A 72,089-nucleotide genomic window follows, 5' to 3' on the forward strand; every position below is an offset into this window, starting at 1 on the left:
TAGTCCCTCAGCAGAGATATCTCCTACTTTGTTGCCTGGTTTCTTGGGCCCAGCCTTTCCCTGTGGATTTAGTCCGTGTGAGAGACATTAATAAATAGTGGGGCAGAGGCGGCCTCTTAGATCAAATGCTACTTTGTAGGGTAGCCAAGTAGGACTATCTAATAACAGCCAGATGTGAAAGACTGGGCTCTTGAAATACCCACCCCTTAATTAGGTCACTTAATACCATTTGGATTACAACCAATTTGGGGTTATCTCTTTTCTGAGTGGAAGGATCTATCTCTTCTGTCTTCAAGGAATTGATCAAAATGAACACAGAATGTTAACATTGTAGTATAAACATCCCATGCATAAATAAGTGGGGCTAAACTCAAGAAGTATAATGATCTCTATAGTCTAAATTTACTTAAATATAATTTCTTTAGGCAGGAAAACTTAACCTTCTGGTATAATTTTTACATTCATTATAGTTATCCACAGTATGCAAGATCATTTGCAAATCTGTAGAAGAAAAGACTATGGAAATTGATGGTTCATATTTAAATATTCAATGATCATACTAAAAAGAATTATGTTCATCACTTTTGTTTCTTAACAATTGTATTGAGGTGTAACTGTATTGAGGTGTATTGAGGTGTAACAATAAACCATAATTTAAAATGTACAATTTCGTAAGTTTTGACATAAGTATACACCTGTGGAACTGTCATTACAAACAAGATATTGAATAGATCTGTCACTTCAAGAAGTGTCCTCTTGGCTTTTTCTAATTTCTTTTTTTGTCCCCTTTTGGCAGCCACTGATTTGCTTATAATAGATTAGTTGCAATTTTCTAGAATTTTAAATTATCAAAAAATACGTGCTCTTTTGTGTCTGGGATATTCACTCAGAAAAATATTTTAAGATTCAACCATATTATTGTATGCATCAACAGTTAATTCTTCTTTATTACTAAAAAATATTCCATTGTATGAACATATGTATAATAATTTATTTATACTGTCTTCTATAGGTGGGCATTTAAGTGGTTTTCCGATTGAGAAGCTATTACAAGTAAAGCTGCTATTAACATTGGCGTACCAACTTCCTTTTCCTTTGAATAAATAATGATAGATGGAATGGCTGAGCAACATTGGATGTGCATGTTTAACTTTTTACAGAATTGCCACATTGTTTCCAAAGCAGTACATCATTTTACTTTTACATTAATATTCTCAGTGTATGAGAGTTCTAGTTCCTCCAAATCCTTATCAACACTTGGTATGGTCAATCTTTTTAGTTTTGGCCATTCTCTATTATTTATTGTTGCTTTATTTTTCATTTTTCTGATAATTATGTTGAATGTGTCTTAATGTGCTCATTTGCTATCTGTTTATCTCTTTTGGTGAAATACCTGGTCAAATCTTTTGTCTATTTTTCGATGGGTTGTTTACTTTTTATTACTAACCTTTAAGAGCTATTTATTTATTCTGAACAAAAGTGCTTTTTCAGATATATAATGGCCACATATTTTCTATCAGGCTTCAGACTGCTTTCTCATTATTTTATCATGGTCAATTAAAGACCCAAAGTATTTGTTTTATAATTGCCATTGATTTGTTAAAAATTTTATTTTCAGAAAAAAATTATTTAGGAATGCTATTATTAAAAAAGTACTTGCCTAATAAAATATCTCAAAAATTTTCTCTTAAAAGTTTTATATTTTAAATTTAAGCCTATGACCTGGTTGAATTAATTTTCATAAATGGTCCAATGTAAGTATTAAAGTTGTTTTTTTTGAATGCTAATATCTTTCAGTTCCATTTATTGAACAGAGTGAATTTTCTTCACTAATTTATCTTTGTACCTTTGTCAAAAATAAGTATTCTGTAGGTGTGTGATTTTATTTTTGGCCTCACTATTCTATCACATTGATCTGTTGCATTTGTCTACTTTTTGGCAGGACCATTCTGCCTTCATTGCTGTCACATTATAATAGTCTTGAAATTAGATAGTACTGACCCTCAAATGTGTTCTTCTTTTATAGTGTTGTTTTGTTTTCTATATCCTTTGTATTTCTGTACGAAAGGATTTTGTAATCAATGTGCCAGTTTCTCCAGGAAACCTATTGGAATCTGGCTTGACATTACCTTAAATCTAGAGACAAATTTGACAAAAACTGAAATCTAATAACACTGACTTTTTCAACTGATGAACATAGTATATGATGGCTGTCCACAAAGTATCCAGACACTGATCCAAACATTGTTAGTACTATTGTTCATATTACATGGCTGGATACTACCTAGACAGCTCTTACATTTTTTTATTTATTTTGGTCTCCTATACATTATTTCAACAGTGTCTCATAGTTTCCAGGATATAGGTAGTGAGCATATTTCATCAGGTTTATTTCCAAGATTTTTACATTTTATGCTATTGTAATTAGTATTTTTAAAATTATATTTAAGATGGTTGGGAGTATATGATTATTTTATATCAGAATTATATTCTTCAGTCTTGCTGCACTAACATATTACAATTAGGAACTTCTTTTTGTAGATTCCATAGGATTTTCTACACATATGAACATGTCATCTGAGAGACAGTTTTAATTTCTAATTTGAATGTTTTCTTTCCTCTTCAGTTATTGAGATGCCTAGAACCTCTGGTACATCGTAGAACTGAAGCTTTGAGAGCAAAAATTCTTGACTTGTTTTTGATTTAAGGGAGAAAGATTGCAGTTTTTCATTCTAAGTATGAGGTTAACTATACTTTTCCCCCTAAACTTTTTCAGGCTTTGGAAATTCTCATCTATTCCTAGTTTGCTAAGATTTTTTTATCAGAATGCATGTTGAATTTTGCCACATGAATGTTTGTGGGTACATTAAGATGATCAGATAATTTTCCTGTTATAGTTTGTTTATATGGCGAATTACATGGCTTCATTTTTGAAAGGTAAATAGCTATGCATCACTCAGATCAACTCTAGTTAGTCATAATGTGGTATTATCCTGCTCATATATTGTTGTATTTGACGGACTTAGATTTTACTGAGAATTCCTGCATGCATGCTACGAGAGAGATGAGTCTGTAGTTTTCTTTTGTTATAATGACATTGTTTTGTTTTCATATCAAGCTAATACTGTCCTAACAGAATGAGTGGGAAGCATTCTCTCTACTTCAAACTCTGAATGAATTTGTATAGAATTGACATGATTTTTGCCATTTAGAATGGAACAAATTTTCAAGATAGTTTTTAAATAAAAAATTCAATTTATTTGAATATATGATCTCTTAGATGATAATTCAATTGTTTTTCTGCTATTTCATTAATTTTTGCTATGACTTTTATTATATTCTTTTTCTGATTACCTTGGATTTAATTTATACTCCTTTTACTAAAGTCATTGAGTTGAAAACTTTTTAATTTTTTATTTATTTATTTATTTTTTTTTTGAGACAAGGTCTCACTCAGTTGCCCTTGGTAGAGTGCCAGGACATCACACAGTTAACAGCAACCTTAACCTCTTTGGCTTGTTGTAATTATTTGCCACCTGTAAGAAAGACTCGGACCCCACTTCAGGGATAAATCAGATGGTGATTTATTACACCTGCGCAGGTGGGCTGCCGCCCAAAGGGTAAATGGCTCTGAAGAGAAAAGCAGGTTGCCTTTTACACCTTTTTCGTGCTACTTGCCAAGCTAAGCAAAAATAGAAGCAGAATGTGGCTGGTTAGCTCAGGGGTGGGATTACAGTGACAGTGTGGCGGTTGGCACAAGGGCAGGGTTACAGCGAGTTGGGGGTTTGGCACCAATTACAGCAAGTGAGAGGGTTGCAGCTGGCATGGGGACAGCTTGGGGGATGTAGTACTTTGGGAAGTTCATGTAGGTAATTTATTTCACCATTGTTTAGGTTCTACCATTGTTAGCTGTTGCTAGGAGTTCTTGGGAACTCAGGGAACTTCCTTGTTCTATTCTGAAACCTGTTTGAGGAATTAACTGGTGAGGGGGCATGCAGGGGACTAAGGGTGAAACAGGCTGAGACAGTTAGGGGTCTTTAGGGGTCCTTTGGCTGGGTACTACAGGCTCAAGCAATCCTGTTGCCTCAGCATCCTAAGTAGTTGAAGCTGCAGTCACCCACAACGTCTGGCTAGTTTTTCTATTTTCTATTTTTGTAGGGATGGGTCTCACTCTTGCTCAGGATGGTAGCGAACTCCTCAGGTCAGGCAATTCACTTGCCCTGGCCTTCCAGAGTGCTAGGATTATAGGTGTGAGTTATTGCACCCAGCCTAAATTTTTTATATGGTCATTTAGTGTCATCATTTTCCTGGCTTATAATGTTTCATATGTTTTAGCAGCATTCTACACATTTTGATATATGCTATGCTTTCATTTTCAGTCAGTGTAAATGGCTTTCTAATTTCCCTTTTGACTTTTGTTCTCTGACCAATGGCTTAATTAGGAATATGTTATATATTTTCATAATATTTACAGAGATCTTACTGTGATTTATTCCTAATTTAATTTCATCGTAGTCAGAGACCATGTTTAATTTGACTTGTAAATATATTGAGACTTGCTTTATAGACCCCAAAACAGTATATCTTGGTAAAATTTTCATTCGTACTTCTTAAAAAATGCATATTATACTATGTTGAATGGAATGGTCAATGAATGCTAATTGTGTAAAATTGTATGATAGTATTTTTTTAGTTATTTTAAATATTTATTGATTTTCTACTTCTACCAATTCTTTCAGATATTGAAATCTCTGAACATAATAAGAAATTTATATTTTTCATAGTTGTTCTATCAGATTTTGCTTCAAGTATTTTGAAAGCTTATTATTAATAACACCAAAGTTTAGCATTTTTTGACTTGATATCACTATGAACTGACCAGCTTTTCCTTGGTTATTGTCTTTGCCCTAAAGTCAACTTACTGTCAAATTTATATTGTCACTCTATCTTCCTTTTATTGATATTAGTATGGTAAATGTTTTGTATTTTTAATTTTAATTAATTTAGTTATATTTAACATGCATTTTTGTAGGTAGTTTATAGTTAGATCTTGCTTTTTTATTCAATCTGATAACCTCTATCTTTTAATTGGAATTTTTAGCTTATTGCTGTTTAAATTTATTATTGATAATACTAGGCTTAATCCTATCATCTGCTATTTGTTTAATATTTGTTTTTATGTTTATTTGCCTCCTTTATTTTGTGCCATTTTGGGGGGTTGAATATATTTTATGATTTTATTTTATATCCACTTTTGACTTATTCACTATGACTCTTTTATTACTTTAATGATTACCTTATGGTTTACAATATATATCTTTAGTTATTACAGTCCTGTATAAGATTTACCATAATAATATGTTTTCAGTCTTTTCTTAGAAATGAGCTATTGTTTTAAATTTTACTTACACGTATGCTGTAGCTCCACAAAATATTTTTATTATTTTTGTTTAAACTGTCCATTATATCTTAAAGAGATTTGATACTAAGAAAACAATTTTTTTACTCATGTAAGTACCTTTTCCAGTGCTCTTCCTTTATGTAGATACATATTTTCATATATTATAACCGTGTGAAGGAATTCTTTTAACATTTCTGATATTACAGGCCTGTTGGTAACAAATTCTGACAGCCTTTGCATGTATGGAATAGTTTTAGTTTACCTTTGTTTCTGAAAGATGTTTTACTAGGTATAGAATTCTAATTTGATGGATTTATTCATTCAATACTTTAAAAATAATACTCCATTGTCCTTTTGCTTTCATTGGTTTGCTAAACAACCTGCCATATCCTTATCTTTGCTTCTTTATATGTGATGTTTAATATCACTCCTTTTTTTTTTTCTGGATGCTTTTGAGAGTTTCTCTTTATTCATGGTTTTGAACAATGTGATTATAATGTGACTTGGTGTGGTTTTCTTTACATTTCATTCTGCTTACGTTTTGTTGAATTTCTTGGATCTGTAGGCTTACAGTTTTCTTAAATTTGGAAAAATTTTAGTCTTTATTTTCACAAATTATTTTTCTGTCTATCCCCACTCTCTCAATTTCTTATGAGACCCCCAATTGTACATGTATTAGGCCACCTGAAATGGTTCCAAAGCTCCATAATTCTGTTTGCTGTTTTAAGGAAAATATTTTTTTCTACATATTTTATTTTTACTTTTCTGTCTTCAAGTTCATCAAGTTCACTAATTTCTTTTCTTCTTCAAAGTCTTATCTGCAATTTATTTCACTTAGGCATTGCAGATTACATCTTTACAAGTTTGATTTTGATAATTTTTTTAAAAAAATTAGTCTTTGTCTTTAACTTTTTCAACGTAAATATAAAAACTATTGTAGTGTTGTATCTGTTAATTCTAATATCTGTGGAAGTTCTGGGTTCATTTGCTTGATTTGTCTTCTCCTTGTGGGTTATAATGTCCTGCTTTTTGACATGCATGATAATATTTGATTAGATTTCAGGTATTATAAATTTTTATTACGTATTCAATACTTATGTTTCTGTAAATATTCCAGAGCTTTATTCTGGAACCCTGTTAAATCATATGAACATAGTTTGATATTTTGGGATCTTCCTTTTAAGATTTGTTACTTGAGTCTGGAGTAAGGCTTAGTATAAGACCATTAATTCCCCACCACTCAGGCAAGATCCTATTGATTACTTTACCCAATGCTGCATGAATCATGAGGTGTCTCTGTCTCTCTGGTAGGGTAGACATTGTTCCCAGTTTTGAGTGATTGCTGGAAACTGTAACAATGGTCTAACCTTTTAGGGTCTGTCTTTTCCTGGCTTTGGGTAGTTCCAATGATCAGTACTCAGCTGAATATTAGAGCAGACCCCGCTTTCTGTCTCTGGGTTTCTCCCTTTGCTTGGTTCACTTCTATTTGATACTTTATTCTTCAGATTCTAGTCACCTTGATTTCTCCAGATTCTGGTCCTTGTGTCCTCAACTCAAAGAGTGTACTAATTTGGACTGGACTTCCCCTCCCTAGAAAATGCCCTGAAAACACTTTCAAGGCAGTAATCTAGGGCATTAGTAGGTCTCACATCATTTTTTCCCTCTCTTTCAGGAATCAATGATTTTTATTGCCTGATGTTCAGTGTCTTGAAAGCTATCTGTTGTATTGTGTCAGTTTTTTGTTTGTTTCAGTCACAAGGATAAAGCTGGTCCCTGTTACTTCACATCAGAAGTGGAGTCTTAAAATTCACCACTTGATCATTATTTCTTTTGTGCCATGGTCTCATCATCATATCTCAAACAGGGCACATGAAAGAGCAGGTCGTAGTCCTTTCCCACAATGAGCCATCTGGATTTTCACAACATGAAGAACTGGGAGAACTGTCGATTATCTGCTTGACTGACTAACTGTAGATCCAAGGCATTATTTGTTGTAAAAATGATTTAGGGTTCAGAATAACTTAGTCTGACTAAAGAAATTCTAGTTTGAATCCAGTGAAAGATTTTCATGTGACTCTGCTCTTTGTGTCACTGGGTAGGTTTGTGTGATTCCAATCATCGCACACTAGCTTAATAGAACGAAGTCCAATACCTAGTTCAATCACTTTAGCTTTCATTTTTTTGATTCTATAGTGCACCATCTATGGAATCAATTAATGATTCTGATGATTATGAAGGCCATTGAAGATATGTACTGTAGTTATTTTGGGATTTGTCTTTTTTAAAAAGACATAGTTGTATCTTTACTCTCCTAGATCCTGAAATATACAGTTACTTTACTTTATTATTTTGTATTTAATGATATAACTAAATAAGATGATTGTCCTGCTCATTGAAAATATCCTTTTCCTCTTCCCACACCCCCAAATTACATAAACTTTTCCATTCTTAATCCAATGATTGAAACAACTGCTGTGATTTCATAAATGGAAGCATTTGACTACAGGTGGGGATTAATTTGCAAGGGCAGAAAAGCTGCTGAAAACAAAGAGCCAGTGTCCAAGTAAATATCTCTTGAGAAATGAGGAAGTACAGTCTACATTGCATGAGAAGAATTGTTACTCAGTATAATGGTTTCAAGAATTCCAGGTGGTCTGCGTGGGTCATAATGCTAACATTGCATCTTGGAATAATCTTTATTCTTCCCATTAAAAAAAAGAAAAAAAAACTAGTATTTCTCTTGCAGAGTGTCAGTAAGTTTGTTCATAGAGGCTCATTAAGTTATTAGCTACATAACATAAAACCAAAAGTAATCTGCTGGAATGGTGTTCCTTTTATACAAATTATGAAGATAAATAAGGTGATATTGGGTAAAGGAGGCTTGAATGATTTAGATCGATGCCTAATTCACAAGTTCACATTCCTTATGTGGACGTGGCTCTTGTAGCCACAGGTTGAAACTTCAAGGCCTTTTCTGATATTTCTGGGGGGGAAGGGGAGACAGATTAAAGAGAAGTAAATCTATGTTGCTAAATCATGAAGAATAGAGAAGGTTTGTTATATGGTTAAGAATGATGAACAGCAGAGAATAGGCATTGCTCCCACAACCTACCATCCTTTCTACATCTGCCAAGATGGACCTTATAATTCACTCTACAATAGAATGTATCAAATACCACTAAAAACTTAAACAGCCTGTTCTTTTCAAGACTAATGAGCAAGTATTACTTACCTTTTTATAGCCAATTATGTCACACCCCATATAAATCCTCTGGTCCTCCCATTGCCTTAAGAATACACTCCTTGGCATAGCTTCTTCCACAGTCAAGTCCCCATTTATCTCTCTATTTGCATCACATGTCACATCCCTCTAGTCACACCAAACAGTGATATTTCCTTCAAACATCATGCATTTTTTTTTCTGAGACATAGCTTTACTCTGTTGTCCAGGCTAGAGTGCTCTGTAATCAGCCCAGCTCATAGCAACCTCAAATTCCTAGGTTCAAGCAATCCTCCTGCCTCAGCTTTCTGAGTAGCTGGAACTACAGGTACCTGCCACAAGCCATGGCAAATTTTTCTATTATTGGTAGATATGGGGTCTCACTCTCACTTAGGTCAATCTCAAACTCCTCAGCTCCAGGGATCCTCCTGCTAGTATAATAAACATGAGCCACTGTGCCTGAGTGTCATCATAATGTTGTATGCCTCTTCCATCTTATAACATTTTCTCTAACCAAAAGGTTTTTTTCCTTCTTCCTCCCCAAGAGCATCTTATTTCTCCTTCAAGACTAATCTCAAATGAGTCCTTTTCTTCCTTAACTGCATTCTCAACTTCCTTAGGAAGAGTCAAGAGCTTCCCCATTGACATAACACAAATCATTGGCTATCACCTCCAGAGAAAATACCTTGTATCTCCAGTTTCATATCTAACATGATCAGCACAGGTAGGCTTTAAGTATATGAGCATGAGAAAGGATTAATTTAAATTAATGGATAAATGGTTGGTTTGTTCCCCCATAGAGATAGCATTCAGAGCTGACACTGGTCAGCTTTCTCTTTTCCTTTCACCTGCAATTCTCATCAGCAGGAATTGTTCATTTCCAGAAGGATTTCACGTCTTTGGGTAGTAAGTGCCTTCCCCCCCCCCCCAAAAAAAAAAGGCTAAATGTGCTTGTGTCTTTATGGGTTGGATAGGAAAAGTAAAACAAAAGAACAATCACAGGAGAAGAGACAAAGTTATCTGAATCTATTTATTGATTTGACCCTTAGTCAAAATCTTTATAACATTGTTTTAGTGGTAACCTCCTCATTATTAATAAAGTGACTACAACTAAAACAACTTCACTTAATAGCAGTTAGATATCATAATTACAACCACCTGGAAGTGCAATCCCCTCTGGCCGCCTTTAATTTTTCCATTGCCACTTATAGTTCCTCTTGAAGAAAAAAGCCTTTTGTGTTAGAATTATTAAAATTTTTCTATCAAGCAAATAAGCAACAAGTAAATTAAAAAAACTATTTCTGTTCTCAACTTAATAGTTTGTTTCAAAAACTGCCATCTACTTTCATTGTTATGGGCATTAGTACATCAAAATTGCATTTGTTCAGTAAATAAATGATTTAATTGTGTTTTATATTTTGTTTGCTTCCCAGGTTAAAAGAAATAGAGTATGTCTGAAATATACTATACCCACAGTCTGTGAAGTGGAACAATTAATACCGATCTGCTTTTTTTTTTTTATCTCTGCAATAGAGCTGAAACAAAGGATTTAAGGTAAATCTCATAATTTAGTAAAGCATTTTATAAATGGATCTTAAAAATCAATCCTTCTAACTTTTGGCTTGGCTCTTTCAGAATATTGCTACCTCTCACAAGTCCCCTTCAAATAGGGGAAAGAGGAAAAAAGATGCCTTAGACAACTGGGAAATATTTTGCAAGATTTTAATATCACTAAAGCAAAATTTCATTCCCTTTGTTTAGTGGCCAGCTGTAGCTGACACAAATATTTAGTTGCTAGCTTTGAGCCCACCCTAAGCAAGAAATTTTATATATGGGTTTATTTATGGCTAACATTTTAATCTTTATATTGAATATAATACATGTCAGTGTCTTTCAGCTTGTAATTATTTTGCTACACATCAAAGAGCAACATTAGAAATTAAAGTCCATTCACTGCTGCATATGATTCATGGCCTATGTTAAAAGTCTTATGAAAGATGTTGTTTTCTTTCATTCCCGTCTTCCTTCTGTTCCTTGGACCCTCATACACCTACTTCGCGTGGTTCAGTTCTTCAGTATTAGGAATATATATGAATATGCATCAGCAGCATACAAATGTCAAGGGAAGAACCCTTTTCCTGCCCACTAGGCTGATGCATAATCCGAGGGAACCAAAGAAAGATCGTTTATGTTGACTTTTTCAAATCCTTCCTGAGTAAAGATGACATGTTTGGTACCAGGATGCTTCACTTTCTTTTCCTTAGTGTGGGATCTTATAGTACTGTGGAACTTATAAATAATTGAGTTATTTTTAAACTACTGGATATCTTCCAGTCACTCTGTTTCACACTGGATTAATTATGTAAGAAAACTGAATTGTTCCTCACTAGTGTTACAATTTTTAAAAACAACATGCTGTTTAAATTCAGGTTTGGCAACTCTGTCCAGAGCCCCCTCGAATTTATGGCACCACACCCACAGCATAATAAAACCTTTAGTGGTCCTTTGTCTTTTAGCTTGCTTTTATTTTTTCTCAAGGGTGTTTTACGCTGGAAGATGCAAACAAAAGTTGTCCAGATGTTATTTGTATCAGAGCAGGATTTCAGTCCAGCTATCTGTGGTTGCAAATGTTTATTTTAATGGGTTATTGTGCAATCCTCGCTGTGTAGACCTTCATGGCCTTATATGCATGTTCTCAGCAATGCCAGGACATTGTTTTTAAAAATATATCATTTTAGTCCCATGGAATGATTAGTAGTCACTAGAGGAGCAAAAAATGTAACACCTGTAGCAACACGGAGAATATTTCTGTCAGTGCCCCCATGTTGACACTGTGGTAACTGCCTGATTATGAAACTCTGACCAATGGGCTTTAGGTAAGCAGGAGGAAGGTGTGGTCCTCGCCTTAGCAACAGTCCCAGCCCTCTGAGACAAAGTTACATGGCTGCAGTAAACATACCAAGGGTGTCGAAAAAAAGGCCAGCTGTTGCCTATGCAGTTTGATGGAATGAAAGAAGAGCTTAGCTAAGTCACCACAGTGTGAGCAGCAAAGTTTATTTTAGCTATTACAACAGGCATGGGGCTGGGCTTACTATTCATTTTTAGAATTCTAATAAAATCTTTACTGATGTTTCCTTGATACTAGTAAATTGTTTACCCTGTATCTAAAAACACGTATTATACCCATGCACAAATTAGCAGCAGGGAATTTCTAATCTTTAAAATTATTTTGAAACTAAATTACATCATGTGGAAATGGTCTTGATTTTTACAAAAGTGCAACATTTTGAAGCTATTAGTTTTTTTCTGAAAACCTATCTAAAAATCAAAATATACTTAAGTAACCATGTGAAAAACTCTTTCATTAGCATAAAAACACAAACAAAGCAACAAACAAATGAAAACCCTTAACATTTAAACTAGGTATAAAAAAGGCCTCTAAGAGGAAAATTATTTTAAATATTTAACATCAAGGAAGAATATAGCTTCACATAAAAGGTTTTATTAAGCATTTTTTTGATCAACTTTATAAGTGGAAGCTAAAATATTTAGCTGGCAATAAAGCTAGGGACCGGTCTTTTTATAAGTCAATTTTGAGGTTAGTGAAATGTAAATACAGGTTTCATAAACATAAGCAGTCCTAATAAGATTTGGTGATTCAGAAATTAGAGTTTATTATGAGGAAATCTTTTTTGATATCGTGGAAAGAAACAGATTTTATGTTATTTCATATGATTAAATATTTATTTAATAGGATAGCATTAAATTAAATATATAATATACATTCTTCTCTGAAAGTTCAAGATCAGATGATCTTCTGGTTCTCATTGTGATCATAATTTTAGTTGTAAGTCAACATTGTAATAACACTATCCTATATTTATCTCTAGAAATAACTTTGGAAATTAACTTATGTCTGTATCTTTGGCTATCTTATACTGCCACTCTTACCACTCTCTAAAGTCTGATATATCCTCCCGTTCCAGACGTGTTCTTCTCAGGTGTGGAAGCAGAGCCATTTCTGTGAGATTCTCTTCCGTGTACTCAAATGGTTTCTTGCACCTTTGAATCAAGGGCTAGAACAGAGTCAGCTCATACATTAGTAATATGTTGCATTAATACATGTATCTCATAATACAGAATTTCTGTAGAACATCAAATAATCTCCTTAATTTCTCTACTAAGATCACATATAATAGCAATTAAATATGGCACATCTGGGGAATAAGAGAACAGTAGGGGAGAAATACACGCTGTTGCTTGCTTCTTTCTGTCCAAGAGGATCTATCACTGCACTTGAGGCTCTGATAACAAGAAGTCTTGTTGTCTTAGACTGGGTTTCCCCATAATCTCAACCTGAGTTAAGAATGTGATGGCAGACAGTGTATTAGAGAGGGTACAGGAAATACTAGTTGAGGATGGCAGGGGAAAGACCCAGGGAAGTGAGGTCATGCATTAAAGAGTGCTTTATTAAGCCAGTGATCACAGTGTGTGGCTGAAGCTTAATTCTTCAGCGGGAAGTCTGGAATACAGGGCAAAGCACACACCTCAGAATGACCCCGTCCAAGAGGTGGGGAAGCTGAGATATTTACATACCTCCTCTGGAGAGTCCTTGGGTGGAGAGTTATTGCCTGAGGGTGGGAAAGGAAAGGAATGGGGGCAGTGGTGATGGTGCGTTAAACACACCTGGTATTTCTGGGCTGTACACAGAGTAGCTTTCCTTAGTCCAGAACAAAGCTCTCTGGCACATAGACGTCAGTTAGATCTCTCAGCAAATGGTGGCAGGTAGACATTGGTCAGATCACACAGCGAAGTCTGCAGAAGGAGAGTAGGGTACTGAACAGCACCTGCTACTCTTGAGAGAGAAGATATTCTAGAATTTGGGGGATCTAAAGATATAACAAATATATATGTTTTGATTCACATTGCTAAAATATTACTTTAAAAAATGGTCCCATCTGAATTATCTGGGGAATATTATATATATTCTTCTCTGAAAGTTCAAGATCAGGTGATCCTCTGGTTCTCATTGTGATCATAATTTCTCAAGGACAAATATCACCAATATCGATACCCAATGTATAAGTAACCAAGATGATTAGGCAGTGACCTCAAAGTAATATATCTGTTTGTTATATGTAGACAGAAACTTTAATGGTTAATTGGTTTTTTTCTGGATTTGCCAAAATAACCTATAGTGAGAGCTGAAAAATATTGCAATTCATTGACTAAAGTTTGCACAATTAATTTATCACAGAGAAGGTTTTATTGTGATTACCAAAAAAAAAAAAAGCAGATCATTAATTTAAGCAATTATGCATCTGTCTAACCAACAGATTCTATACACTATTTACCATATGCAGGGACCCACAAATTAAGTGGTATGAAGGTTTACCAGGTCATTGGTCGAGGTCATTGGAGTAGTTGAGGTCTGATGCTCAATTTTATCTCAACCACTTTCTAGCCAGGAGACTTCAAGCAAGTTCCTTAGTTCCTGAGTCTCCATTTCCTCATCTGGAAAATAAGAGTCAGGGAATTAAAGGATGTAAAGAGATTATTCATGACAAGCACTTAAGAGTATGTCTAGCATCTACTTAGCTCTAATTAAATGTCATTTTTATAATGACAGTGATGGGAATAATAGGATTGTTGCCAACATAATTTTTGCAGTCTGCTAAAAGGGGTGGATAGATAACATGTGTAATGCAGAGCAGAATATGCTTGGTGTTCTGTGATTAGAGAGGGTGAGCACAACTGGGAAAGTCTTCTTCAAGGGGATGGAATGGACAGGTGGTTGTTGGAAGAGAGAAAGGTTTCCAATAGGTGACATAAATCACCTAGTGTGCCTGTACCACGTGAGTACCGAGTACCTAAGGCAGAACACGTGGAGCTGATGTAATATTGGAGGCCTGTGGCCCACCCCTTGGACTCTTCCCTTCCTTTAGTGAGCTTATCTACTCTCCATGGTGTAATAGAGCTCTCTGTGAAAACCAGTATTTACTTTGAAGAACCCAAATTTATGTTTCCAGGCAAGCTCTCTTTCATAAACTTCATTCTGAGACTGTGCATATCCCCTTGGACACCATGTGAGTATCCTGCAGTTAAACATGCACAGAACCCAATTCTTTATATTTCTTTCAGAAATTTACTAATGTCCCCAAGTCTCTTCCAGCTCAGTTACTGGTAACTCCATCCTTCCACTCTCTCAATCCCCAAATTGTCATGTCGTCTCTTATTGTTCTCTAGTTCTCAAATCCCACATCCATTTTCTCATTAGATATACTGTTCAGATTTCAACATACATGAAGCATCGGAGCTTTTTTCACCTTTTCCACTATTACCATACTGATATCCTTCCTGGATTATTACAGTAGCCTCAAAATGTTTCTCACAGCTTCCTCTTGAGAACTTAAAGATCTCTTCTGAAACAGCAGCTAGCTCCCTAAATGCCATTCAGAGTAACAGCCTAAATCCTCACAATGTCCTAGAAGGGCCCACCATGACTGCACCTGTTATCTCTGACCTCACTTGTTTAGTTATTTCACTCTTGATTGTGTCATTACAGTGGCACTGGGTTCCTTGTTGTTCCACAGATGTGGCTTCACACTCCCAGCTTGGTGCCTTTGTTCTGCCCCAGGCATTTAATAGTGAATGTATTTACCTATTCAATTCTTTGCTTCGAATTCATCTTCCTCTCTCCCAACAACTCTGCTCTATTTGTTTTTTCTTGTCCCTTACTTATTGTAATAGACAGCGTCATGGTGGGAGGTGTCCCTGTATGTTCTACCCAGGTGTTTACTAAAGAAGTGATCATGTAGGCTTGAGCCTATAGGGGCTTGGAACAGAAAGAAAACGAGAATTGATGGTCTTTCTTCTTTTATTGAAATATGTTTTTACCACATTAACAGAAATAGGCCTTTCAATCCCTAATGCCCAGAATTCCTTATAATTCAAAGGATTTTGAATACAGTGTCCATGTTCTTTATAGTTTCTACCCACTAAAAAATGGAACATAAGATAAAGAATTGTTATTTAGTTTATACTTTTGGAAGATTCCTTTTTTTTTTTTTTTGAGACAGAGCCTCAAGCTGTCACCCTGGTAGAGTGAGGTGGCATCACAGCTCACAGCAACCTCCAGCTCCTGGGCTCAAGTGATTCTCCTGCCTTCACCTCCCAAGTAGCTGGGAGTACAGGCACCTGCCACAACGCCTGGCTTTTTTTCTTTCTTTTGGTTGCAGCCGTCATTGCCCCCCCTGGATTTGAACCCGCCAGCTCAGGTGCATGTGGCTGGCACTTTAGCTGCTTGAGCCACAGGCGCTGAGCCTGGAAGATTCCTTTTTTTCTAGAAAATTATTGCAACTACAACTATATTGAAATGACTAACCTAAAAATTAACATATTGAGTAACTCCAATATTTCAAGCATCATATTCATTATTTCACTCAAGTTCACAGTGACACTACGAGAGGGTGTTACTTCTGTTTTAAAGAGTTGAAAACAGGAGGTCAGAGGAAGTAATTTGCCAAGATTTTTAGTAATGGGGGTGTTCTAGAGTTGGAAAGTAGGTTTATCTGAGTCTGTAGTATTATTGTTGATTGGACACCTTTATTCGGTAAATTAATTTCTATTATGGAAGAAAAATTGAAAATGCACCAAAGTTTCTTAACCTAGCAAGGGAGTAATGAATGCTTTTAAATAAGCATATACCTTTATCCAAGGCAACTTATCATATTTTTAATATTTAGCTTGCTTTAGGCCACTCCATGTAAAACAGCTTCATAGACATAGAGGAGCCTTAATTATAAAGAGGATGATGATAATCACAGTATCCTCACAGAAAAAACCAACTAGTAAGTTAAACTTGCTAATAATCTTGAAGACATATGAACTATAACCACTTTAGCCCAAAGATATGCCCATTCCCCGCCCCCCAAAAAGTGCTATTTAAAATTGCATCTCATGATATTTACTGACTAAAAATTATCTTTGCTATACTGTGGTTCTGGTTTAGAAACTTATTTGAATTTTGCTCAAAACTTTAATTTGGATTTTTGCTATAACAATTTATTTTTGTGCCCTTTCTAAAAAGCACAATACTGGCTTTTTGTGATTCCTTTCTTATTCAGTTGAAACAAACATTCACATTCTTAAAAGTTTCTTTCATTCCTTTCTTTATGCATTGTATTATGAGGCAGAAGAATCTACTTGAACTTCAAGCCCAAATTACTAATTTGTGTCATTTTCTTCATCTTACTTCTTTTGGTGTTTAATTTTTCTTTATCCGATCGAATAAGTAATTCTTGGAGAAAAGGAACATTTCAAGTTCACATAAGAAAAATCTATTTTATATTTTCTCACTTCTCATATAGCCCCACAACTACTTTATACACAAACTTAGGTGCATAAAATCTCCTGGAGAGAGAGCTTTTGCCCCTCGTGGTCTTCTTGTCAGTTCTCTCGTTTTATAGGTGAGAAATACAGGTCCAAGGAGGATAAATGTTCCCTGAAGGGCATGCCACTAGAGAGTAGCTGGACCAGAATGACCAATTCTCCAGTCTCCAATATTCTATTTTATGAATTAGGTTGTTTTATATTTAGAAAGTATGGGATTGATACTATGAAGATCATTTCTCACCACTACTCCTATGGAACTCTAGGAGCATCAAGATTATTGTTAAGATTTATGTTAATTCAAGACGTTCCTACATGAGCAGGTTAGCACATTTCAGTTTGGGGCAGCAAAATTATTTGCTCCTGAAACTTCAGACACGTTTGAGGAAGTTAACATCTGAAGAGAGAAATTCACTTCTCAGTTTCCAAGGGAGAGTCAGTGTCACACTCTCTGTGGATTTTGTTCTTTTTTATTAAGCTGTGTATGTAGGAAACAAAACCAATAATTGACTTCCTGCGCTTTCCCTTTTAAACTCTACTGTGAGTAAAAAAGTCAAATTAGATATGAAAGTTTTCAGTGAGATAACTATGCACATCCTTAGTTTACCTTCTGCAAATAAGCATGTACATGAAACAGTCCAGGGATGCCTCTAGTTGCCACAGTTTAATGCAGTCTCTAGTTGCCTATGTCTCTATGCCTCTAGTTGCCACAGTTTAATGCAATTCCACCAAATGATCCTGTTAACCTAACCTTCAATGTACTGGGCTTTGAACTCTGCATTACAGTGCGTGAACAGAGTTTAACAGCTGGTACAAGGGCTTCTTTTGAATTTTCAATCATATGCATTAAATATTCCTAGAGATGCCTTTTTAGACTTCTCCAAGGAGTGACCTAATGTATAGAAAGGAAGTCAGGTACAGATAAGCCTGAGGGACCTGAAATACGAGGGCTGGAGATGCCGCAGGCTGTATACATTGCTCAGCAAATCGAGACAGCAAAAGCAAAGCATACATTGTATGTTATATGTTCTTTAAACATACACTATATCCTGCAGTTATCTTCATATAGGCATTAGTCAAGTAGAGACACGCAGAGCTTCAAATGATCCCTTGTACTATAAGTTTACATTGGTACAGAGACAAATCAGGAGGCAATCAACTTACTAAAGGACTAGTAGAGCATGACGACAGAACTTCTTAAAAACAGCAAGTGCCCTTAATGCAAAGTTTTTGAATGGTAAGATTTTTGTCAAATTTATCTAGCAAGGGCTAAAATTCATTTAGCGGGGCTTGACTGAAATCTTTTAAAGAATAAAACAGAATGAGATAGAAGATGTCACATAACAGTTAAATTATTGTGTGAAATTTTGTTTTAGCTGTGTGTATATGTGTTATATACTGGGTAAAGCTACAATATTTGTTTTTAAACAATTCTTAAGAATGATTTGAAAAATAATGACTCAGAGTATTTGAATTTGATTTATACTACAAAAATTGTTACTATTCCCTTTTCTTAGGAATATATCTAGTACATATACTCAGATATATACAGAAAAATAACACTGACACATAGCGAAGTTTAGTGTATTAATAATGTCTGGAAAAATGCCCACAATATGGCGACTATCTATAAGGTAAAGTGCTTTGTGGGGAGAAATAAATAGCATAAGCATTTGCTGCCTTTTAAACTACAAACATGTATGTAGGCCTGTGCATTTTACTTTCCTATTTACTCTGGCGTGAACTTTCGTGCACACTAAAAGCTGTAGGGAATGAACTCAGTCCTTATACGAATTGGCTCTATTTTCTCTTTACCATGTCAGCAGATGGCTGTTTGCGGGGTGTAGGACCATTCTTTGTTAGTTATTATATTAGGTTTGCACACTTTGTAAAGGATAAGGACAATGATTAACCAGTTAGAATCATTTGACCAAAATACAGAGAAAAGAGAAATTAAACTAGAAACCACTCCATAAAATCAGGCATTAGCTGCAACCACACATCATTAGCCCTTTTAATTTGTACTTCACTCAATTCTCTAATGGGTTAATCCCCCAGTATACATAAAGCCATGTACCCCTGGTTGTCTGGACTTATAAACAGGAAGATATATCTGTTTCCTTTTCCCCAGTCCACTTCTTCTTTTTACAAATGAATTTCTGAGATAGCCTAGATCGTGTATTAATGATTTCAAATCTTGAGGAAAATAGTGACATATTTAATTCTTCAGGAACAGTACAACTCTTCTCCCATATTGACTGAGAATCTATACATAGCCCACTTCCTCCTCTTTCTCACATTGAGTCTTCAACAAGACTATTGAGAAGACAACTTTTCCTTTCTGTACAGCTAAGTACAGGCTTTTATTTTTACAATTCGATAATAACTAGGTAAAGCCAGATAAGTGCACAGGAATTAATGAAGACAGTTGAGCTCGCTGAAAGGGCTCAGGACTGGCCATAGAGCATGGAAACGCACTGAGAAAAGGAATTCAATAACTGATAGGGCTCTTTGTGGTGAGGCAATAAGGCAAGAAGTAATAGGGGAGAACGGATCTTGGATAGCTTTTGAATACTTTTCCTGCCATGTGATGAAATGGTTGCTTAAAGCAGCTGGCTGCATTTAATTATTTTTATTTCAATTTTATTTTTTTAAATGTGGTTACTTCATAGACACATTTATTTTCCAACATCAGTTCTTTAGTAGTATAATATAGAATGCCTCATTAGCAATGGAAAATGGGCTTAAGTTTGTAACAGGAATGTTCTGAATAATGTTTTTAGATGTGGAAGAAGTTAGCAAGGGAGATTATAGAACATCTCACTTCCCCCTGGAGAACTTTAAAACAAGTAAAAACTTTTCATTTAATCCACAAATTCACATAAGATCTATCCTCATTCACTGGGGCTGCTTTTGCTTTGCAGAGTTCTCCCCGTGTCCTTTCATATGCTGCCTTTGCTTGGAGAAGCCTCGTCAGAGCACAAGAATGTGCTTAACTGGAAGGAGGCTGTGGGTACCACTCTAGCAAATGGAGTGCCCGTGTTACACCCTTTTCTCTCTCGTTTCTACCTAGCTTTCTCATTTATCATTTAAGGAGTTTGGATTAATGCATTGGTCATGAAAACATGGTCTCTAGACCAGCAGAAGTAGCAGTACCTGGAACTGATTAAAAATGCAAACTTTCAAGTCCCAAACCAAATCAACTGAGTGAGCAACTCTGGGAGTTCAAAAAATGTTGAACTTTGGTATGCTCAGATATGGCATGTTCTATTGAAATCAAAAGAACTAAGCAATTCAATCAAATATCAGAAAAACATGATGAAAACAAGCCCGCAATTCTAAGAGCAGATAATATTCCTTACCTGGAAATGTCCACTGCCTGATAAAATACAAATGTTCGCACATTGAGTTATCTGTTTACACTTATTTAAACCAAAAGGACCAGTTCATCCTACATGACTAGATGCTAGCTCATCTATAAATAGTCAACAAATTTGGGTAACAAATACTGGTTGAATAACTGATAAGTGACATGCACTGTGCTAGTCACAGAGAACACACTGTAACAAGGGCAGACACCAGACAGCTACACCAAGTCTTCCGCTAAGATGTTAAAACAAAAATTCAAGAGCTGAATCAGGCACTTTCTTTTGGCTGCTGATGCTACCAAAAAAAAAAAAAAAAAAAAAAAACCTTTTTATATTTCCAATAGTTTATACCCTGCAGGTGGGAAAGCCTTTCCTACAAGAGAAGATGGTTACATCCCCCCTGATGAAATTTCCTCAGCCTGACAGTCTGTTTACTAAGAATGCTATCTTTAGGGCATTCTAAAGAAAGCAGACTACAGTACCAGAAAGCATAGCAGCTGAGATGTTTGCAGGCGCCTCTAACTCAAATCTGAAGGGTGAAGCTGAAGCATCGGCCACAGCTGGAAGAATGGGGAGCAGAACACTGGCAATGGGCAAATGGTTATTCATTTCCTCTCTTGTGATCTTTCATCTTTCATTTTTGTGAATCTCAATACATAGTTGAGACTTTTCCCAGATTCACAATCAACTCTGATTATCTGCCTCCTCTCTCCACTTTTCCCTTTTTAGTTTCTTGGATGCTGTTGGAGGAAAAAGATAAAAACTATCTGGCATGGAACATTCTTGCTTTTCTTTCTTCTTTCTTTATTTTTTTTTAGGTCACTTAGTATTTATCTAAGGTTTGAGAAAAAGGAGAGAATAACATGAAGGGATGAAGAGAGGCAGAAACTTGTTTCTCTTCAAATATGTCGTTCATCTCTGCCCTCATCTACCAACTTTGCAGTGCATTCAGACATAATATTTACTTAATTTTATCCAGCTAGTGATGATTTTGGTGACAAAATTGTTATACAGTGTTCATTCCTACTTAAGCTCCCCTGCTTTGATAGCTTTTTATTTTCCTTGAGATGTAATACGTATGTGTGGACAAATTAGTTTGAGTGAACAGCCTAGGAACAGTTTGATTGCTTTAAGCTACTCATAACTTTTTGCTTACCTGAGCATCAACTCTTAAATTCTCTATAATTATTCTAATCCTCTGTAGGAACACAACAAGATCCCTGTAGTTGTTGAGGTTTGCTAAGTGCAGGATACTGAGAGGCACATCTTGAGATACAGCCCCATAATCCTTGAGGACAGTTTCTTCTTTATCCTGCACAGCCGTTTCTGGTGGTCTGCTGCAAGTCTTACTCGGTGAAGAGATTTATCAATAAATTAAATAGAGACCGAAAGTTATGTGGCTAGATTTGGAAAACAAAACAAAACAAAAGCTTCAAGTTGTATGGGAAGGTGAATATATCAAATGATAGTCACAATCTCCTACCTGCTCCTTAACCTCCCAATCCCAGAGGCTGAATGAGTTGAAAAATTCTGAAAGACTGAATTGAAAGGCTGACTCACATACAGATGCAAGCGATAGGAATTATTTCAAGGCTCTGTACCTGGATTCAGAAACAAAATGCACAATAATAGGACTAGGGGTGATATGACTTAGCAACAGCATGTGTGAAAGAGTCTTAGGCATTTATTTAACAATAAGCTCAGTAGGAATCAACAGTAATGTGGCTGCCAAAAAGGCTGATGGGCCTGAGGCTACATTAATAGAAGAAGTGTTGCATAAGAATAAGGGAGATAATGGTGCCAATCACTTGATGCTGCACCTCAACTCCTGAAGGGGGCAGTCAGCCTTGTGGGCTCACCTGGACCCATTTGCAAGGAGTGACAATTAAAGTCAGAATTATGGCATATAATGAGTAGTTGTGGAGAATAAGAAAGTTTACGTTTAGAAAAGTTTTAAGAAGGACATGGTGCCTTGAATAATAAGCACCATGAATACAGTTACTCTGTGTGATCAAGAAGAAGAAAGAGAATCAGGCAGTACAAGACTTGGAGGGATAACTAAAACAATCACAGAGGACATTGAGGTTGGGCACATTTAGCATGGCAATCCTAGGCTGTGTCTTTTTCTCTTCTTCACTTCTATTTGCATACTTGTAATATGAGGAAGATCACCATCTTATAGATGTGATGTATTAGAAATAATGTGCTCAAAATATATAGACCATTGCTTGTCCAGATAGATACTTAGAATCTATACGAGCCATAATGAGAGTCAGAAATATTTAGAGTATAATGGGCAAGGTTAGGAAGAAATAAATGAAATTATACTCATTAGAAATGTCCATGAAATTAGTATATCAAAGGAAATGAAGAAAGTTGGAAGTGGATTCATCAAATGACCTATAGGGTTCCTCTGTGTCCTGGGAACAAGTTAAACGTCTTCTGACATAGTTGTGTGCATGGAAAAAGAACATATTACAATAAAACTAAAACAAAGAGAAAGTTGACTTGTGAAGTAACCTATCCATTATTTCTTAAACAGTCTGTAAATACTAAGAATGAGAAATTTTCCTTCAAAAAGCGGAAACTTCTTAAAAGGACCATGGTAGACAAACATTAAAATTATCATTGAATAGGAAACAGTATTGAAAGAGATGAGTTAAAATTATCCTGAATTTCACAAAGTTTTATTTTTTTTTGTAAATTCTTTGAATAGGTAATTTATTCTATAGTTCAAAATCAACTTGCCCCCCAGTTGAAATCCTACTTTTTGTAACACTTGGGATAAAATTCTTCAACTTCTACTGAGAAAATTGTATAAATTATTTTCTTCTATATAGCCTTTAATCAGTTCACTTATAATAGTACTTGTCCCATCAGTATCTGCTTTCTTTGGGATAAAGTATTTACAGTATAGGCTATTGAATTATGTCCAAATGCTATTTGTGGTATTAAAAATTTCTCAGTCAACTGCTTACAGTTCTGATGTTACTACAAAAATTAATGTTCCCAGTAAACTGCACAGCTGCTCAGGAACATAATCCAGAGTTCACAAATCATCCTCCATCTTAAAGGAGCTGAAAAACTCAAATGAAACCCTAAGTAAGGGATCTCCTGTTTTCAGTTATTTTAAATATTAAAGAAGTGCAAATTTATGAGGATACATTCTGTATATCTTTTGTTCACGAGTATATCTTAATATATTTATTGCAGGGTATAATAAGTACATGTTTATTTAAAAATGAACAAATGAACAATGATTTCTATATCATTGAATTTCAATCATAGTTATACATAAGAATCACTTGGGAAGCCTTAGAAACTGCTGATGCCTGTGCCCACTCCAGAACAAAGAAAAGCAGAAACTCTAGGGGTAGGCATTAGTATTTTTCAGAAGTTCCTCAGGAAATTATCATATGAAGAGAGGATTAAAATTAGCTATATTAAATGATGGTTGTATTTCCATAAAGAATGCTATGTAGAATTAACCCATTTTTACCTGCATAGCATTCTTTATGAGGGCAAGGTTGTTTTGTTGTTGTTCACAGATGTATCCCATATAACAAGGACAATACTTGGCATATAGTAGTTACTTAATAAATTTTTACTGAATTAATGAATGATACTTTCACCATATATAGAAAGCCATGCTTAACCTGAGTGCACAGAATTACAAATCACACAATGACAGGCATGGGGCAAAGTTTTCCCTCAGACAGCAGTCAACTGGACAGTATAGTATTTTGAAGAACTATTTTGTGAAAACATTTATGTTGGCTCTCTCTAATCCATGAACTTCTAATTCTTTATTGTTTATCCTCAGCCTTATTTATGTAAATGTATTTCTTCTTTAGGTTTTACAGACTTTTTGAGCCAGTAACTACTTTCTCTATTCAAGTGGGCTTCAATTTATGGTCCCTGAACCAGAAATGTCAGCATTAGCTGACAACCTATCAAAATGTAGATTTTCAAGTCATCGATGGTTTAACAGTCCCTCCAGGTGGTTCTTACACAACTCTAAAATTTGAGAACAGCTACTCAAGAAGGCATTATCCTTGTGGCATCTCTCAGTTCTGGCATGTCTTGCAACAAAACAGAGTAAAACAGATTCCTATTTCCAAGAATACCTTAAAACAAACAAACAAAAAAAAACAAATATAAGTGATCAGCATCAAAAAATCTGAGTTTTTTATATGTCCTTCCCTCCCTACCCACTTGGTACAATTATTTTGGAGTTAGGCTAACAGTGGTGCAAGCATTTGTGTTCAGGAACTCTCCCTATACGTGACTTTAGCTCTGCAGAGCTAGACAATCAGGCTTCGTATTGTGTCAGTGAAGGAAGCAGGGGAGACCAGGAGCCACACAGGAGCAATGAAGGCTGCAGTGCTTCCATCACCATGCATATTCTTGATTTTATATAAATGTCAGATTTTCCTTCTACCTTTTGCTAAGTTTCAATCTTGACGACGTGCCTTACTGTGGATAGCTGTGTTTCTAGATCTGTCTTGGTAGAAACCAATTAAAGTACCTCTTACTTGGGATGCCTCAGTTGTATGGCACTACAAAGACTATACCACTCCTTTATTTCTGGTTTCCATTTCCATTTTACACTTGTGTACTGAATCTTGTTAGAATTATAGTTACATTTACTTTTCCACTAAAATATTGTGAATTAATTACTAGTGTAGTAACAAGTACTCAGTTGGGCTATGGATTTTTTCTAAAATCCAATACCATGCTACTCATGGCTCTAAAGGTTACCCAACTGCTTAAATCTTCTGTGGCACATGGAATAACTCAAAGCATGTTGTTTCATCTCCTACTCATTCTATGTAGACAACATCAAACCTCTTCTCTGTTAGAGGGCTCAACACTGTCCAACAGACTGGATTATGCACATTGAAATACAGATGGTCCTGAACTAAATGATGATTTTGTTATGATTTCCACCTTTACAGTGGTGTGTAAGCACTATGAATTCAGTAGAAGCCATGTTTTAAAACAGTATTCAATAAATCATAGAGATACTCAAAACTTTATTATAAAATAGGCTTTGAGTTAGATGAGTTTGCCTCTCTAAGTGGCTAATGTGTTCTTAGAATGTTTAAAACAGGATAGGCTAATCTATGATATTTGGTAGGTTAGGTTTACTAAGTGCATTTTTGACTTATGCTATTCTCAATTTTTAATAGGTTATCAGTGCCTAACACCATCCTCAATTGGGGGAGCATTCCTGCTTCCACTAATGTTAGGTCCAGCAGAGGGTAAGCAGGTTGTAAGAAAGTCGCTAAGGGTAGAGAGCAGGATCCGAACTGTAACTGGGAACCAAACTGAAGTGGGAAACTGTTTCCTGGTGGGAACATACACAGTAAAAAATTTTTAGTTGCCTTAAACAGACCTGGGGCTCACTACCATGCAATTACTGTTGTAGATTTTGATAGTAGGATCTTTGGGAAACAATAAGGAGTTTGTTAAATAACCCCAACCCTAAAGCAGGAAACAACGGCCAATCCTGCCGGGAAAGGCTGGACAAACTAGTGAATGTATAAAAGACAGTCTGTGTTCAGCCTTCAGGGTCTCTTCTCCACTTACAAAGAGGGACCCGTCTCACTCTTTATGTGAGTTTATTAGGCACCAGTGCTCATTCTTCTACACTAGGAGCCAAGAGCCAGGGAACATTCACACTCCTGCCAGACCCAGCCCTGAGGAAGTAGGACTGTAACCAGATCTTTAAAGAGGATGGAAGTTGGATAGGAGGAAGAGGAATCAGAGGAAGATAATAAACATTATTGCCAAGAGACCACCAATACAGTGCAAAATGGAGCCATATGCCATTTTGGAAAAGGAAGAGCCTAGATCTGGATGATATTACCTTTGAAACTGTGTTGGGCAGGAGGCTGAAAGAGAAGATTTACACCAGTGGAATTAGGAGGAGTGAAGGTGGGATGCTGAAAATACAGTCCTGCTTATATTCTGTCTAGTCCTTCAGGCTTGACTAATAGGGATAAATCCTACTCTTTTGTCCCTTATATTTACTACAGGGAGACAAAGTAATGTTTTCCTAACCAAGAGGGACTGCATGTGCATTTGAAAGTGCTTCTTGTTTAGGTATCATCTTACCTTTATAAGATTTCACATCATTATGATAGATTTTGGATAATGAAGTTATGATAAAGAATGTCTTTTTAAAGTAGAGATGTTTATGTATGTCATCAGGGCACATGCTGTATAGCGTGTGTGTAATACAGTTCTTAGTAGCACCAGTGGATACTATTCCTACAAACATTTACCTTATTTCACCAGGTCTTAACTTTCTCTAAATGTTTATATGGGGTGAAGAGGGTAACACAAGAGTAACATGGCTGTAATTATGAGGCTTTCTGTAGCATAATGTACCAAAACAGCAATGTAGAAATGATTTAAAAAAAAAAAAAAAGGCTGTAAGTGAAACTGTCCACCAGAAGAGCAAAACAGGGTCTGGCGATCTGAGCACAGAAAAGTAGGCCGTAGGTATACCCACTAAAACAAAGAACTCAAGAAGACATTTGTTTGGTGGGTACCAATACTGCATTAAAGTCAAACTGTCTGGATGTAGGTCCTGGAAGCATTATTTGTTACCAGCATAACCTTGGGAAAGTTGCCTCTCTTCTCTAGGCCCCAATTTTTCCCATTAAAATCTGACTAATAAAGTTGTACTGAGATATAAAGGAGTTACCAATTGTTTAAATGTCAGAACTGTGCTCAGCAGGAGGCATCACATAAATATAAGCAACTGCAGATGCTCTTTAACTTACCAGGGGTTATTCACTGATAAACTCATTGTAGTGGAAAAATGCACTTGATACACCTAAACTATAGAACATTGTAGCTTAGCCTTGCCTAACTTAAACATGCTGTAATTAGCATGTAATTAGGCAAATAATTTCTTGAATACTATACTGAAAGTGAAAAATAGAATGGTTATATGGTACTCAGGGTATGTGTATTAAAAAAAAAAAGAATGTGTAAAGTCATAAAAAACCATAAAGTTGAAAAATCATTAAGTTGAATCATCATTAAGCCTGGGAGCATCTGTGATGTATCATGTACAACAGTGTAAAAGCGCTGGAAAAGCATTTAAGTTTATATAATATTTTGAAATGTTTATCACAAAAACTGTAAATTAGTTTTAGCTTATTCAAAACATATTTTCATGAATAACCTCTTTCTAAATGATAAAATAACATATTCATATGCATTAAAATAAAATTATTTCTATTTATTAAATATTATGAAGGAACATAAATAGAAGGATTATTCATGGTAAATGTTGATGAAACTTCCTTCCTTTTCTTTGTTTGTCTCCTATTGTGTTACTAGTTTTGGTCTAGAATATATTTCGCTTTTTCAGTGCGCTTTTATGTTTAATTTTTAACAGCTTTATTGAGATATAATCTGCATGCTAATAAAATACACCTATTTTAAGTGTAGATTTTAATGTCTGAAAATAGAGTTCAGAGTTCTGTGAACACCATAACAAAGGTTTTCTTCTTTGAGCTTCTTCATAAAACTACCTGCAAGTTTCTTCCAAGTTGCTTTTCATGATTAATTAATTTGAAATTATTGATAATTTCAATTGACTCTTTTCTATGAACCACAGTATTTTAAAATGGGGTGCTGATGGATACAGTAAGCTCATTGTAACTTCTACAAAAGGGAAGGTATTCTCAAACTTAATTCTCTTTATTATAAAAATGTGCACATAAAAGCAAGACAAGAGTGAGCTGAAAATTGTGTGAGTGAGCATGAAGTAATATTAAAAGTATTATTGATAGAAAAATTAGGTGACATGTATACCACCGATGTTCTACAAGCAACACAAGTCTATAAAAACACAATGTCACTTATGTAATTTTATCTAGTAGCCATGTTAAAAACATGAAAATGATAAAATAAAGATATGTGTATAATTACATCTAAATGTTTTGCTTCATTTGCATTACCTTTCACTAATACTGAACTAGTTTTTAAGATATCACTTTTTAGGTAAGTTAATTATTCATGATTTTTTTAAATGCTTCACCATGTGTAAATCTTATAAAACTGCAGGTTTTCTGTTTTGTTTTTCTATTGAAGTATACCATGTACATTTTTCAGTGAAAATTGGCAACTTCAAACATTTCCACAACAAATCAATGTATTTGCAGGATATTTAATAGAAAAATTAAATATTGTATACTATTTAAACATTATTTAAATGTTTCAATTTTCCCTTTTTAAATGTAAAGAAAATTTAATTTCTTTGTTTACAAGTTTGTTTTCTATTCCCCTATTTTATAAAAAACTTCACAAGCTAATAATTTCTGGTGCCCTCTTTGAGAAATATTTTATAATGGCTTTATAAAAGATTTCTTACAGTGATGTAAACATTTTTTAAAGTTTTAATGCTATTTTATAATACTTAGTTACTTTTATAATACTTATAAAGCAATCTTTCAAAGTCTCAAACATTTCTAAAATTTGTTGACCAATGAAAAGTAAAAGTACATGCTGCCATGTCGGGTTTTTATAAAATTATTAAAATTATCATCCATTATCATAGTCACAAAAATTCTATATTTTATTGATAGAACAATAAGACTTCTTTTTATTTATTTATTAAATTATAACTGTGTACATTGATGCATTTATGGGTTTCAGTGTACTGATTTGATGTGAAATGATTACTTTTAACTAAGTAACACATCCATCACAATTATACTCTTTTCTTAATAGTTTTGAAATGTACCATTGCATCATGAACATTAAGTGAGGTATTTTTCACAGTTTGGAAACAAAAGTAAAAATTAAATGTGTGCCACAACCAAATCCAAGTATATGTCTGTTCCCCAGGCTTGCTTCTTAATTTAGTAAGAGTATTTTCTGAAAGGTTTATTTCCTTTGTCAATGTTTTTATTTATGTTATCATCATAATACAAATAATATTATCTCTAAATATAACTTGTAACTTTTATTTTGAGATTGATTCATTTCAGCAAAGTGAATTTTTTTAACCTTTACATTGATTTTATAAATGGGATGAAATAATCAAAATCTTATTGGAATTAACTTGTCTATTTAATGCACTTGATAACAAGGATATAAAATTAACATAATTCTTACAAAGTTCTTCTGTAAAAAAGGCCAATATATTAGCAGCTATCATTTTCATTTTTGTATGTGCATGAGAAAATTTGGACTGAACATGAGCATAATTAATGAAAAATATTAATTTGATCTAAATGAAAAGCCATGCTTCAAAATAATGTTAACCTACCTTCTTTTGCTCATTTGCTAAATTATTGTCCTTGACACAGTCATCTGTAGACAACCACTAATTTTAGAAGGTAATGCTGATACTTAGTCAGAAAAGTGGTGTCTTGATGTTTCATATGCTTAGTGAGATCTTTACAGGCTCTATAGTGGGTAATAAACGCCAAGTAATATTTTGTTCAAAAGTACATTTCTTTCTTTGCAAGCAAAAATTCAATATTTCATTAAATGATTTTCAAAACATTTTTATTTATTGAAAAAATTCTCTAAAATCCCATAAAATAAATATACTTTATTTTAAATGTTTGTAGATTTCTAAAATGCAATAAACAACAGTGCGTCTAAAGGAAGAGCACTTACACTACTCTGTAGTCTCAGTGGCTGAATTCCTAAAAGGTGGAGTTCTACCAAACCTTCATGATTTATTTGAACCCAACTGTTAATAATAATATATTGCTTTGAAAATGAAAAACTAGGACAACACAAATAGGAAAGAGGGTCAAAAGTGGCCTCTCCAAGCAAATCTGGGAATATGGTCCCACCTTTATAAAAGTCACTGCTCCCACTGTCCGCATAGGTCAACAGAAGCATGCATGGCTCAGTCAAAGTAAAGAATGATCAAAAACTGCACTGCATTTTCATATAAGATACTCCGATGTTAGCATGTCTGGGCATGGGAAAACGCCATATTTCAAATTAATTTAGGGCTGGCATGACTCCAGTCTAGCTTGTCTCCCTCCCCAGCCACTCACCACTCACTGTTCTTCATTCTATGAATTGAGAATGCAATTAAGGAGTAAGTCTAAGTATTTTGTGGTTTCGGAGCTTACCTACTGAGAGGAGACCTTTCCTTAACTTTTTGTTCTCTGATGTTACATTTAGGATAAAGCAAGCACATATTGTTGACAGTGCGAATTAAGGAGTTAATAAGCAAGGAGAGTCTGTCCGTGATTCATCTGGGTTGAACATCAAGAGGATTGTATTAAGTAATATTTGTTGAGTGAGTACTGCTCTAAACAGGGCTGATCAGTTGTTCTGATACTGATAGTGACCCTTGCTCAGTCATGTCATCTCTTCAACTGAATTTCCTCTTTATCTTAGTGGACATACATGGGCTCTCCTAATTGTCTACGTGTTTATACAGAATTGAGAAAGTGTGAGACATCCAAGTATATTAGGAATATCAGTGACTTCAGAAAAAACGTTGTGAAAAACATGGTTTAATCCTAATGAATTGTTAGTGTGCTTGACTATAAAAACATTTAACTTTTAAAAAAATTTCTTTTTATTCCCAGCTGCACTGATGAGGAAACTAAAATACAGAAAATCCAGAATAAATTCCACCACGCCACACATCAAAGTCTACTAAGGCCAGGAGAGACTGTATGAAATCCAGACTCTCAGACTGATGTTCTCTCAGCGAGACTTCCATGTGAGTCTCACAAATGTAGGTAGGAATAGCTTTCTCTAAAATGCTCATAAAGCAAATCAGAGTAATGCTCCATTCCATGTGATTTCTAATTTGAAATGCAAACAATTGCCAATTTGTTTGACTTGTATTTATAATTATTTCCTTGTGAATTACTCATCACTAAATGCTTTATAAATATTTTCTCTTTTTTCCCAATGTCTATGGAATGATCACAGCATAGAAAATGTTGGCTTTCAAGGGTTTATTAATATCTGCTTTTGAAATAACATGTATTTGTCAGATAGAATAAAAGCACATTAAATAAATAAATCTTGAATTTGAATTCTCTCCCAGACAATGACTTTTCTCATGTGTTTGATAAAATGAACTACATAGTGACTTTTATATAAAGGATCCATTTATATAAGAAGTAGAAAAGTTAAGTATGCAAACTTGAACTTAGTTGAGTACAGCCTCACCATCAGCCCCTTCTGACAGATTCTGAGATTTGAAACTTGTGTAAGCCAAAGGCATTGCACTGTATGCATTACTGAATCTGGTTTCACTTTTGCCAATAATCAAAAAAACAAGCTAGGGGTATAATATGGCAGCACGCATCATATGCTTACCATAATCTCAAAATTTAACTCTACATGAAGAACTGAGCCTATTATTTCTTAGTCTTTTTGAACATGAAACCTAATTCAAAGCATTTTCTAGATAGTAAAATAAATTATCCTTTGTTCAGAAACATAACCAATCCAGAGTAGAACAAAGGAGTCAGTAACTTGATTCAGAATATTGTCTTCAGTCTATGCTTAGAATCATGTCAGTATCAAATAATTAAAAAAAAAAACCCACAGTAGTTCTCTCCCTTTTTGATTCTGATTGCCATCAACTGGTAACAGTATATGTGTTTTTTAGTCTGTGCTGTGCAAAATTTGTTATGAATTCGAAGCAGCCCAAATATTTAAAAATGCAATGCCCAATTTTAAAAACAGAATTTAGAAGTTGTTAAATATTAACAACAGTTCCTTCAAGCAAGGAAGGGAAGGCAGCCATTAGAAGAAATTCAGAGAAAAATAATAAGGGCCCATAAAGTTTGACTTATAAGATAAAATAATAATAATAATGCTAGATCTGTCACTGGGCACAATTACAGTAAACCAAATCTATAGTAGTCATATAAACAGTCTGAGTAGAGCAACTCCATATTTGGTGTAATTGAGGGAGATAAATGACCCACTTCTATTTGCCTATAATAAGTATTATCAGATGAAGGATATAGTATTCTAAAGGCAAGAACTCAGCTTTAAATATTATTTTAGATATCCTCAGGGAAAACTCCTTAAAGTGGGTAAGTGTGGCAACAGTTCAAAATATTTATTCAACTCAATCACTACTTCCTTCAAAAAATCATAAAATAGTAAAATAAATAAATGAATAAGAGAGAGGAAGAGTGCTTCTTAGATACCAAAATAACATCTTCATACCCCAACAGGACATTCATTTTGTGCTACGGCCGCAGACGTGAGTATGGAGAGATGAGACAATCTGAGGGTCCAGACGGGAAAGAAAAAAATGTCATTTTAAAAGAAAAGAAAGGGTTGGATGAAACCTGAAAAGCCACTCCATGTCTAAGAGAGATTAAAAAGAGAAGTCAAGAATATCGTGCTGTTCCCCCTTACCTGATTCTTCTTGCCACTTCATTGGTTAAGTTTCACAGGTTGCAATAGCTGGCGTGGAAGAGGCGTGCCTGTCAGCTGCTCACGATGCAGAGTCTCGAAAAGGTCAGTCTAGAAGCAGTCTGACAGGCCGTGTAAGTCATTATGTGCCTTATAACTCATTTATAAGTAGAATGAGGACTAGAGCAAATTAATGTAAACTCTGCCACAAGACCTCTGAAAACATGTTAAGCACAGTAAAAGCTGGGTTTTATTCTCTGTCTAGAAAGACACGTATGCTCACAGATGTGTTTCCTTCCCAAGGAGCCACAGAAATATAAAATTAGCTCATTTGCTGTGAAAATATTTAAAGAAAAGGTATTGGCAACAGAAGGAAGGTAGTTTGGGGAGAAGACCAGTAATAAAATATGCATGCAGGTACTATGTGCCTTTCGATTCTGGTTGGTGCCAGTTAGCTATCATTTCTTGATCAATAAAAATCATATGACTTTCAAGCTCATGTACTTATAAGAAACAGTTAAATAAAATTATCAGGTAGAATAACGTATTTATGACTTATCACAGTCTTATGGTGATAAATCTGTCAATGTGAAGCCTCGTCTTGCATTGAAATAGACTTAAGTGTCCGGTTAATCAAATACTGTCTTTTGAACAAAGAGTGGCACACACACAGCAACATCACTTAGCACGAAAATGTTAAGATTTCTGAACATGCTACAGGTGATTGTTAGGGAGTAGTGAAAGAGTTAATTATCCATAACACCTCCCCCCACCCCAGATGTCCCACTGTGCCTCTGTTATACACTTAGGCACAGTTCCTAATGGCAAAATCTATTAGAATGCACAATATTCTCCCAAGGGAGCTGGTGGATGTCCTGTCACTTGAGACATTAAAACTATATTGGATAAAGCACTAGAGAGTTGTGAGTGCATGTGCGCCAGCCCTCAGGACAGACACATGACCTAATGGGTGCTTTCCTATCCCTAATGTCTCTGATTTGCTGGGTGTTTTAATAGCTACCTCATATTTAAGTAGATGAGCAATAGCCTATATTTTTTTAAATGGAAATTTAGTTTGGTCTGTAAAGTGTCAAGACAGAGGTGACGAGAGAAGCCTCGGGGGACTGGAGGAAGCCTCGTGGAAATGCAACTGATTTGCAGGAGGGTTGAGCAAACACAACAGTATATTAGGGTTTAGCAAATGCCTCCACTTTTTAAAAATGTTTTTAGTTCAAGGAAACCCAAAACACATTTGGCTAAACACTTTTTCCTTAATTTTCAAGCCCATGTGTATTTCAAGGGAAATTTAATCCATGTGTTTCTGATTCATTTACACTTAGCTCATCAAAATGTGGTTTCGTAAGACCCATTTGATGTCTAAGAAGCCTTGTGAGCTTTTTTTATAAGCTTTTTTTTTTTTTCCTTTGAACCAGGAAGCTACACTTTGCCAAGAGTCAATAGGACTTCAACCCAAAAAGAGTCAGTTTTGTTTGGGATCTTGGAACATTCAAAGTTGATGGGTGCTAATGAACAGGGAGGGTTGGGGAAGCCCATTCCGAGATCACGCATGTCTCCACTTCTAAGACGTTATCTCTTCAAAGGACTTGAAAATCTTTTTTTCTCTCAGTTTAATGGTAAAAAAAAAAAAATCCATCTGAAATTCTTGAAAATTTTGTAGAAAACACACAGATGAATTTATTATAGGGTACAGTGTTGTCAATGTGATCCATTAATTGCCTACCCATTTGCCTCTGGGTGATGAGTAATCAGGGCAATAATGACATATTTATCTAGGGGGCAGTTATAAAAAGTGACTCAAAAGATGTTTAGATTGGCCCTTTCTCTATATTAAAAAAGAAAAAAAGAGGCCCTCTGCCTTGTTATTATTGTTGCTCTGTGCGCAGCACTACTGGTTCTTTAAATAAGAAACGAGACAAAGAAGACTCAGTGACTGTGCTGATTCAGGTGCACACAATCCCCTATCTCATTGCTGGTGTTCCTAAAGAGCATCTGGGGTAAGGAAACACGCATCCGGTACATCCGTCAAGAGTCCATGAGAAAGCCAACAATGTTTGCACCTGCAAGATAAATTACATCGTTGGTGAGTGTGGGAAGCTACATAATGACGCAGCTGAGTGGCTGACACATTTCTTTTCTTTTCCTCCTTCTGCGCCTTCTTTTGGTACCACCTCCCTATTTCCCACTTCTTCCTCTTTTCTACCTTTATACAATCACCACTCGATAATAGATCAAATGTAGTACATTCATCCAAGGATGGGTTGACATGGTTTACACATTGCTTTCATTTGATTGTTCTTTGGATGAATTCTTCCTTGAGAACAAAATAATGAAAACCAGACGGTCATTGAACACACACTCTGCCGTCACTTTGGCTGTTCCCTTGCAGCCCGTTTTATTTCCTAAAGTCTGGTCCCTGAGTTAACTCCAGTTGAAGATCCCAAGCAGGTGGAATCCTGCCCCCTATGGGTTTGCATAATTCAGCAAATACTGCCAATTTAGATTATTTCTCAGTAGTCTGGTATAGCTTTACAAAATTGATCTTGTATGTATTCAAATATTCAAGTAAGTTCCTCCTGGGATCTTCACTGTGGGAGCTAAAGACAGAAGAGCTAGAGTAGGTAATAACAGAGAACAAGTTCAAAGTTTTTAAACTCAAGTTGACTTCAAATTTTGAACCACAGCCTAAAGGAGATGAATACTTTGTTATGGCAAGGGAAGGCAAATGTGTACTTTATTTGGGGGCTGAGTTTTGACAGTCTAAAACAAAATTATGAATTTTTAACTATGGCAGAAAGTTCAAACTACAGGTATGAGAATGAAGAATTATTCATTGATTGCCATACCAGTGAGGGAAAAGACTCAAAGTAATAAAAATATAGATGAGTTTCCAGGAATTTGAACAAAAGAAGTTTATTTTCCCTTTCTAATTTGTCACTTGCTGTATACAGACACGGAAGAGACATCACAAAAATATAAATTCATCTCCGAAAACACAAAGGTAAAAACTATTGTGGTTTAAGATAAAAAAAAAAAAATTCTCTTAACATTGGCTAAGTCTCTTCTGCACTGAAAAAAACATAAAATAGCCAATCAATTGTGTCTAATTTCATTTCTTTTCTTACATAATTAAGAATAAAAGCTGTAGTCAATACTCAAAAATGTAAACCTCCTATATCTTTCTAATGTTGGAGAAATTGTGTCCAATTGTTTTTTTCAGTGCAAATATGTTTTGCTTTTAATTATTAGAAATATTTGGCATTATTAATCAAGAACAACAAAATTTTGTATAATACAGAATTATCTTATTGTCTCTCACTTAGAAGTGTAGAAATGGAAGCAAGGTGATTGACAGTCAACTATGTAAACTGCTAAAATTTACTGTTCTGAGAGATGGTAAGAAATTTAGAGTAATTTTTCCAAACTTCTAACTTTATGATTGAAGAAACAAAAGGTTTAGAGATCTTAGGAGAGTTGTTCAATGTCCCTAAACTGGATATCAGAGCTCAGCTGTAAATACTAGTCCAGTGCTGTTTGAACAATTGATAAAATTTCTAAGAGTAATATACTCCTGGGATAGGACACATCAGATAAGAGGATAGAGATTCTTTGAATTTGAGAAATTTTCACTTGGTAGGAGTTCCAAGGTATAGAACTGATTAAAGTAGAACTCATTCATTGCAGTGGATTTGAAAGCCCTCCGGCCTCACGTTTCCCCCTCCACCCATACCTCCTAGAGGCCCTCTAACATCTCAGGAAAAATAAAAGAAATCAAAGGTTCCTTAGGACTGTGATTCCCAACACCTAGCCGCGGACCAGTACGGGTCTGTGGCCTGTTACACTGCAGGTTAGTGGCAGGTTAGCAGCAAAGCTTCGCCGGTATTTACAGCTGCTCCCCATCACTGGCATCACTGTCTGAGCTCTGCCTCTTGTCAGGTCAGCAGTACAAGTAGATTCTCACAGGAGAGTGGACTCTACTGTAAACTGAGCATGTGAGAGATCTAGATTGCAGGCTCTTGTGAGGATCTAACACCTGCTGATCTGAGCTGGAGACATAATGTCCTTGAGTCATCCATAAACCATCCCTTACCCCACCCTGGTCTGTAGAAAAATTGTGTTCCATGAAAACTGGCCCCTGGTATCTAAAAGGTTGGGGTCTGCTACCTTAGAACACTGTCTTAAAATTGCCAGTGTCACAACCAATTGTGATAAATAGACAGTAAAATGACCCCCAATAACTCTACAAAGTACTACAGACTCAGTGGTTTAAACATCAGAAATTGATTTTCCCACCATTCTGGAGGTTGGAAGCCGGAGATCAGGGTGTTAGGAGGGTTGGTTTCTTGTGAAGCCGCTCTCCTTCCTGGTGGAGGGCTGCCCTCCCACGTGTCTTTGCCTGCTCTTCTGCCTGTATTTGTCGGTCTCACAAACTCTTTTCATAGGGCAGCAGTTGCACTGCATTAGGGCCCACCCGAATGCCCACATTTTAGCTTAAGTACCACATTAAAGACCTTATGTCTTAGTTTGATTAAGTTGCTATAATAAAATACCTTAGATTGGGTAATTTATAAACAACAGAAGTTTATTGCTCCCTGTCCAAATGCTGGGAAGTCCAAAATCAAGGCACCAGCAGATTCCGTGTACGGTGAGGGCTGGCTCTCCGTTGCAAAGATGACACATTCTTATGTAGTGCTCACAGGGTGAAAGGGCAAGGCATCTCTCTGGAGCCTCTTTTATAAAGACTCTAATCCCATTCACAAGGGCACAGCCCCCATGACCTAATCATCCCCCAACGGCCTCACTTTCTAGGACCATCACCTTGGTGATGAGGTTTCAATATATGAATTTGAGAGCACACAAGCATTCAAATTATTGCACCTTATCTCTAGATGCATTCTGAGGTACGGGAGGTTGGAGCTTCAACACATACATTTGGGACAGAAGGGCATACATAATTCAGCCTGTTAGCAGTCTCTAAACACTTTCTCTCTTTTGCCTTTAAAATAGTTAAGTGACCATGTTAGAACATCAACATGGCAAGAAGATGACAGAGGCCAATAAAGTGATAGGAAGCCAGCAAGTAGCCAGTGTCCTTGACCTGAGTGAACCTGTCAGCCAGTTCTTCCTCCAGATGAGATCCTAGCCTCAGCCAACACCTAGATTGTAGCCTTGCAGAGGACTTAGAAACTGGAAAATGATAAATACATATTGTTTTAAGGCATGAAGGTTCTTGTAATTTGTTACAAAGTATAGAAAACTAATACCCAAATATCTGATAACAGTGTTGGAACCAGGCTGTGGGTGAAGGCAAGAGGAATTTTGTTGAAAATGATAGAAATTGTCTAGACCTTAAACAGATGACTAGTGGAAATCTGGACATTAGGGACACTGCCAATGAGGACTGAAATCAAAGTTTTCAGAAGGAAGATGTTACTTAGAATTGGAGGAAGAGGAACCTTTGTTGTAGGATGGCAGTAAAAATGGCAAAATTGTCTCCTACGGTTATCTGGAAAGCAGAAATATAATATACACAAGGTGATAGGTTGTCACTCCTAAGATTGTTACATTATAGAATATTGTCCATGTGGTCATGTATTTGATTTCCAAGCAGAGTATTGAAGGTGCAGCCTTGTTTATTCTAGCTGATTATAGTAAAACATGAGAGGAGAGAGATAAATTGAGGACAGAACTACTGAAACAAGGAACCAGGACTTAATGATTTTGAAAATTCTCAGGCATGCCTGATGGAAAAAAAAATAAAATAAAATGAAGTGATTCACTGTCAAGAAATCTTGCTCTGGAGAAAGAGCTGAGGATATGTCTACAAAAACCTCAAAAAGATTAAAAGGTTAGGGTACTGAGTCACATAAAGGACACTTTTAAGAGATTAAGGTTGTGCCCCACAGATTTTCCTGGTCAAACCTTGAATTTTCTACAAAGTAAATGGTGGTTTGGTTTAGTCATTTTAGCAGGATGCCTGGAAAAGAAGGGATTTACTCAAAAAGATCTGTCCTGGTGTTTTTCTAATGGAGTAAACCGTTTAAAATCCACAGGAGACCCACGAAGTACTGGAGATAATTGTTTCAATCAAGGTGAAGGCTGTCAAACTTCCAAAATTCTATAAGCAGGAAATACTGATAAACTACTGAGCTGCTTGCTACCTTTTATGAAAAAGGAAGGTGACTAAGAATGCAGAATCAAGAACCAAGAAAGTAAAGCCTAAAGCTGAACAGAATTCTTCTGAGGCCTTAAAGCCTAATCAAGAAATCAAACACTTATCTGGCTGATTTCAGATCTATCATGAACCAGTGGCTCCTTTTATCTTTCACTCTCCCTCTTTTTGAAATAGACTGTCTATAGGTGTTATTTTTGGTCTGTCCCACTAATTTATATTGAGTTTGTTGAAGGGAGATAATTTGTGTCTTTAGTTTCAAGGATCACAGATGGAAAGGAATCGTGTCTCATGAGTTAGCTATACTTAACAGATTATTGCCAGAAACCTCATTTTTACCTAGACCTACTTTAAAGGATGAGAGTTTGAAATTTTGAGCTGGTTCTATATTTGGAAGAGACTTAGGAAATTTGGGAGGGAGTTAATTTATTTTTGATGTGGGAGAGACATTAATTATTGGTGGCCACAGGGTAGACTGTGGTAGGCAAAAGCTAAAGTGACCCTGCAGACCATCGCTCCATGCCCTTTCAAAATCTTCCCCTGGACTGTGGATGGAAACTGTAGTTTTCTTCCAATTAATGTAATGTGAACAAGGTGATGGGTTGTCATTCCCAAGGATGTTACATTATAGAAGCTTCATCTTGCTGGAAATCCATGTTCTCGGTTTTCCAGAAGGAAGCTGCCAGGATTCTATAGCCCCATGAAACAGCCTGAATCAACTACTAAGTGGACCTGTTCCCAAGCAAGCCTCTAAATAAGAGACACTTGTTTGTCTGTTGATGTTTTTTTAATGTCCTTTCATCTACAAATGGTCATATCATCAAGACCAGGAGTGTGTTAACTTTTGAAGCTAGAAGTTACGGCAGTCATCTCTGCCATCCCTGGTGGGCTGGCAGTAGAACTCAGTTGAGTGAGTAAATGAAAGTCAGGGTTAACTTGTTCCATGACCCAAATCTTCTCTACTAAGGAATATATTGTCTAAAACAATGTGATCTGCCACTACCTGATACATATTAGATGTTCATATTAGTTAGTTTATGTATTCTTCCTAGGTTCTTTTCATGCTTACAAGATGGGTGCCCTAGTTCCAAGTGTAAAATGGAGATAAAATGATGTTGAGTAGAAAATGAACTATTTCTTTTTGATGATTCTTTTCATTAGAAAGAAAATATTTCCTAGAATCCCCTAAGATAGTCCCTTCCTATATCTCATTATCCAGTCCTGGGTCACATGCTCTCCACAAATTATTCCCTGGCATGCAGACTGATAGAATAATCCCACCTGCTAGGAACTAAGACCTATGATTTCCCTGAATCACTGGGGAAGAGGTAGACAGACATGAAGAAATTGGGGTCTGACAACGTGGTGGGGGGCGGGGAGAGGAGGTGAATTGGCTGCTGTATGGACAAACAGTATCTTCAAGAACATAGAACGATTTTATAAGTAACTATATTACAAAAAGACTGAAAATTCCATAAATATTCATTGAGCACCTCCTGTCTTCAATATTCTGGGCACTGGGTGCTCAGGATACAATAGTGAAACAAAAGATAGAATTTCTTTTTCTTACTTCAAATAAATAATATCATGTGCTGATGGTGGAAAAGATAAAGTAATAGTGGTGAAGAATGACTTGGTGAGAATGTGCAAAGGCCACATATTCATCCATGGGAGAACTGCAAGTGATGAAAACTGATCTGGTTCAGACTTGTTTAAATAAAAAGGAAGGCCTCATGTCGCCTCTGCAGCTAATCCCTCCTTGCACTTTTTCTGCATATCTCTCCTCCTGTCATCTCTAACGTGTTCCTTATTATCATCCACTTTCTGTGAAGTTAAACATACCAAAGTCTCTCCCATTTGGAAAACAAATGAGTAAGCAAACAACAACAGTATCACTTTATAGGGATGCACTATCCGTCCACCAAACAACTCCAGGGGAGCCTGACCCAGAATGACATATATAGTGTGGTCTCCCTGAAAACTTTCATCTACTTCAGATCACTGCTCCAGCTACAGCTTTATCTCTGTGCTTTTTCCTTCATTGAACAACTCTTTAAAAAAATTTTCTCCACTAGCTGTTTTTTACTTTATTTTTTTCCATTTTCTTCTCCTTTTTATTTCTAAAGCCATTGCAATCTGGCTTCCACTCTACCACACCTGTAACATCAACAATGCCATCTTCTTACTAAACCAAAGACCCTTTCCAGTCCTTATGTTGTTTGACATTTTGACGATGTTGGATTCTCTTTCTTGAAATATTCTCTTCCCTTTTCACATCCTTTTGAGTTTGTTCAATCTCTCTGACTCTTCCTTTTCAGTCTTCATGATGATTTCTTATGATTCTGTGTTTCTCTGTGTTCTACCATCACTTGCCTTCTCTTCTGAAGCTTGTGATGTAGATAGATTGAAATAGACTTGGACAATCCAAATCCTGTTTTCCATTTGCTTTTATTATTACATAAAAAGTTATGGACTTTTTTGGTTATTTAAGTACATCTAAATCATATGTAGATTTGATGTAATTTTGGACTATGTTCAAAATGAGGTAGATAGATCTATACACGACTAAGGAATATATTGCCTAAAACAATGTGATCTGCCACCTACCTGATACATATTAGGTGTTCAATAAGTAATTGTTTACTAGATTAATGAATATAAATTTTAAAGGACAAGTAAAGAAAATATAAAATCATGGTAATTAATTCTAAGATAGAGATACATACTTAAAAAGTCTATGAAATGTGACATAGTGATTTATATTCCACCAAAAAATATTTTCTTAAATATGCCTTCTATACATGCTTCACTTTGGAAGCCTAAATCTCTTTTTTTTTTTTTTTATTAAATGATAGCTGTGTTGGGCGGCGTCTGTGGCTCAGTCGGTGGGGCGCCGGCCCCATATACCGAGGGTGGCGGGTTCGGACCCGGCCCTGGCCAAACTGCAACCAAAAAATAGCCGGGCGTTGTGGCGGGCGCCTGTAGTCCCAGCTACTCGGGAGGCTGAGGCAAGAGAATCGCTTAAGCCCAGGAGTTGGAGGTTGCTGTGAGCTGTGTGAGGCCATGGCACTCTACAGAGGGCCATAAAGTGAGACTCTGTCTCTACAAAAAAAAAAAAAAAATGATAGCTGTGTACATTAATGCAATCATGGGGCACCATGCACTGGTTTTATACACAATTTGAAATATTTTCATCAAACTGGTTAACATAGCCTTCATGTTATTTTCTTGGTAAATGTGTTAAGATATTTATATTCTACATTTAGTAAGTTTCACATGTATGAGTCTAAATCTTTACATCCAATATAAAATAGATTATTTATTCTGTTCAGCCTGGGGGTTAAAGGCCAATTTTTTGTGTGTTTTGTAGTATATTCTTCGTCACACTATGAGGAGAAAAATGTAAAAATAAACAGTGTAAGAGGATTTGATTATCTAGGCAAATGAATAGGATACCAAATTTTTTTAGACATAAACAGATTATTCAGTTTATCACTTACGAGTGAGAATAACTCAAATTTACTAAAATATTAAAAGAAAAAGGCAACTGAAGAAACTACATTCTTACATTTCTTGAGTGTAAAGAAAAGAAAAATGATTCAGACTTGTAAACTTCCAGCCAGGTTTCCCAAGGGTCAGTTAGACATTTTTATTAAAAAGAAAAGATACGAGATAATAAATCCATTATTCTTTCATTTTGCAAAATGTCAAACTCCATGTGATCCTTTTAATTTCTATGGGTGTTCTAAACAGATCATATCTGGAGATGGAGCTGACGCACAGCATGGCAAGTGCAGATCAGAATGTGCATAAAAGGCATCACCACCTGCATACACACACAGCATCAAAACACTGCAATCGGACAGACACAACTAAGTGAAAGTTTTCTGCTGAATTTCCCTTAATGTCTATGTTTTAACCCAATTTTCTCTAATGAAAATGATTTTTGTGTTTAAAGGACACGGACGTCGTGATGCCTCTGTGCTGCCCTCTCACCTCCTGGAGCTGAGCTAAGGTCATGAACAGTGAACTACTTATTTCCTGAGTCCCCAAATTGGTATTGTTTCCTGAAGTTGTTCATGAAAGTCTGATAACAAGATGGCTAGACTGGGTAACTTATTCTAAAATGTGCAGCTCTCTTTCGTGTCCCCTCGAGCTCCCCAAGGCTGAGTCACTTATTTATGCTTATCTTAATATTTGAGATTTTGAGCAACAATGGGACATAGAGAATAAAGTGATCAAAATATATGTGTTTAAAAGTGAATAAACTTTCCCCTGCTCCATAAAAGAGAAAGCTAATGACTTAAATGTACAAAAGCAGTTTTTTCTTTCTTGCTTGTCCAAAACCATGTGAACTTCCTGTTTTAGTTTACCTAGTGCAGTCTTAAGGTGAAATGCCTAAATATGAAGCCATAACCAATCACTGTACACACACTAATAATTTTCTTTCCTACACTTTTGTCATTATGGTCCCAAGTAGGTTTTGAAGCTAGTGCATTCATCTGAGCTGTTAGCTGCTTCGCACCACTGCGTTCTTGTGTGATCTGCCTGGTCGCAGACCCCTGGAGAGAATTTGTGTGTGCATACTGTATGCGAACTTTGGATAAATAAATAAACATGTGAAACATGGTTTCAGATAATTGAAAGTGAATGAAGGAGGGAGAGAAAAGAAAACAATTTCTCTGGGGAAAAGGCTAAGGTGGCAGGTGTGATTAAAATCCACATGATTTATGGGTAGGTGGATCACTAACATGACAACCCTGTTAGAGTTTGTTTGTTTGGGTGCATTTGACAATAAAGTTTTGTTGTTATTATTGTTGTTATTGTGCTTGCTGTGGGTTTTGCTCAGGACTTAGCCACTCAGGAATTCCTAGTGCCTGACTGAGTAGTAATTTAGCAAGCTCTCCCGTGCTCCTTTCCTGTCAGCATTAACATGTCAATTCATTTTAATCGTCTGGGCATGCTCACTGGGCATGCATTTTCTCAGTAGGTATTCCAGGAGCCCACCCTGCGGTGCAGAAATGTGTTATAGCTTGTCCCAGAGATCGGAGACTTCAGCAGGTTTATTTTCATTATGGCCAAGGATATCTGTTAAAACAAAGCCAAAATGATATATAAAATCAAGACCCCAACAAATGAAATAGGTTATGTATATTTGATTGGTAATTTAAGGTCTTTCAAAGATGAGGCTGTGTGATTTTTCCTTATGCAGAATTATTACATAGCAGATCTTAAAAATATGTGTTCTGTCACAGTCTCTAGTTTTTGCAAGTTAAATGATATTCTGTCACATTGGGAATTTTCTGTAATCATGATTAATAGTTGAAGTGGCTTGTATATTAAACGAGAATTTGCCTACCATCTTTCTCATTAAAGTGTTTTCAAATGGATTTTTATCTAATGTTCTGTACATAAGTACATAAATGAATGAATGAAGAAATAAGTAAGTAAATAAATAAATAAACACTCAAATCAAACTACCAATTAGGAGTGTTGGTGGTTCATAAATCTGTCCCTCACTTGTCAAACTAGGCTTCAATTTACATCTAAATTTCAGATGTGTTAGGAAATACCTTGTCAGACAGAAAGGAAGTGAAAGAAGAAAGAAAGAGGTGAGGAATTCTGAATTTCACAACCAAAAGAAAATTTGGTTCAACTTGGCTGAAAGGTTGACACTTTGTCACTTAAACAAATTAATGCTTAAAAAAGAAGGCATGCCTTTTAGTTGCAATTTAAGGCATCTAAAAAAGATTTGTGTTGTTCTGTAGACACATTTTGAATCTAAAGATTTCTAGAATGGCTGAACAATTCTGTAATATCAAGAGTAAAGTAAAGTTTGTGCCAAGAATTTTTAAAATGTTCTCTGTGGGAATTAATGTTTTAAAGAATCCTTGTAAATTGTTTCTAAAGGGGGGGTCCAACCTTTTTTTTTTGTCTCCTGCTGCACATAAGAAGAGCTGTCTTGGGCTACACATCAGAAACACAAACATGAATAAAAGCTGATGAGCAAAAAAAAAAAAAAAAAAAAAAGTCCATGCATAATTTTCACACTATCTGACATCACGAAAAAGTAAAATAGGCCTCAAGTAATCTGCATACAGCCCAGGGGGTACAGGTTGGACACCCCGGAATGGGGTGCAGGGGAATATCTGAAATATAAGACATCTCTCTCAACTGTTCAATTCTAACCAGAATTCTGCTCTATATTGTAAGGATGCACAAGTGTCTGATAATTTCCACCAATTGTGCTTTAGAAAAATTTACAAGGATTCTTTAAAACATTATTTCCCACGGAGAATATTTTAGAAATTCTTGGCACAAACTTTAGAATGTTCCTCAGTGTCATAGTTTTCATTTTTTACCTCCTTTTAGATTTGACCAGGGACAGTTTCTAGAGTTTCTAGTTACCCATGGGTAAGAGTTGTCTTAATGCTGCATATCATCAGTGACTGCAAGTACAGACCTGAGGTATTTAAACAGTGGTAACTTAATCCTAAATAATTGTGACAATATTTTCAATGATGTTCTCACTCATAGTCAGAAAATTACAAAGGCAGTGCTTTTTAAGGACTAAAAATATTCCCTGAACTCAGGAAGTAGCTGCTCATGAGTGCATATTCAGGTCAGGGAAAATGTTTTTCATACTCTGTTTCTAAGGTCAAAGTGGGAAGACAGAGGACAGGACGATAGGAAGGGATGCAGGGAGATTAGACGAGGGTGAAGGCAGAGGTCAGAAAGGACGGAGCGGCTCCCCTTCCTGACACCATATGCTGTGGGGTTTCCATCACTGCCCAGTTCAGCCACTTCTGCTGTCTTCCAGCCTCCCTTCCTTTGACTCTACACGGGAGTACCTCTCCAGGTTCACATCTATCTGTGTGCATCTACCATAAGGGAATTAAAAAAAGAGAAACAAAAGACCAAAAACATACTTCTTATCTTGCAAATCTTAAATTATGCAGACCCTTATGATTCCTCTAAAGTTTGCATATTAGGAAAAATTGAGTAACATTTAATCTTTTTTACCAAAGTGGAAAATTATACTTTTGTCCTAAAACAGTGACTATACCGCCACTTATGAAAACTTTGCTCATGTAAAACAGCAAACAAAAAAAATCTCTTCATCTATAAAGTGCTTTCAGTTTGTCAGTCAGAGGTACTCTGTTTTTATGATCCAGACACCTAAACATTCATTAATATTATTATGAGAAAAATAATTATCATTTTAATAAAACAAATTAGAGAATATATTGTGTCATCTTCTCTCTGTGTTCAGTGTACAATGAAATACCTGGCTTGAGTGTCTACTGAAATACAGTATGTTTTTCTTTTCTTTTTTTTTTTTTTTTTGTAGAGACAGGGTCTCACTTTATGGCCCTCGGTAGAGTGCCGTGGCCTCACACAGCTCACAGCAACCTCCAACTCCTGGGCTTAAGCGATTCTCTTGCCTCAGCCTCCCGAGTAGCTGGGACTACAGACGCAGTATGTTTTTCTTAAATGAAAATTTTCAGACAATCTAAAATTGACGTAATATATGGTTAATAAAGATTATTAATAAAACTCCAAATCTCTTTACTTTTTGTCTGTCTTACATACACATAAACTCTCACATACACCGTTTTCTCTTTCTCCTTGTCCCTCTCACCCCTCATTCAAAGTTTATTCCAATCTAATAAGGATATTTTCAGGGCATTCTGACATAATGTTCCAAATTATTATTCTATAATTCTTGATCCCTTACTGCAAATAAAGGAGGTTTCCAAGAACCATTCCTCGGAAATCTTTTGTTGAGGGGTAAAGAGGAAGAAGGGAGGGGATGGGGAGGGAGATTGGTGGGAAGGAAGGCATTTGGTGGGATCGCACCTGATGGGCATAATGCAAGGGGTTATGTTAAAGTAACTAAGAGTAAATTTTAAATGTCTTACCCAAAAAATAAGTAAGTGAGGTGATGGCTATGTTAATCAGTTTGATTTAAGCTTTCCACATTATATATTTAAATCATCACGTTATACCCCATAAACTATATAGTTATGATTTTAATTAAAGATTCATGAAAATATTAAAACAATCAAAAAAAGAATTAGCCATTACATACAAAACAATTCCATGGGATTCTGAGTGAATTCTCCTGACATTCACAATGTTTACAAAAGTAGTGTGTAACTAGAATAATGGAAGCTGTTTGAAACTATTTTGAATAGAACTTTGATTTTAGAACTAATAAAGTGGAGTCCATAAATGTTCCACAGCCAAAATATACTAACCAATCACTTGTTTTTTTATAGAGGTAGGGGTGGGAATAGTAAAATTAATATTTCCTTATGTATTTTTTATCAATTTCTTTTAATCTTTGAATTTATGGCTTCCTTTTTACAATGAATCTACTTTTCAAAGAATTACTTATTCTTGGAAAAGTTTTCAGAGGCATCCTACATGATTCATTTTCATAGTATTTATACCAAAGCATAAATCATATACTAATGATAGTAGCATCTTTGTACTTCTTTTTAAATATGGATGAAATATGAGTTTTCTTCCAAGGTACAAAACGTCATTAAGGGCTCAGGTGGTTAAAATCAACATGAAAAATACATGCTGCATTTTCTCCCTTTAAATGCAATAAGGTAATCAGATTTCAAGTCATCTTACCTACCTCACTTACAGCTTTATGGAGATTAATTAGTTTTTAGACCCCTGTCATATGATCCCTTCTGACTGTCATTTAGCTGGCTGACTAGACCTGTAAACTCTCTCTCACCCCAAAGGACAGATTAAATTTTAGTATTGTCTTCTATGATTTAAAGGTGGATTTTTGAAGTTGTAGTTCAATTATATTTTGATGTTAATTAGAAATTAATTGTAATCTTGTTTTGGAGGATGGCAAATGTTGAAATAAACAAGTAAAATGAGGTATATTCCCCGGTTTGTTAGAAAAAAACTGTTATCCTGAAGCCCCCAAACTCATGTTATTTATCTATTTATTGAGACAGAGTCTCACTCTGTTGCCCTGAATAGACTGCTGTGGTGTCATAGCTCACAGTAACCTTAAGTTTTGGGGCTCTAGTGATCCTCTTACCTCATGCACTCCAGTAGCTGGGATTACAGGTGCCCATTAAGACACCCAGATAATTTTTCTATTTTTTAGCAGAGACAAAGTCTTCCTCTTGCACAGGCTGGTCTTGAACTCCTGAGCTCAAGCATCCACCTGCCTCCATCTCCCAGAGTGCTAGATTTACAGATGTGAGCCACTGTGCCTAGCCCCAAACTAATTTTATTATATGTGGTATAGATGCTACATCATTAAAATGAGTTTTCTATAATAAACCTCTACCTCACAGGGGATATTACTCAGGTGTTCCAAGTTAAAGACACTGGTAATTGATGGTCGGTCCCAAGATACGTTTTAAGGTCAAAATTACTGTGGAATTTTTAAAAACGACTTGGAAATTTACTACACAGAAAACAAAAAATGGTCTGATTTATTTTATTGGCACAATTTCTGTTGTGAAAACACACAGACACAGAAAACAAAAGATAACAACAAAGAAAACCTAATTATGAATGTGCTGATCCTTAAACATATATTTTATAGTAATTGTTCATATTTATTTCTCTGACCGGGAGTTGTTAACAGAGCTGAGGATTAGCACTGAAAGACCACACCCTTCGCGTTTATGTTAGTCTATTTGGCCGTGGATTCTTCATCAGGAGAAAAACAAAAGACGAAAACATTGATAAACTACTTCAGTCTGCTTTATAATATGTGATTAAAGGAGGAAAAGAAACTTTGTCCGCTACAGTTGTTAAAACATTGATATATCTAACTGGGGTCCTAATTAAGGTGTAATGAGAGATTTGAAGTGCAGTGAATTCCCTTCATTCACGTCACTAAGCCAGTGAAGCACAACCACACGCAGAATTTCCGGGAGACACAGGACCCGGTGAATTAGTTATCATGTAACTCCGGAGCAGTGGGTTCAGAGCTAGAGCCACTGAGGCATAGACACACCACGAACGTACGACTGCCTGGTTGCTGTTTGACGACAGATTTCCCTTCTTGGATACTTAGCAATTAATAGTCCACTTAGAAGAAAACTTGATCCCACAAAGGTGAAATTTCCTGGCCCTTGAATGAAGACACCCCAGGATTTTCACTTCTCAGGTGTTACTGGATGTAATGCTGATTCAGGAACTGAAATAGATTATCTATTTCCCTTGCCTGTGGAGTTGGATCATTGCCCTTGGCAGTAACCCCAGACTTCTGAAAATGATGAAGACATCCCTCCATGCCTACATAGAAAATATGGCCAAAGTGGTTTCCATTAGAATGATTCTGCTGAGCTTATGCTGGGAAAATTGTGGCATCCATGGCGTGCATAAAGAGGAAGTGTTGAGAACACAAGGACAGACTGAAGCCTGTTCCCTTGAGAATCATTGGGTTGTTCGAAATCTTCCTGATACAGCCTTTTCTGGCTCTTTTTTCCTCAAACTTGCTGTTATTCCACTGGTGCTTCCTGCCAGACTTTGGTGATGAGCAAGTAATCACCCTAGGACTACCTTTCAAAGGTTCTTTAATAATTAGCATAAATATAAATTATATGAGAGAAGTCAATACTCATCTGTGAGCATGTGTATAAATAATAGATTTGATAAGCCTTATATTCATTTTCTTATAATGACCTTTGGAGAGTAAACCCCATTTCAAATTCCCAGTTTGTAAATAACAAAAACCCAAAGGCAAGAGATGGGAAACAGGATCATCAAAATCTCCTACATGAGTCCCATCAGCCTCTCTATTGCTCTTAGGAAATGTGCCATTTATGTTGGGGTTTCTTTGCCAGGAAGTATCAGTTCCATACCTTAGGACATTCTTTTAGTTCTGTGCATAGACTGTGTGCATAGCATTATCATATATTGAGTTAAAGATAATAGAAATAAGTTTTTCCCTTTGCAAGGTAAACATTATAAACCTAAGTGGCTTTACAACTTTAGTTATAACTGCACAGTTAAGTTCTTTATTGGCACCTGCAAACTGCCCTTCTCTACTTCCAAAAAACAAACCAATTCCAGTGACGGTAGACAGTAAGCGCCCTCCCCTATACACAGAAATTATCATAAATAAACAAATGCCTGAATATATCCATTTCTATCACCAGTAGGCAACATTCCAAGCCAGGCATGTTGATCCTGGGTTTCTGTTCCATTGATAAAAGGGAATATGCCATTTTTGTTCCAGCCAAGAGCTGTCCAATGTGCTCTTGTAAGGCAAGTTTCCATGTTGAGTGAATAAGGATCATTGTTTCCTTTATAATGAGCTTCCCCCTCCTTTGGCTCTCTGTGAAAGGCTGCCACCACACTGGCTAAGAAATAGCCCTGTTTAACCGCCAAGTGTCTGCTGAACACAGTGCGGTAATGGGAATGATTTTCTTATCCATCATTACATGACTGGCACGTGAATAATTTTGCCCACCAGGTCATCATGTTACATCAGTCATGGTAACTTGGCTCAATCAAATGTAAAACTATATTACTCCCACAAAATGATCATTTTTATAAGGAAGTTGAAAAAATTCTTCATTTTTACCCTCTTCCTTCTCTGCATGTTCAAGATGCTGGTTTCAAAGATATTTAGTTAAGAAAAGCCATCAAAGTATATTGGCTGAATTCATACTATAATTCATAATATCAAATTTATTATATATATATATATATTTTCAAGTTGTGTATCTGTTTTATACCTACTTCTGCCTGGCATGGCCAAACTCTAAGGATTAATGCTAGATCCAGTCCACTAATATTTATTGCACCAAATCCAATCTATATTAGCATGTCAGCCTGTATCAAAGCAGAAGACAGCAGTATTTATGATTATTAGTATAATATTGAATCATCCTGAACCAATTACTGATCCAATTACTGTGTCATTATTATCTTCTGAATAGGGCTTGATTTGTCTGTGATAAACATCATGCAATTAAACCACCTTTTTACATAATAAAACACTGCAGGTGTTTGTTCTTAAGAGTTCATAGACACCAACAACCAATAGATTTAATTAAAAAAATCTTGATGTAAGTGTGAATTTCATTAAATTCTTCTAACTTTAATGTACATTTAAAGTGTATCTTATTGAGAGATAAATTTGTATAATCTCTTGTCCAGCTATTGTTTAGAAACTCTACTAAGTGTCAGACCAAACAAAAATTAACAAGGTTGCTGAATATTCTGATTAAAAATATCATTTCTTCAAAGCATATAAACATAAAATGAATTACCTCTTGAAGAAGAGGTTTTAAAAGAATGTGTATTACATAAAGATTGATAACTACAGAAATCTTTTTTTTTTTTTTTTGTGGTTTTTGGCCAGGGCTGGGTTTGAACCTGCTACCTCCGAACTACAGAAATTTTAAGACAACTTTTTGCCACTATGTATTTAACTATACTAATATTAAAATAATTTATGCTTCAAATAATTTGGCTTATTGTACCCTCAATGAATCCCCAACAATAAAAAAAACTAAAAGAATCATCATAAAAACAAAAATAGAGACCAGTGTTTAAAATTAGTATTTTTTAAATTTCAGAATATTAAGAGGATACAAGTACAATTTCCTTTTTCTATATAAATACCTTGTATGATGCTTAAGTCAGGACTTCTGGTATGTCTTTCACCAGAATAGTGTTCGTTGTACTTAATAGATAAGATTTGATCTCACATCTCCTCCAACCTTCTTGGTTTCCACCGTCTTTTATATTTCTCTGTACCCATTTACCCATAATTTAGCTCCCGATTATTAAAACATGTGGTATTTGTTTTTCCATTTCTAAGATACCTCAGCTAGGAAAATGGTCTTCAGTTCTATCCATGCTGCTACAAACTAACATGATTTCATTCCTTTTTATGGCTGAGTAGTACTCTATAGAATATAAATACAACATTTACTTTATTTACTCATGAATTGATGGGTACTTATGTTGTCAGCACATATTTGAAATTGTGAATTGTACTGTTTTATACAGGTATAAAAGTAGAGAGGTAGACCAATGGAACAGGATAAAGATCTCAGAAAAACACACACACACACACACACACACACATACAAACACAGACACACAACTATGACCATTGGATCGTCAACGAAGTATACAACATATACTGGGGAAAGGGATCACTGTTCAATAAACGGTGTTGGGAAAATTGGATAGCCACAAACAGAAGAATGAAGCAGGATCCATATCTCTTACCACATACAAAAATTAATTTAAGATGCATAAAAGACTTAAATTTAAGGTATAAAATTATAAAAATTCTAGGAGAAAACAGGAAAAACTCTTCTAGATATTGGCCTAGGCAAAGAATTTATGACTAAGACTCCAAAGACAAATATAGAAACAACAAAAAATAATTAAATGGGACTTGATTATGTTAAAAATAGCAAAAATAGCAGAAAAAAAGCAAAAAAATAATAATCAGCAGAGTGAACAGATAAACCTACACAATGTGAGAAAATATTCATAAACTATACATCCAACAAATGTCCAGAGTCTCCAAAGACTCAAGCAAATCAGAAAAAATAAATAAATAAAATTCTATCAAAAAGTGGGCAAAAGAAATGAACAGAAGTTTTTCAAAGGAAGGTAGTGAAAGGGACTAAAAATATATGAAAAATGCTCAACATCACTAATATTAGGAAAATGTGCATCAAAGTATAAAGAGATACTACCATCAGAATGGCCATTATCAAAAAGTCAAAACAATAGTGCTGGCATGGATGCAGAGAGATAGGAATGATTATATACTACAGGTGGGACTGAAAATTAATACAACCTTTATGGAAAACAGTGAGGAGATTCCTCATAGTATTATTTTTGACAAAAAAGTAACCTAGGAAATTGCTTTAGCACTTGATATATGTCTTCTTTTCACCGTCTGAAGATCTAAATTTATCTATCTATCTATCTATCTATCTATTTATTTATTTATTTATTTATTTATTTATTTGAGATAGAGTCTCACTCAGTCAACTTGGGGTTGAGAGTACTGTGGCATCATAGCTTATAGCAACTTCAAACTCTTGAACTCAAGAGATCCTCTTGTCTCAGCCTCCCAAGTAGCTGGGATTACGGGCATCCACCACAATGCCTGGCTAGTTTTCCTGTTTTTACTAGAGATGGGGTCTCACTTTACTTAAGCTGGTCTTAAACTCCTGAGCTCAGGCAATCCACCCACCTTGGCCTCCCAGAGTGCTAGGATTATAGGCATGAGCCACTGCACCCAGCTCAGGCCTAAATTTAAAACCAACATTATAATTGGAGGAGTGGAAGGAATGATAATTAACACAATTACTATTTTTTTTAGAAAATTTGAAGATTGTAATAATCAATTTAATCAATGTGATCTATCTATCTATCTATATATATATATATTTTTTTTTTGTTGTTCATTTGTTTTTTGAGACAGAGTCTCACTATGTTGCCCTTGGTAGTGTGCCATGGCGTCACAGCTCACAGCAACCTCAAGCTCATGGGTTTAAGTGATTCTTTTGCCTCTGCCTCCCAAGTAGTTGGGACTACAGGTGCCCATGACAATGTCTGGCTATTTTTTGGTTGGAGTTATCATTGTTGTTTGGCAGGCTCAGGCTGGATTCAAACCCGCCAGCTCTGGTGTATGTGGCTGGTGCCCTAGCTGTTGAGCTACAGGTGCCAAGATTATTATTATATTTTCAAGCACTAAAATTCAAGTTAAATTGGATTTTATATATATATATATAAATATATATATAATAAATATATATATATTGTGGAGATGAACACTATTGACTAATCAATTTTCTAAGACTTTAACATGAATCAGACACGGAATTTCATGACCCTACAAAAAGTTTTATTAAAAAACAGTAGACACTTATATAAAACTACCTTGGTTAGAGCAATTTATTATAAAATGGGACAGTTACTCTATTTCTATTCAATATTTTTATTGATACCATTGAGGAAAGTAAGGTTGGTATAAATCCCAATCTACTACTAAGTCTAATATTGATTAACTAATACTACTCAGCAGTGACACACTGGTGGGCCACCAGCACCTTTTAAATGTTCTTCTAGGTGTGGTTATATAACATGCCATCATATCGACTGAATTCTTACAATTAACAAATGATTTCAGAGTGGTTGGTAACATATAGCTTTTTATCACACACCTGGTTGTTAACCTGTCTAGGTAATTAAAGAAAGTTTGTTTTTGCTTTAAGGCTGTAATTGTATAAAATGCAGGTTTCATCTGTTTTAAGCCCCTCTTCCTCCCTCCTTCCCTTTTTCACTCCTTTTCTCCCTTTTCAGAAATAGTTCCAAAGAGGAGGGTGTTACCATTTTTATTGCCAGCATTTCAATAATTGTAGATGTGCTTTTGTAGAAATCAATTGATAATTCTGAACACCTGCCATCAATATGTAATTTTCTCCATATTTTAAAAGGCAAATCCATTCCAAGTAGATTAACAAAAATGCACTCCTTTTTTATCCGTGTTGGATATAGTAGGGGTGGGGGGAAGAGCCATTATGCTTCACATAAAGGAATATTAAAGATTAAAGCGAACATTTTCATTGGTGCAGATTAAAATTTACTTCTTCACCACAGAAATTCAATATAAATTCAGAGTTTGTAAAAAAATGAAAATAGGTACTAGATTCCAGACTATATTTAATTTAAACTAAGTGTTAAAATAAAAGCAATAACACTGAGAATAAATTAATGAACTACAATTAATTATATTTACAATAAGTGGTTTGGGTTTGAAACACCTACTCTCTACACTGATAAAATAAAACCTGCATCCTGCAGAAGCTAAAGTAAGTTAAATGAAGATGCTTTTAACAAGGTTATTACTTAAGCAATGACAGGTTTACAGATTTTAGCACCACTGGGTTTTCACAGGAGCTACAGCAAGTGCTAAAATAACACACACCTTCAGGTTCATTAAATTCACCAGTGTGATGGAATAACTGATATTTTGCTATATTACTATAGTCCTTCAAAGAACCATCTATAAATAAGATACACTAATAACAACTGTTTGTGCTGGTAAAACAATGAAATAATTCTTCTGAGCTTTATCTGCAAGGGAAAAATTGTGTTTAAGCAATATTGCTAGCCTAGTTATATCTTGTAATTTTGATTTCTTTGGAGTCATATATTTATTTATTTACCTAAAATAGGCATGTTCTGTAAAGGGTTTTGCCATGAAGTTGCACTCGGGAGGAAACTTGTAAAATGGTGGTGTATATTAACAGGAAATAAACTGAATCCCACCCCCAAATATTTACTTTATTTTCTGATGTTTACTAGGATATTTATGGGGGCTGTTTTATTTAAAGAACTTACAAAATTCTAACAACTGACAGAAACAGCCCCATCTCTGATAAATGCTGTACTGTAGTCTGCTGTGAGATGAGCCAAAAGCATAAATAGTGGGTTTCTAATAAATCAATGAAGTCTGGCCTTTGGAGACCTGGAAGACATATGGACAGTAATAGAGTATCTCAGGTTGTCTCATGAGTGATTCCATCTGGATGAAGTCTTGGTGTTATTCACAGCCTACTTCTTCTCTAAAACACCTTCAATCTTATCCACAGCCTCCATCTCAAATGTCAGACCACCTGGGATATGCAGCTGTCAGGCTGAAAGGGGAGCTGCCTGGGACTGGCCCTGGCCTGCTCATCAAGGAGGGACTGTCACTAACCAGCAGGCAATGCTAGGTGCACGGGGTGACAGCACCACCGAATGCCGAGAAATGCGCCCAGCTCTGATTTGAGATGCTAAGTAAAAATAAAGAACTTAGCTGGAATCATGAATATCTCCGCAATAGAGCCACATCTGATGTGACAGTCTCTCCTGGATATTTACTACTTTCTTGGCAGTATTTATACACAGATCAATATATTTTGATTGTGAGTAAATAAAAAATATATGAAATTGCTTACACAAGCATATTTCTGCCTATTGCCTATCATGTTCAAGGTTTTTGACGTATATTCTTTTATATTGGTATTTATGTTTTTTGTTATTAAACAAATTTAGTTTGATCAGTACATGCCTTCTGATAGAAACATTTTTTCATCATAACTGGGCTTGTTCATTTCTTTTCTCTCCTCTGCCTCCAGACCTCCTTCAGTATATGCAGATGTTTGTGGCTCTAATAGCCGGGAAGATAGCAGTGCAACCCTGTTATAGACAGTCATTTTAGTACAGGAAGTGAATTACAAGAATTCAGTACATTTCATGTTGAGATTTCCCTTCTTCTTTTTCATAACTTCCCCTTAGAAAACTTTGAAAGGACACACAAAAAAATCCTATCACAACTTAAACAAATTTCACTCTTTTCCCATAAGGATTGAATTATGTTCCTGTGATTCTGAACTTTTTCCTAGAAGTACTGAGGATCTCTTCTCCCTCCCTCCAAAACTAGTCCTGGCTAATCACAACCCCAAATGATGAGCTCTATAAGAGGGCAGATGTCATATCTGCCTTATTTGCTGGTATTTCTAGTTTTAATAGTAGTTTTTGGCACTCCAAAGTATTTATCAAATAAATAAATGAACTATTTCCCTAGGTAACAAGGGTCATCTTCATGAATAATGAAAATTCAATGTGAAGTGTTTTTGTTTTAAAATTTTCCTAATTTATTTACACATGCACACTTGTTAACAATCTTCTTATTTCATATTTGGTTTCTTTCCCAAAACAATGCTGTGTTTAGTTGCTTTGAGCATTTATTAAAAAATTTTTTCTTCCCTCTTCTGAGATTTGAATCCCCATTCCCCAAAATCTACTATATTTGGCTTTAAGATGGGCTCTAATAGTTAAATAAATTATTAGTTTGATTGGTTGTCCAATGTTATAAAAATGAACTATAAATATTTTTAGGATGGCAAGATAGCATAGTGGTTAAAAGCATAGATTCTGGAGTATTATGGAAAGAGTTTTAAAGGCAATCCTGCAAGGTATGGCCTACACAATCCTGGGCGGCACTGCAGTGTGTGTTCAAGTTCTTCACTATGAGGAAGCGAGAGGACCTGCCGGGGTGGATAGAATTTGCTTTTAATAAATTGTGGTACATGTACACCATAGAATATTACACAGCCTTAAAGAAAGATGGAGACTTTACCTCTTTCATGTTTACATGGATGGAGCTGGAACACATTCTTCTTAGTAAAGTATCTCAAGAATGGAAGAAAAAGTATCCAATGTACTCAGCCCCACTATGAAACTAATTTCTATAGCTTTCATATGAAAGCTATAACCCAGTTATAACCTAAGAATATGGGGAAAGGGGAAAGGGAGGGGAAGGAAGGGGGAGGATGGCTGGAGGGAGGGTAATTGGTGGGACCACACCTATGGTGCATCTTACAAGGGTACATGTGAAACTTACTAAATGTAGAATATAAATGTCTTAACACAATAACTAAGAAAATGCCAGAAAGGCTATGTTAACCAGTGTGATGAAAATATTTCAAATTGTATATAAAACCAGCACATTGTACCCTATGATTGCATTAAAAGGATTGCATATCATTACACAGCTATGATTTAATTAAAAAAAAAAAAAAAGGAATTTACTGAGACAAGCCTCTGAGCACAGAGAGCCACGCAGGTCACACAGGTCACTGCTACCATGGAAAGTCTGCTGCTCCCTCAAAAGTTTTGACTTGCTCTGCAAGTTAAATATTATCATCTCTACTTTACTCTGAGAAAACCAAATAGAACAGGTAATTCAGCTGATGTCACGATGATAGTAAGATGGGGTTTAAATCAAGGTTAATCTGATTCCAATTTTTTTTTTTCTTTTGTTTGGCCAGTTGCTCAGGAGCCAACCTTGATGCCTTTTTTTTTTTTTAATTTGACACTTATACCACTGCAGTTGCAGGGAAGATGGCTGGATGCCACTTCAAAAGAGTTCCAGAGTCTGACCCCTACACTCCACCTCCACTTCTACCTCTACCATTTGTTGCCTGGAATTCTCTTGAAAGGTCCCTCTTCGATCCTTGCTCTCCACACTCCCTTCTCATCACAGAAACCCAAGAGATCTTTGGAAATGTGTGACTTACCATGCTGTGTTCCACTGAAGCCCCATTTCACTGAGATGCAGAACTGAGTCTGCAATGACCAACCACACCTGAAACCAATGGTCACACACTGCAGTCCGCACCAAATGAGCTCACTACCATCTCTTAACAGCCTGCAAGCAAAGGGTAGCATTACACTTTTCAACAGTCCAAAAAAGAATTTTTTAAATGTATATGTGCAAATTACATGAAACTTAACCTTCAGTGTCCATAAATAAAGTTAATTGGAACACAGCCACTCCCATTCATTTATGTATTGCCGATCGCTACTTTCATATTATCTATGCAAAATCCTGTAGTTATGACAAAGATCTTGTGGGTTGTAAGCCTGAAGTACTTACTATTGGATTTTACATAAAATGTGCTGAACTTTCCCCTAACATATCTGGTTTCCGGCCCCTCACCTCCGGCCCCCGCCTCTCACTCTGTTGCAGCTCCATTGGCTGTCTTGCCCCTGTGTGGGGGCCTTTAGACTACCTATTTCTTCTCCTTGAAATGCCATTTTCCTAGCTCCCCACCTTCCTTATTCTCTTTACCTCCTTGCACAACCTACATTTTCAGTCTCCTTCTCCCTTAACCTGCTCTTCTGTTTTCCCTCCTTTTTGTCATAGCAGACCATATCATTTCTTATCATTACTTATCATCTTTATGTTTTATTTTCTGTCTTTCCTTGCTGTGAAGTAGATGCTGTGGTCGTGGTTACCATTTCAGCCCACTGCATCTGGGCCTGCAATTTATACTACTTGCATGAGTCCAGTGAGATTGAACACTAATACAATGAGTTAAGCAATGCAAATTTATTTCTCATAGACAGACAGCAAGGCACAATAGAAGCCTAGGATTCATAGGGTGCCAGTCCTCCAAGGCCCAGGAAACTGCCTGGGGTGGATAGAATCTTATCTGTATGTGTTCCATGTCCTCCCACAGCTGAAGGATCCCCCAAACAGTACATTCTGAATTTTATTTATTTTTATTATTTTATTAAATTGTTATTTTTATTTTACTTTATTTATTTATTTATTTTTTGAGACAGAGTCTTATGTTGTTGCCCTTGGTAGAGCACTGTGGAGTCATAGCTCACAGCAACCTCAAACTCAGGCTCAAGTGATCCTCTTGCTTCAGCCTCCCAAGTAGGTGGTATCACATATGCCCACCACAACATCCGGCTACTTTTTAGAGATGGGCTCTCGCTGTTGCTCAGGCTGCTCTCCAACTCATGAGAACAAGCAATTCACTCGCCTTAGCCTCCCAGAGTGCTAGGATTATAGGCGTGAGCCACTGTGCCCAGCTACACCCTGCATTTTAGACCCAAGGGGTCAAATGCCAATCTGGGCTAAAGCATTGTAAGACATCCCATTCTAGGAGGGATCTGAATAGAGCCCCAAGTGTTCTGGCCAGTTTCTCCTTCTCCAGCCCATTCTATAGTTATTTTTGAGAACTAAAAGTGAACAAAGGGGAGGAACTGGACCTGTCCAAGGCCACTTGGACAACTGTCCTGTGTTTGCTAAAATATAAACCTCATGAAGGAAGAGATTTTTATCTGCTTTGTTCTTCAAACCTTTATACTTAATAAATATTTGTTCACCACTGAATATGAAACATACTGAATATCCCAAATAAAAAAATTTCAAAATCCACAATCCCAAATCTAAAATCTGAAACTTTTTTGTGGGGGGGAGACATTTTTTTATTGCCCAGAAAATTGTGGTATCAGCCTTACTCACAGCAACCTCTGACTCCTGGGTTCAAGCAATCCTCCTGCCTCAGCCTCCTTAGTAGCTGGGACTACAGGTGTGTGCCATACTGCACAGCCAATTTTTCTATTTTCAGTAGAAAACTCTTGAGCTCAAGTGGTCCTCCCTCCTTGGCCTCCCAGAGTGCTAGGATTGCAGGTGTGAGCCAGTAGGCCAGGCCCTAAACCTAAAAGTTTTTGAGTGCTCCCACAACACTCAAAGGAAATACTGGAGTATCTTAGATTTTAGATTTTTGGATTTGGGCTGCTTAACTGGTATGTATAGTGTAAATATTCCAAATGCTGAAAAAAATTCAAAATACAAACCACTTCTGATCTCAAGCATTTCAATGAAGTGTACTTGGCCTGTATTATATTGCCTTTAACAAGGGAAGTATTTTAATATTTGACCTCTGGTAACTCACTAGAGCTGCGAATTTGATTTAATATTTTCTTCCCAGGTTCATTACACACAAAGGAAGACATTCTTAATTATGTAGTTACTAAGCAAATTGGTTATGGTATTATTAAACACCATTCTCACTTTACCAAGAGGAAACCATCCTTTCATTGCTTTACTACAAAAAAAGTGGAACAACTATAAATTATTAAATATGTAAATATATCTGGTAATGCCTATTATATTTTGAGTTTATATACAGTTTTGAATGTAATTTCTGAGGGTAATATGATTGCCTGAAATGTTTCAATACTAGAGTATTTCTTTATAAGAAATATTAGCAAATTATTCATATATGTTTTTTGAATAGTATTATAGAAGCCAATATTAAAGAGCCTTTCAAAACCCTTGATAAATAATATTTAATTGATATAAATGAAACTTTGTAAAGTATTTTAGAAAAAGTAAAACTTTTCTAAAATAACAGATTTTCTTTATTGCCTCTGGAGACATATTTTAAATTTAATTTTGGCCTGATTTTAAAAACCAATGCAATGTAACATGAAATAAATTTCAGATAAATAAATCTTAGCTTTTCTATGTAAATTTCCTTCATTTGATTAATTTTTATTGAATGCTACCCTGTGTAGTCAAAAAAAAACCCCAGAAACTTCAGATGAGCTTATAGTAAATATGAATGATAACTGCACATAAAAATACATTTCATGTAAGAACTTGAAACATTTCTTTGGGCAAGGAATTCTAGGACAGAAAACACAAATTATATTAGTATAACTATTTTCTAGAATGTTAAAAGCAGAAAAATATAGCTGAGGCATTCTACCAAGTAAAAAAATCACTTCAACCTGAAGTCTGCCCATATATAATAGAATGACATTTGATATTCAAAATAACTTCTGAGAAACTTCAAAATCTTAAAAGACCATTCAAATCATCTTGTTCAACTTCATTTTCATCACCTTAGTAAATTTTACTTCATTCTCTTCATTTGAAATTTAACCTTCTACTTTGGAATTAAAAATGATTTATACAGAATCCCTTTATTACTAACATGAGTAAAATACCGAATATGTTCATATTACACTGATCCCATCCAACATTCACTACTTGTTTATAGATTGGGAATAATCCATTCTTGCTTCCATTCTATTGGTCCATTATGAGTGATCAAATTACTTGCAAACAATTAACTGGCATCTGATGTCCAGGTATAAGTGGGGGCAATGGAAGGAGAATGAGGGATGTACTAAACTGGCCAGGAACTGCAAACTTAAAGAAATGGGCCAGATAACTAAATCCTGTATTTGGTGTGCAATGAACTTCATACCTCAATTATAATTTCCGGACATGTCATCCTAGGTCAATGGCTTTCCAGTTGACACCGAAAATCTGTGGTTTACAGAGTTTATTTCAGTTTACTGATAGGCTTTTGCCTATGAAGAAAATAAATTTATCCCCAAAGTTGAAGAATTGATTACCTCAGAACTTAAAGATTCTAAAAACAGGTTTTAAGAGAATACACATTGTAAAATAATTCTCATATTTTCACATGAATACTGTGGAAAAGAACATGACCTTTTATCTGTAGGAGACAGGCAAAGACTATAACACTGGATACATACATGCAAGAAATGACTTGGTCCTAGCAGTACAACTTTGTTGATACTCATTCTATACCAAAAAAATTAAAGCACCTAAAACTCAGGAAACTGAGTCACAGGGTAGGCAATAACAAATGCAAAACGTGGAGGTTAAGAATTAATTAAACGGAGAACCCTGCACAAGCCTATTTATTCTCAAAGCTTTATGACAAAAAGTTCTCAATTTCGGAAAGCTCAGGGACTCGTCATTGAATTACAAGGGAAAGAAGTCAGAACAGAGCCCAGTGTTATGGCGGCCGTGAGTTAAAATGTACTCCATGGCAGATAGAAGTGGGTGATGCTCAAAGCAGGTGACCATGCAAGTAACAAAGAAGGGCATTAACAGCTCACCTCTGCACCAGGTAGTGCCTACTCCCAACTTCTACTTTCCCCGAATGAGCTTAACTATATAGCAGTACCCTCAGTATCATATTATAAAGAAAACATATACTTAATAGTTTTGTTGTTCAATGTTCCATGCCTTTTCTAGTGGATTTGTAAGAATTTTTTTTTTTTTTTTTTTTTGTAGCAGAGTTCTATTAAAATTAAGATTCTTCATGCAGTGAACAAAAGCCTCCTTTGGAAACAGACCCCTTGATGGATGCATTTGGAAAAAGCTGTTTGTATCTGATTTGTTACTGTATTCTGGCTTTGGAGTTGGTGATTGAGTTGAAGAGATTGGAATTGTTTTCTTTGAGCATCTCTGTGCCTATTCATCCCCCAGCCCATTCTCTGTGTATAGTATTATATTTATAGAAAAAGAAAGTTAACTGGTTTTCTAAGCCAAGACTTATTTTTGAACACTAGCTTCCTTAAATGTGAGTGTTGCTGGTTGCTTATTACATCAATATCCACTTCCCAATACCACTTTGCTGTATTTTTCTCTTGTCATTCCACTTCCATGGAGGGACATAACCCTGAGATTCCTGAAAACAGGCTGTTAGGAAAGGAAATATAGAAAGCAGGGGTTATTCCACAAGTTATTTCTTGGAGGATGTAAATTATCTTTTAATCCTTGAAGACTGGGTATTTTTGTGAGAGTTACTCACCACAATCCTTACTGTCACAAGGTAGGAATTCTGCGATACTGATTGCTTTGGAAATGAAAGACATTCATTAGTTTTTCTTTATAATGCTTTACTCCTTTCTTTTTTAAATTTGTTTCCAGGTAATAACATCCAAAGCTGAATCCAATTTTTTCCCCGAACTCCTAATGTTTTGCTTTGCTCTTAGTGTGGTTTTTTCTTCTTATATTTGGTAGAATTCTATAAGAACTGAAGTCTCCATTTCCTGAGAGGCCTCATTTCTGATATGCTTGCACTTTTTGATTCTGAATGTGTATGTGGAAGACGATAGAGGACAGAATGATAAAATTATTATAGAGTCGAAAAATTCAGGACAAATTCAGGGAACACACAAATTAAGTGACACTGTAAAAGTTCAAAAAAATAGCAGTAATGAGTCATTGTTGAAATCACAATGTAGCTATTTGTGTGTGATCAACTTTTTGTCTTCTGTTTCTAAATTTTCCTAAGGACTCCTTTCATGTGTTTTATCTAGTCTACATTTATCTATTCTAACTTACTTCCAAGTAATGTTGGAAGTAAGGATATTTTTAACTTATAACTTATAAAATTAAGTTAAAAATATCCTTACCTCCTACATTTTTATTGTTGATATTGAAAAATTATAATTAATGCTTCCTTTAGTGTTTACCATTTCTCTTACTTCTTGATTTTAAATAATAGGAAATGCTATTTGTATTAAAAAGTATAAGTTGCTCCCAAGAAAGCACACCCTTGTATTGAACTAGTGAAACATGAAGTATGTATTTGCATTTTAAAAAATAAAAATGGGATATCATTGGTAAGGATGTGGTGTAGATAAATATAGATATATATGCATACATATACACTCATGCACATACTTAGTAAGAATAGACTGGCTCTGTGTCTAGGAAGATGTTGGTTTTGAGAATTTTTCCAGAAATGTGCTCTTTAGATTTAGATTGTCTTTATTTTATTAGTGACTATATATAGATTAAATAGGGTGCTATAGCAAATTTATTTCTCATTTCTCAGAGACTGAAGGGATTAAAAACTCTGACAAGCCAAAGTGGGCTGTCTGGAAAAAGAATTTGAAACCAAGTTTCAACAATAGATTTCTTATTCTCAGCCCTTTTTAGGTCTGATTTCTTTTTCCTTTTGCAGATCTAGGAATTCTAATACTTATAGAGATTTGTGTAACAATCTCTACAATTATTACACATACAAGTTTCATCATCACCACTGTCAAGTCTCTCATACTTCTTCCCTTTATTGTGATACCTATCCCCACCCCAATTGGTGACAACCATTGACCTTTTTATCAGTATAGTTTTGTCTTTTCAAGGATACCATATAAATGGTAAAAATGACAAAGATAATACCGCATGTATTATAATTTTATGTTTGTATAGGGAAAATATTTACATCATTTACATAAGGTATTAATGCCATGTTTGGTCCATGATAGGTGCTCAGTAAAAGTGGTGGTGGTGTGGTAAGAGTGACTGTGATTTATTATGATTATTATTGATACATGGAGTCAGATCTTAATTCATGGACAATTAATAGTTAAAATAATACATAGTAATAATTGTCAATAATTAACGTATAAGTAGAATATATGTGATAGCATGAAAAATGAGATTATTTGCTTAACATATATTGCAATAGACATTGTATTTTCATTGTATCTTTAATAGAGGTAAACTTCAAGAGAAAGATATAATCATCGATACAGAGATGATCATTTTACTTACATAAAAATATAAGACCTTTAGGTTAACTCTCTTACTTTAAAAATTTGAACACTTTAGCTAGTAAAATAACTACAATATGACTACTCCTTTACTCAGTTGAGGGTACTTTCATTGGAAAGTTACATGACTAGCTTAAGTAATAGACAAGTCTATGAGAGCCAAACCATTTTTTTATTTCAAAGTATTATGGGGTAAAAATATTTTTTATAATGCTTGAGTCAGAGCTATAAATGTCCATCTCACTTAGATGGTATTCATTATACCCATTAGATAGGTTTTTGCCTCTCCTATCATGCCCACTATCCCCCCCAGTTGATTTCCATTCACTTTTAATCCCCTCTCTGCTTATGTGTGCTCATCAGTTAGTTCCAATTTAATAGTGAGTACATGTTGTGTTTGTTTTGCTATTCTTCAGATATTTCACTTAGGATAATAGTCTCTAGTTTCATCCATATTGTTGCAAAGGCATTAAATCATTCTTCTTCATGGCTGAATAGTATTCCATGGTATACATGTATGATATTTTGTTAATCCACTCATGCACTGATGGACTCTTGGGTTTATTTCACATCTTTGTGATTGTGAATTGTGCTGTAATAAACATTTAAGTGCAGGTGTCTTTTTGATAAAATGACTTCTTTTCCTTTGCATAAATGGTAGTGAGATTGCTAGATCAAATGGTAGGTCAACATTTAACTCTTGAGGGCTTTTCATACTGTTTTACATAGAGGTTGTACTAATTTTCAGAACCACCCACAGTATATAGCATTCCTTTCTCTCTGCATTCGTGCCAGTCTTTTATTTTTGGATTTTTAATAAAGGCCAGTTCTGACTGGGATAAGGAGATATCTCATGTGATTTTAATTTGCATTTCTCTGATGACTAGTTACAATTGAACATTTTTCCATATGTCTATTGTCCATTTATCTATCTTTTTTGAAAGGTTTCTGTTCTTGTCTTTTGCCCATTTGTTTAATAGGGTTGTTTAATTTTTTTCTTGTCAAGTTGCTTGAGTTTTTTGTAGATTCTGGTTATAATACCTTTATCAGATATATAACTTGAAAATATTTTCTCCCATTCTGTAGGTTGTCTATTGGCTCTGTTAACTATTTCTTTGCCATAAAAAAGCTTTTTAATGTCATTAAATCTCAGTTATTTGTTTTTGTTGTTGTTGTGATTACATTGGGTTCTTAGTCATAAATTCTTTGCTTAGGCCAATATTTGGAAGAGTTTTCCCAAGATTTTCTTCTAGAATTCTTATGGTTTCATGTCTTACATTTCAGTCCTATATCCATCTTAAATTAATTTTTGTATATGATGAGAGATAGGGGTCCTGTTTCATTCTTCCACATGTGGCTATCCAATTTTTCCAGCACAATTTATTGAATATGGATTACCTTCCCTAGTGTTTTGCCAAATATCAGATGGCTGTATGTGGATGGTTTCATATATGGGTTTCCTGTTCTGTTATATTGCTGTAAATCTCTATATTTGTGTGAGTACTATGCTGATTTAGTTAGCCTTGTAGTATAGTTTGAATTCTAGCAATGTGATTTCTCTTGATTTGTTCCTTTTGCTTAAGATTGCTTTGGCTATTTGAGGCCTTTTCTGGTTTCACATGAGCATAGAATTATTTTTTCTAGATCTGTAAGATAGGATGTTCTTATTTTGATGGGAATTGCAGTGAATTTGTAAATGACTTGTGTGGTATGGACATTTTAACAATATTGATTCTGCTAATCCATGAGCATTGTTTTGTTTTTCCAATTGTTCATATCATCTGTAGTTTCTTTCCTCAGTGTTTTTTATTCAAGTCTTTTTCATTTAGAAAAGAGTTAGAAAAGGCAGCCTAAGTCTTTATTCTACATGAAAAACGCCACATATCTGGATACATACAAGCATCTGGATACTTGAATGAGATCAGCATAGTGTATGAGTGATTGAAAACATTTCAATTTATATAGAAATATGTTAATGTTTTATTATTTGCCCACAGTATCAATAACATAATCAAGTAAGCCAAAGATTCACTTTGTTGTTGGAGTAATCCTAAATTCACTTGCCTGGCATGGCAGTGACCGGGGGTTTTGAGATATGTGGGTACCCAAATCTTCAACTATGTTTCATTTAACTTAGGCAGCCTCATTCACTGTCAAACCCTGGCTAAAGAGTCACGGGATTTTTAGAGAAGGATAGCGCTGATGGGATGTCGAAGAAATTCATGCTACACCTGCTCTCAAAAATAAAGTTCCCTGTCTTTGCAGGTTTCAATATAGCACTTTTCCATAGATACAATATTTGTTGATTATTATTTTAAAAAGGAAGAATTATACAGAGAGGGAGATAAGGTGCCTGTAACACCCCCTTTGAAAGCTGCATTATTTATTCCACTTGAATGAATTTATATTGGATAAATCTAGTACGAAGTGAAAACCCTATTTCCAGCTGAGACTTAAAGATGTTTTACAAAAACATGCTTAAGCAAATACATTTGGATGCCTCACAAGGAGGATACACACAGAGTTATCTTTGAGGAAGTTCAATAAAGTATGTATCGGCAGCTGAGCAGAGATGTTCTCTGATTTGCACTCATAGATTTGCATCAACTTAATTTAAAATTCCTGGTATGCACAGGAGAAATGGTTAAATATAACTTTTGGATGATCCTAACAAGGGGAAGTAACTTTTTTCTTTCCTGTTCTGTAGTTAGTCATGCTGCTGAGGCCCAAAACGCTCACCTAGAAACTGTGTACTTTTAAAATAGAGAATTCCTTTTCAATGAAAGTCAGAGACAGTAGAATTGCACCTTCAGTTGGCATTGCTCCACCTTACGGGATCCTGAAAGCTTTCAAATCCACCTCAAGCCCAAGCAGTGGCAAAGAAGGAGAGGAATTGAAGAAGCAAAAATAAATATTAAAGTACATAAGAATTAAATATTACCTATTTAAATAGCAATTATGCAGTTGAAAACAAGATCATCACACCTGTACAAGAAAAGGCACGCAAGCCCAAAACATCTGGTTGGATCCACCTGCCAGGCACCTGTTTTGCTGTTTCAATGCCATTTGATTGCTGGAGATGTAGAGGCTCTTGTGAGGTAATGAGTGATTTTACATTATGCATGATTGAAAACAGGTGTTCTAATGCTGTACAATTCTATGTATGAATAATTCAGTTTGTTTAGAACAAGATCTTTAAAAGAAGTACTGCATAGGCTTTATTATTCTATAAACATGAAGGTTATTTTTTTTAAATGTACAACGATTGTTCCTTTTCAGCCAGCTTGTTTATGGCATTTTCTGCGTAATTTTATGGATGCGAAATAATTTCTTGAAAGGTAAAGTTGCTCATACTTAAAACATGCAAGTAGTAAAATTAAAAGGTCTGTTAGCAAGAGGAAAAACGGTATTAAAATTCAATGTTCTAAGTAAAAATGCGTGATTATTTCCTTCCTGCTTTGCCTGCTTTCTGATGGTAACAAAACATTCGTCTAAGAGCTATAATTAGGGAGGGGTGAACTATTTGGGAAAATAGAGAAATTGTTTTGTATCTCAGCCCAAACACCAAGCAGAGCCCAGACTTCCTTAAAGATAGGACTGATCTTAGTCAGCAGCCTTTCTCTTCTGTGATCCCAGGCATGCTCACCCTCCTGCACCACTGCAGGACATCACTGGCAGACACAATAGCTTTTGCACTTAAAGTTTTGTTCACCCTGGTTTTCTGGAGCCAGAAGTGTCAAAATGTTGTTTTTCAAATAGCAATTAAAATCCCACAAATTCCCAATGGTAAGATTTAGAACTCCACTTAGACCAAAGTCACTGTGGTGTCTTCAACCATGTATGAATAAATATTTTAAATTTCTGAGTTTGGAAAGATAGAAAGCTGGTTTATGTAAATTGACGCTGCTTAAGTAATAGACAAAAGAGAAGGAATTATAGTAATAATCACATTTCTGCTACTAATTTATATTTGTTGAGTATTTCATACCATATAAACCATAGGCTGAGAGAGTTATTGATACACAATAATCCCTTCCTAAAATATATCAACTCAGCAAGTAGTCAGCTCTGAATACTGAGGTTTGGCTACCTTCCCTCATTTTAAGAGTTGTGGGTTGCTTTACAGGGGATCTATTATTGAAAAGCTTTCCAGTTAGGAATAAATTGTAAGACAAGTCCTTAATGTGGAGAGCAACACTGGGAAAGTCACAAGGAAAAACGGAAGGCTTGGGATGAAGGAGAACACTTTTATTGCTATTGACACAGTGAGTTGACCTTATTCTCTCCCAAAGGGATAAGATTGGAGAGCAAGTCTTTATAATTCTTCACCAAATACAAGCATTGGCCTCATAAACTCAGAGAATCAATGACAGGAAGGGATTCAGGCATCTGGACTAAGGAATATAAGTAACCAGAAGATAGAAATGTTGGTCTGGCACTCATGATCAAACATAAAATGTCCTATTTCTCTCAAAGTTAAGACAGCAAAGCCTTCTTTCTGAATCAGTTATTAATATAAAACACTCCATTTTTAAAACTATACCTCTCAATGCTTATGGACACCTAAATATTAAGTTGAATTTTAAGTTTCAATTTTTAAAAGTGTTAGTCAAAACTGGCTAAATATTAGACATTTCATTGAGTTCAATCTATCTCTGCTAAAGGTTCTTCAATTTAAGACATTATTTTTTTAATACTACAAACCATACCTTTTCATTGTATAAAATATATAAATAGTAAGAAAAGCAATGCTCTCTAATAGAATGAAATGCAGTGACAAATTGAACAAAGTGTTCAGTAATCACATATAGAAGAGAATGTGTTGCAACCATGACAGGAGTTGGGACATAAATGCAGTGACAAATTGAACAAAGTGTTCAGTAATCACACATACAAGAGAATGTGTTGCAACCATGACAGGAGTTGGGACATAAAACCCTCAAACTAAAAGGCAAAATCTAATTATTCTTATGAATCTACACACCTCTTAATAAATTGTATAACCAAATATTAAAGGCATAACTTCGCAACTTCTGCCTGGGTCTGGAAATGATAGCTGTTGGGACCCTTTCTCTAAGTACCCAGCCATCACACCATGAGAATGTACATGGACAGAGTGTATGTAGAGATGCACCCTGGTCAACAGCCTTATTTGAGCTCCAAGCCATTGCCAATGTCAACTTCAGTCCTGTAAAGGAGCTAACTTGGATGTCAATCTTAGAAGAGTTTTCAATGAATTCCAATACTGTAGCCATCTGACTGCAAATGCTTGGTTGATTATATACAACAGCAAATACTTTGACTCTCCTCTCATTGAAAAATGGGGTCTAGTTTCCCTCTTTCTGAATTTGGCCTAGACTTTGATTTCCTTGACCATTAGAATATAACAGAAGTGATGCTATGCTTCTTCCCAGTTTACTTTCAAAAAGATTGCCAGTTTCTGCTCCCTCTGCCTATGAATATGCTCTTAATGGCCAGGACCTGCATAAAAAGTGAGACTATTTAAATTCACGGTTCTGTGAGAAGCCCAAGTCACACTGAGAATCCATATTGATGATGGCACTATGTAGAGATGGTGTGGGGGCACCAGACACGGGAATAAAGAAGCTATTTTGAAAGTAGATTCTCTGGGCCCTGCAGCTCCAGCTGATGCCATGTGGACCAGATATGGCTTGCCTAGTCACACCCTTTCTGACTCCCTAGCTCACTGGTATACAATAATAAATCAAAATGGTTGTTTTAAGCCTTAAGTTTTATGGTTGTTTGTTATGAACAATAGATATAAGAAATAGAACAAGATTTTCTTAAAGATATCATCAAGGTTTAGTCATTTAAGCAGGTTTGAGAATTTGAGTAAATTATTTAATCTCTCAGTCTCAATCTTATCATCTCAAAAATGAAGTCCTGATATCATGAATTTCCCAGGGTTGTTGTGAGAATGAGAACATATGAAGTTTCTTTAACAGTGCCTGACACCCATTGGCCCTCAAAAATGCTGGCCATTATTAGTCTCATTCAAACCTCTACAATGAAACTGGATATATGGGAAAATTATTTACCCAGAGTGGTAGAGTGATGTAGTTCCTCAAGATTGTCCCAGCTTATTACCTTCTACTTTTCAGGAGGCCAATCATGGGTTTCAACTAGCAGATATTCACTTTAGAAGTCATGAAGCCTGATTGGAAAGTGGTCAGATGCTCTGCAAATGTAGTTCTTACCAGAAGTAGCAATTTTCACTCAGAGCAGAATGAGCTCAACAAAACTCTTCGTGCTTATTTGAGGGGTCCAAGAGGGTAGATGCTGAGGAGGGAAGTTGAAAGAGGAGAAGTCGTCAGAGATAAACTCATATTCTTTAGTTTTGCCTATGCCCAGGCTCCTTTGAGACCCCAGGGCTGATGTACCTGTGATAAGTTTTCTGCAGACTAGTCTCATAAATGGTTAGCAAGCCTCTTAAAAGTGTGGTTACAATGATCCCATGTGTAATGTCTGCCAAATGCACTGTCAAGGCTTTGCAGACAGCATCAGTGGTCATTCAATTAAAACGGGTGAGGAGAATCGAACATTTGATTGTAAGTCTCTCTACTAGTTTTCAGTACCTTAATTGTTAGAACCTGAAGTAGTGACCTAAATTGTCAGTACCTTACAATTAGAAACCACATTTAACTTGATGTGTACGTAGATGGAGTCTAAGCCTTTTTCCCTGGAAATGTGGCATCTGTCATGTAAATGGATACAAACATGGGCTCTGGAGCCAGACTATCTGGGGTCAAATGCTGGCTCACCATTTACTAATTGTGTGACCTGGGGAAAGTTACTTAATTTTCTTGGCCTTTATTTTTTTTTTTCTATAAACTTGGGAAATTAAAAGTACCTACTCATTGAGCTCTTATGAAGATGAACTGAATTAATAGCTACAAAGTAATTAGAATAGAATCTGCCACTTAAAAAATACCACATAAAAATGTGCTAAATATATATTATTATATGATTAATATAAACATTAATTTATACCTTTATATTTTGAAAATAAGAAATTTGAGTCCAGAAAGTTAAATATCTCAAGGTCCTTTATAGTAAATTACAATAGGACAAATTTAGAACACAGATCATAGAGAAGGAAAACTTGGGATGACTCAAATGCTACTATGATATCCAGCGAATGGAGTTTGATGTGAGAAGTTGAGGGCTATATAAAAGTTTTTGTGGTCATTACAAAAGTGCCACCAGACTGGGCACTGTGGCTCACACCTATAATCCTGGCACTCTGGCAGGAAGAGGTGGGTGAATTGCTCAAGCTCAGGAATTTGAGACCTTCTGACCAAGACTGAAACTCTGTCTTACTGAAAATAGAAAAACCAGCCAGGCGTTGTGACAGGTGCCTGTAGTCTCAGCTACTCAGGAAGCTGAGGCAGGAGA

The sequence above is a fragment of the Nycticebus coucang genome, chromosome 7 (assembly GCF_027406575.1).
Source record: "Nycticebus coucang isolate mNycCou1 chromosome 7, mNycCou1.pri, whole genome shotgun sequence".
NCBI lineage: Eukaryota > Metazoa > Chordata > Mammalia > Primates > Lorisidae > Nycticebus > Nycticebus coucang.